This window comes from Vulpes vulpes, chromosome 9, assembly GCF_048418805.1.
Source record: "Vulpes vulpes isolate BD-2025 chromosome 9, VulVul3, whole genome shotgun sequence".
In the NCBI taxonomy this organism is placed as follows: domain Eukaryota; kingdom Metazoa; phylum Chordata; class Mammalia; order Carnivora; family Canidae; genus Vulpes; species Vulpes vulpes.
The window spans coordinates 100,098,720-100,169,500 of record NC_132788.1 but is presented as its reverse complement, the minus strand read 5'-3'; the positions used below and the strand labels follow the sequence as shown (position 1 = coordinate 100,169,500).

The 70,781-nt window shown below is 51.3% G+C and overlaps 2 protein-coding genes across 2 annotated transcripts; both read right to left on the bottom strand.

Annotated features, from left to right (window-relative positions):
• Nucleotides 1-11,712: 11,712 nt before the first annotated feature.
• LOC112913199 (olfactory receptor 10T2-like) lies at nt 11,713-13,861 on the bottom strand. The gene is made up of 2 exons (XM_025989804.2): nt 13,856-13,861; nt 11,713-12,666 (listed from the first exon to the last, which is right to left on the bottom strand). Exons 1-2 carry the CDS (start codon nt 13,859-13,861, stop codon nt 11,713-11,715), a joined length of 960 nt encoding a protein of 319 aa, XP_025845589.2.
• Nucleotides 13,862-34,117: 20,256 nt separating this feature from the next.
• NOTCH3 (notch receptor 3) lies at nt 34,118-68,233 on the bottom strand. The gene is made up of 33 exons (XM_072721361.1): nt 68,083-68,233; nt 65,434-65,512; nt 61,742-61,884; nt 61,324-61,662; nt 61,105-61,227; nt 60,786-61,019; nt 59,789-59,944; nt 59,513-59,698; nt 58,745-58,858; nt 58,223-58,336; nt 57,531-57,764; nt 57,307-57,417; nt 56,675-56,867; nt 56,448-56,599; nt 56,139-56,252; nt 55,353-55,508; nt 54,240-54,465; nt 53,748-53,949; nt 53,452-53,605; nt 52,860-53,044; nt 52,198-52,330; nt 51,854-52,111; nt 51,653-51,771; nt 50,757-51,322; nt 48,246-48,578; nt 46,156-46,310; nt 45,832-46,054; nt 44,750-44,834; nt 41,647-41,809; nt 40,313-40,617; nt 39,918-40,065; nt 36,278-36,375; nt 34,118-35,434 (listed from the first exon to the last, which is right to left on the bottom strand). The coding sequence occupies exons 1-33, from the start codon at nt 68,198-68,200 to the stop codon at nt 34,382-34,384; spliced, it is 6,972 nt and encodes a 2,323-aa protein (XP_072577462.1). The 5' UTR covers nt 68,201-68,233; the 3' UTR covers nt 34,118-34,381.
• Between the last annotated feature and the right edge of the window lie 2,548 nt (nt 68,234-70,781).

The following is a 70,781-nucleotide window of genomic DNA, read 5'->3' as shown; positions in this document are numbered from 1 at the left end:
ACAGATCACAAATATAATGATAATGAAAAAGTTTGAAATACTGCCAGAACTACCAAAAGGTGACACAGAAATATGAAGTGAGCAAACGCTGCTGGAAAACTGGTGCCAGGGCAGCCCTGGTGGCGCAGTGGTTTAGCACCGCCTGCAGCCCAGGGTGGGATCCTGGAGACCCTGGATCAAGTCCCGCATCAGGCTCCCTGCATGGAGCCTGCTTCTCCCTCTGCTTGTGTCTCTGCCTCTGTGTGTGTGTGTCTCTCATGAATAAATAAATAAAATCTTTTAAAAAAAAAGAAAAAACTGGTGCCAGTAGACTTGCTTGACACAGGATTGCCACACACCTTCAATTTGTAAAAATCACTGTATCTGCACAGCACAGGAGAGGGAAGAGAGGAAAGCTACATGCAACCAAATGAGGCATATCTGTGCTAAGTTTTTAGTACATTTTAGTAATTTATGAGTCATCCGGTTCCCAAATCTAAAAGAAAAATGGAAGCATCATACAAAAATTTTAATGTGCTTAATACGACCTTTAAAATACAAATTGAAAAAGAAAAATTGAAACTGAAATCAAGCATCCTAAGGTCAGCTTTATTTGTAATAGTCAAAAACTCAAAAAGCAAGACATAACAAAATGTCCCCCACTAGGTAAAGGGCTAGACTATGCTACAACCATACTATGGAATACTCTCACTGATGTAGTAGACTTTGTTAGACATGCATATTATATTATATTATATCTTATGTATTATAAAATGGAAGGCAATTATTATTATTGAAAATGCACCCCACCCAAATGTGTCCCTTCTTTCATCATACCCAGAGGCTGGAGGGAATAAAAGAACTTTCCATTCCCAGAAGGGAAGTTTTAAGAGTAAATAGTCATGAACACACAGTATCTAGCAATTTGTCCAAATTTTATTATTCTCTTGAATCACCCATCAAATCATCTGAGATGGAAATCTGGGAATGTCTTTGCTCTATTCTTCCTTTCTCTCCTCATCCCACATTTCTTTGGGGTTATGTGTAATCTCTTGGTTCCACAGGGTCCCGTCTCCCAGTGAACTGGTGAAGGTTGCTAAGAGCACACACCACTTGGGCTGGATCCTGGCTTGGCTGTTCGGTAGCTGTGTGATACAGGGCAAGTTTTTTAAACTCTCTGAGCTCCAGTGTTCCTCAACAATACAATGGAAATAGTGATCTTGATTCATGGGAGGATACAAGTAATGCGTTGCTATTTGTCCACCGGAAGTTATTCTCACCTTCCTCCCTTAAAAATAGAACTCCTCAGGAACACCAGACTGGCTCCGTCAGTAGAGCATGTGACTTCTTCTCAGGGTTGTGAATTCAAGCCCCATGTTGGATGTAGAGCTTACCTTAAAAAAAAAAAGTAATAAAAAAAAATAGGAAAAAAAAAAAATAGGACTCCAAAGATGTGGCCTGGAACCTGGTAATCCACCTAAAAAGCATGTGTCCAGACACCCTTGCTGCCTGCTGTGGGGTCATAGTTCCAGCCAATGGGACATGAACAGATGTGATGACTACCACATCCACACCGTGCCCTTAAGAGGAAAGGGCATGTGCTCCTTTGAGCCTCATACCCTTTCCTATACCCTGGGATGTAGAAACAATGGTTGGAGGTAAAGAAGTTACTTTAGACTCAAGGATTGAAGACATGGTTTATAAGGAAAACAGAACTACTTTACCAGCCCCCAACCAACCACCACCTCTAGACTGCTATATCCAGTTTCAGCTACTGTGTTTTGGAGCCTCTTTGTTATAGCAGCTCACACTGTACAATAACTAATGTAAGAATTAATGCTAGGGACACCTGGATGTTGCAGCCAGTTAAGCATTCAACTCTTGCTTTTGGCTCAGGTCATGATCTCAGGGTCCTGAGATCGAGCTCCACATCAGGCTCTCTGCACTCAGCAGAGATTCTACTTGAGCTTCTCTCTCTCTCCTCTTGTCCCTCTCCACCCCAAATAAATAAATATTTTTAAAAGAGAATTAATGCCAGAAATGGCGTTCTGCTATAATAAAAAACCCAAACTATGAGGCATTACCTTAACAATCAGGTAGTAGGTCATGAGGACACAGATACAAGGTGGAAAGTTGGTGATGCATGTTATGTTATAGCAAACCATCGGGTAAACTGTGATGTCTTGCATGACAGCCTGTATGCCTGTTGAGTCTATAGCCCTCTAGGGATGGTTAGAGAAGCCAGACTATTTGTGCGTGTTTCCTTTTTTTTTATTTATTTAATTTTTATTTATTTATGATAGTCACAGAGAGAGAGAGAGGCAGAGACACAGGTAGAGGGAGAAGCAGGCTCCATGCACCGGGAGCCCGATGTGGGATTCGATCCCGGGTCTCCAGGATCGCGCCCTGGGCCAAAGGCAGGCGCCAAACCGCTGCGCCACCCAGGGATCCCTGTGCGTGTTTCCTACTTCTTGCCACTGTTAAGAAAAAGACAGAGGTACTGAGGCAAGCCAAGATGGAAGGGACTATGGTACTATTAAAGTAGTGTCTCTCCATGCAGTTATAATTTAAATAGACTGAGTCTGGTAATTCGGGGCCTCAAAGGGAAGCAGGGATACAGAGTCACCTGGAGAAGTCAGTGATAGCAAGAGACTGGCCCTTTCTCAGCAGCCTCAAGAAAATGCCAAGGTCCAAGGCAAGAAAATAAATGAAGGCAGCATTCAGGTTTAAGACCATGTCAGGGGATCCCTGGGTGGCGCAGCGGTTTGGCGCCTGCCTTTGGCCCAGGGCGCGATCCTGGAGACCCGGGATCGAATCCCACATCAGGCTCCCGGTGCATGGAGCCTGCTTCTCCCTCCGCCTGTGTCTCTGCCTCTCTCTCTCTGTGACTATCATAAATAAATAAAAAATTTTTTAAAAATTAAAAAAAAAAAGACCATGTCAGGGGTAGTGGAAAGGGAGGTGGGCAGGGGGTTGGGGTGACTGGGTGATGGGCACTGAGGGGGGCACTTCGCAAGATGAGCACTGGGTGTTATACTATATGTTGGCAAATTCAACTCCAATTTTAAAAAATTTTTTTAAAAAGACCATGTCAGACGGGGGTGCCTGGGTGGCTCAGTCAGTTGAGAGTCCAATTCATGGTTTCCACTGGATCCATGGTCTCAGAGTCCTGGGATCAAGCCCTTTGTCAGGCTCCACCCTCAACAAGGAGTCTGCTTTAAGATTCTCTCTCCCTCTCCCCCCTCTTCCGCTGTCCCTTCTCCCCAATTGCCTGTGTGTGCTAGTGCTCGCTCTCTCTTAAATAATTTTTAAAAACTATCTCAGGGGCACCTGGGTGGCTCAGCGGTTGAGCATCTGCCTTTGGCTCAGGGCGTGATCCCGAACGGGATCAAGTCCCACATTGGGCTCCCTGCATGGAGCCTGCTTCTCCCTCTGCCTATGTCTCTGCCTCTCTGTGTGTGTCTCTCATGAATAAATAAATAAAATCTTTAAAAAAAAAAAACTATCTCCGATGGATGAAACATTTTTTAAAAGATTTTATTTATTCATGAGAGACAGAGAAGCCCGACGTGGGACTCATTCCTGGGACTCCAGGATCACACCCTGAGCCAAAGGCAGGCACTAAACCTGAGCCACCCAGGCTGAGCCACCTAGGCGACCGATCTCAGATGGATGAAACTTGAGGACATAATGCTAAGTGAAATAAGGCAGCCACAAAAAGACAAATGTGGCATGATTCCATTCACATGTGATCCTTAGAGTAGTCAAAGTCATAAAGACAGGAGATAGAACTGTGGCTGTTAGGGCTGGTAGGGAGGGGGAATGTTTAATTGGGACAGAGTTTCAGTTTTATAAGATGAAGAGTTCTGGAGATGGGTGGTGGGGATAGCTGTGTAACATTCTGAATGTATTTAATGCCACTGAACTGTACACTTAAAAATGGTTAAGACAGTCAATTTTATGTTATGTGTGTTTTACAACAATAAATAAATGGAAACAGGGATCCCTGGGTGGCGCAGCAGTTTGGCGCCTGCCTTTGGCCCAGGGCACGATCCTGGAGATCCGGGATCGAGTCCCGTGTCAGGCTCCCGGTGCATGGAGCCTGCTTTTCCCTCTGCCTGTGTCTCTGCCTCTCTCTCTATCTCTCTCTCTCTCTCTCTCTCTGTGACTATCATAAAAAAATAAATAAATTTATAAAAAATAAATGGAAACAAAAAAGGAACCATGTGAGAGGAAATCTTTGTCTGTGCTTGCTTGTACTTGGAACTGTCTGGAGACACAAAGATGGACCATATAGCTAATTTTTTAGAGAAACTAAGAGCCTGTAAAAGATTATTGACTAGTTGGCTCATAAAACAATGCCCCAGGGTTGTACCACGAGGTCCCCAAAACCATAGCAGCAGAGAATGCACCGAGAAAGCTTCAGAAGTAGGGATCCCTGGGTGGCGCAGCCGTTTGGCGCCTGCCTTTGGCCCAGGGCGCGATCCTGGAGACCCGGGATCGAATCCCACGTCGGGCTCCCGGTGCATGGAGCCTGCTTCTCCCTCTGCCTGTGTCTCTGCCTCTCTCTCTCTCTCTGTATGACTATCAAAAATAAATAATTAAAAAAATAAAATAAAATGTTAAAGTCTACATTTAAAAAAAAAAAAAAAAAGAAAGCTTCAGAAGTAGTGATGAGGGACAGGGGACAGTGAGGAGCCTCACAGAGGGCAGAGCCCAGAACCACAGAAGACAAGGGACAAAGAACTGGCTAAAAGCAAGGGGAGGAGTCTTCACCAGTGCTGCCTAACACAGATTTTAAGTTGCTAAGTTCAGTGACCTGTGTGTTTCCCATGCTTCTGCTTCTCCTGAGGTTTATTGTTTGTTTTGTTGTTGTTATTGTTCACTGTGGTTTTAACATTTATTTCTCATTGAGATTGGATTTTTTCTTAGGTTTATAGGTCACCAGAATGCAAGAAGCCACTGCAGGGTGTGAAGGACAGACTTCAAACACTACTTCAAATACTATGCAGCAAACAGATGACTTGTTAGACTACATCCCCAGGCAGGGGTGCTGGATGTATGAGAAGGAGGGGTGTGTGCATATTATATGATACTGAGTACAGTGGTACCAGTCCTTCTGGTTCTGCTTGTCTAGGGAGGTGACTTCAGATCTTTCAGTACCAAGACATCTGCAAGACAAACAAATCCTTCTCTTGCTAATATTGACTGCCTCTCATAACATAACTGTTTCTTTTCCTGTCTCCCCAAGGATCTTTTATTGGATGTTAATTCTGAATTACAGTATGAAAGAATTCAAGGGTGCCAGACAAAGATTATGGTCAGGAATGCCAAATGTACTTCCACCCTGGGCCCTCCTCAGTGGTACTTGTGTAGCTGCTCATGTTTGAGTTCCTTGTGACAACAGTAGTTGAAAAGCGCATAAGCTGCCAGCACCATACAAATCCCAGCAATATCCCCTGTTTATTAACGGGGGAACGGGGGGGCATGAAATGCTCCAGCAGTGCTCTTAGGGGTGAAATCCCACATCAGTGTCCAGATTGGCATCTCTCTTAGTTTCACATCCTTGAGATTCTTGTCCTTCACCAGTAAAAAAAAAAAAAAAAAAAAGGAATCTGAGCAAGGGTTAGCAGGGACCTCTGTAACACAGCCTTTCACAGGCTGTGATAAGAATGTTGGCCAGGACTGAGATCTCATCTGAAAACTCAGGTGTGGAAGGATACTTTTCCTCACTCACTTATTTGGTCTCACACTGGATTGGGCTCTTCAAGAACTGTTGAACTCAGGGCCTCAGGACCTCGCTGTTGTCTGGAGGCTACTCTCAGTGGGCTTCTCTAACTCTTGCATGCAATTTGCTCCATTAAAACCAGTAAGGGAAAGAGTCTGATAGTAAGATAAAAGTCAAAGCCTTTGTAACCTGACCATGGAAGTGACATCCCCTCAATATTTTCATATTTTGCTGGTTAGAACAAGTTACTCAAGGGGAGGCAATTATGTGAGGTTATAAGTACCAGAGATAGGATCATTGGGGAAAATCTTCAAAGCTACCTGCCATACTGTACCTTCTTCTGGATTTCCAGACTCCGGTGCTTGGCCATTTGTTTCCCCCAACTTCTACCTGCACCCTCTCTCCTTCTCCTCTCCTGGTCCTGGAAAGGCATTCTCCCTCCAATACCTTTCTGAAGTAGCATCACCCTCTTTTTTAAGATTTATTTATTTATTTATTTATTTATTTATTAGACACACACACAGAGAGGCAGAGATGCAGGCAGAGGGAGAAGCAGGCTCCATGCAGGGAGCCCAACACGAGACTTGATCCTGGGACCCTAGGATCACACCCTGAGATGAAGGCAGATGCTCAACCACTGAGCCACTCAGGTGTCCCAGCATCACCACCTTTTTTCTGTGGAACCACAATGGCAAAATCCCTCCAGGGGAATGCCGAGGATTTCAGTAAACATATCTGTTTGGCATTTTTAGAATCTTATCTCTCAAAGAGTCATATAATCATGTACAAAGTTAAATACACAGAACGAATAGCAGAGTAAGAAAACAGAGGAGCAAGGAGAGGCATCTCAGAGGCAAGGTACAGAGGTCTAAGTGAGAAGTCAGTGTTGTTGAAGATGGTGGCTTGGTTTCCCCAGGACAATCAGAGGTATGTAGATATGGGAAGTTTCCTAAGGTGTTTTCTTCTTTTTTAAGGGATTCCACCTGTAAGTGTATCAGTAGGATATACTAAGAAATGGGTGATGCACTCTTGCTGAGTACTACAGGGGTAATTTTTAAAAGGGGCTGTTTGTAAAGGTGTGAGCAGAGTTAGGGGCTGGAGCAGCACCCCAGAGCTAGCAGCACTGGAGAGCTGTTAGCACCTGCATATCTGAGGGCACAAAGGAGACCGTGGTTATTGCCACCCAGAAAGAGTGGTTGTGTGGAATGCACTGTAGCCTCTGAATAAAAAAGCAGCCACCCATGGGCGCATGTAGAGAGAGGTTAGGGAGAGAAATACCTTGGCCTTTCTTTCCTCCTGCCCTCCATCTCCTGACAGTACCTCCCATTGGCCAAACCCAACCAGAAGCCGGAGAGCAGAGAACCCATCAATGTGATCCATACCAGTTGATCTCCTGAGACAGAGATGAGTGCAAAGGGTAGACTTGCTCTGGTAAATGGAAGATATAGCATATTATGCACAGCCCATATTTTTCTGGAGACTCTCATGGTGGAAACCCCATCCTCAGTATTTACCTTGTTTTTTTGTTTCTAGTTCCTTGAGGTGTATAGTCAGGCTGTTGATTATGCGTTTTTCTTCCTTTTTTAAAAAATATATATTTTGTTTATTTATTCATGAGAGACAGAGAGAGAGAGAGAGAGGCATAGACACAGGCAGAGGAAAAATCAGGCTCCATGCAGGGAGCCCGGCACAGGACTCAATCCTGGTCTCCATGATCAGGCCCTGGGCTGAAGGCAAACATTCAACCACCAAGCCACCCGGGCTGCCCTTTTTCTTCCTTTTTAATGGAAGCACCTATAGCTATGAATTTTCCTCTGAGCACTGCTTTTGCTATATCTCATAAGTTTGGGTATGTTTTCATGTTCATCTCAAACTATTTTCCAATCTAACTTGTAATTTCTTCTTTGACCCCATTGCTTAAGAGTGTATTGCTTAATTTCTAAATATTTGGGAAGTGCCTAGTTTTCCTTTCATCACTGCTTTCTTATTTCATTCCTCAGTGGTCAGACAGGATGCTTGGGATGATCTCAATCCATCATCAGTGTTTAATCTGACAAAAGTGAACTACTACTATTTCACTTCTAAGGATGGCTATAATGTTTAAAAATGGAAAATTAAAAAAAATAAAAAAAATAAAAATGGAAAATAAGTTTCAGCAGGAATGAAAAGAAACTGGAACCCTTGTTCTCTGCAGGTGGGGATGTCAAATGGATGCAGCCTCAATGGAAAACAATTTGGTAATTCCTCCAGAAGTCTCACATAGAATTACCTTATGATATAGCAATTCCAGTCCTAGATGCATACCCAAAGAGATTGAAAACAAGGACTCAAACAGATACTTATACAAGAATGTTCATAGCAGCACCGTTCACAATAGCTGAAAGATAGAAACAAACCAAATATCCATTAACAAATGAATAGATGAACAAAGGGTGATCCATCCATACAGTACAACATTATTCAGCCATGGAAAAGAATGAACACACTGTATGTTCTGGCATATACTACAATATGGAAGGATCTCCAAAACATTATGCTAGGGGTGCCTGGGTAACTCCAATGGTTAAGCCTGTGCCTTCAGCTCAGGTCATGATCCCAAGGTCCTGGGATCCAGCCCCACATTGGGCTCCCTACTCAGTGGGGAGTCTGCGTCTCCCTCTCTCTCTGCGCCTCCCCCCAACTCTGTTCTCTCTTTCTCTCTCTCAAATAAATGAATAAAGTATTTAAAAACACATTATGCTCAATGAGGGGCACTTGAGTGTCTCAATCAGTTAAGCACCCAACTCTTGATTTTGGCTGGGATTATGATCTCAGGGTTGTGGGATAGAGCCCCACCTTAGGCTCCTCGCTCAGAGGGAGTTTACTTGGGATTCTCTCTCTTCCTCTTCCTCTGCCACTCCCTCCTCTAAAATAAATTTTAAAAATCTTTAAAACATTGTGCTAAATGAATAAGCCAGACACAAAAGTACAAATATTATATGATCATACTTAAATGAAATATCTAGAATAGGCAAATTCATAGAGACAAAGTAGATTTGAGGTTACCAGAGACTGGGAGTTTGGGGACTGGAGAGTCATTGGCTAAAGGGTACAGAGTTTCAGGTTAGAATGATGGAAAAAATTTTTTGAAAATAGTAGTGACAGTTGCACAAAATTGTGAACATAATCAATGCCAGGGAATTTCACTCTTTTAAAATGGTTCAATAGTGGAAATTCGTTTTTCACACAATTGTGACTATTAGGGAGACAGAACCTGAGAGACTCCTACCTCTGGGAAATGAGCTGGGGGGGCAGGGGGGGAAGGGGAGGTGGGCGGGGGGTGGGGGTGACGGGCACTGAGGGGGGCACTTGATGGGATGAGCACTGGGTGTTATTCTATATGTTGGCAAATTGAACACCAATAAAAAATAAATTTATAAAAAAAAACAGAAAAAAGCAATTGTGACTATTATTAGTTTTGAAGATTAAAATAGCGATAATGTGAAAGTCAGTCAAAAATGGAAAAGGGGGGCAGCCACGGTGACTAGCAGTTTAGTGCTGCCTTTGGCCCAGGGCGTGATCCTGGAGACCTGGGATATTGAGTCCCACGTCAGGCTCCCTGCGTGGAGCATGCTTCTCCCCCTGCCTGTGTCTCTGCCTCTCTCTGCCTCTCTCTCTCTCTCTGTCTCTCTCATGAATAAATAAATAAATCTTTTTTTAAAAATGGAAAGGCGATGCATGGGTGGTTCAGTCGGTTAAACATCTACCCTCCACTCAGGTCATGATCTCAGAGTCCTGGGATTGAGCCCCACATGCAGCTCCCTGCTCAGCGAAGAGTCTCCTCCCTCTCCCTCTGCTCTTCCCCATCACTTGTGCTCTCTCACACCCTCACACACTCTCTTTCTCAAATAAATAAAAACTTTTTTTAAAAATGGAAGAGTTTAAATCACCTTAATGCCATTTTCACTAAGAATAAAACAAACTAAAAGTGTTATGAGTTATTCATTCATTCATTCACTTAACAAATATTTTTCAGGTGCATCCAAAATACCAGGCACCATACTATGCACTGCAAGTACAGCAGAGAAGAAAGCAAAGGTTTTCTGCAGACCTTACATTGTAGTGGGAGGAGAAAAACAATAAACAATAAGATCATCTTAGTGAGTGATAAATATTTGGGAAAAATAGTGTCAAGAGAATTGGAAGACAAGCCACAAACTAAAAGAAAATATTTACAAAGGACATATCTGTTACTATGGAAGCAGCCCAAGTGTCCATCAATTGATGAATGGATAAAGAAGAGGTGGTATATATATACCGTTTATATATATATGTATACACAAATATACAGTGCAATATTACTCAGCCATAAAAAGGAATTAAATCTTTTTTATGATTTTATTTATTCATGAGAGATACAGAGAGAGAGGCAGAGACAACAGGCAGACGGAGAAGCAGGCTCCATGCAGGAAGCCCAACATGGGACTCGATCCCAGGACTTCAGGGTCATGACCTGAGCCAAAGGCAGATGCTCAACTGCTGAGCCACCCAGGCATCCTTTTTTTCTTTTTTTAAGATTTTATTTAAAAAAAAAAAAAGAATGAAATCTTACCATTTGCAATGACGTGGATGGAACCAGAGAGTATAAAGCTAAGTGAAATGAGTGAGTCATTAATAGGGAAATAGCATATAATTTCATTTATGCAGAATTTAAGAAGGAAAACAAACAGGCAAAAAAGAAAAATAAGAAACAGACTCTTAATTATACAAAACAAATCAGGTGGTTGCCAGAGGGGAGGTGGGTGGTAGGATGGGTTAAGGAGGTGACAGGGATTAAGGGGTGCACCTGTCTGATGAGCACCAGGTGATGTACAGAAGTATTAACTCACTATATTGTACACCTGAAGCTACTATAACACTGTATGTTCACTAACTGGAAATTAAATGAAAACTTTAAAAAACAAATCTGATAAAGGACTGTCAACCAAAACATACAAAGAACGCATAAAACTTATTAATAAGAAAAATCTTAATCGTTAAAATGACAAAATTTTGTGTTATATAAGTTTTATCGCAATGATTTATTAAATCCCCCCTTCTTTTCTTCCCCCCATCATACATCAAAGAAATAAAAGGATCCAAAGGGAAGAGAGCTAGAGAATCACCATGAAAACAACTGCATTTAAGATGCGACTCTGAGTGGGAAATATCAGAAAGGGAGACAGAACATGAGAGACTCCTAATTCTGGGAAACGAACTAGGGGTGGGGGAAGGGGAGGTGGGTGGGGGGTTAGGGTGACTGGGTGACGGGCACTGTGGGGGGCACTTGATGGGATGAGCACTGGGTGTTATTCTGTATGTTGGCGAATTGAACACCCATAAAATCTTTTTTAAAGAAAAATAAATAAATTTACAAATAAATAAATAAATAAATAAATAAATAAATAAATAAATAATTTTTAAAAAGATGAGACCGTGAAGAAAAAAAGGACAGCCTAGGGCTGGTTCAAGGCCACGGAGAAGAAAACCAGGGCTCCCCGGCCGAGGGGAACTGTGGGTCTCCTGCTCCCCGAGGACCGCAGGGGATGCCAGATGGCTACATAGCCGTCCCAGCCCAGCAGGGTAGGGAGGAAGCAGCCCCCCCAAAAAAAAGTGGAAAAAAAGTTTCTGGGTGAGACTAAGCCAAGCGATGCTGGACCCGGTGCCAATCCCTGCTCACTGCCCTGCGCCGCTCGCCAAGGCTTGGCGGGGTTCGTGGCGCCATCTGCTGGGACCATCCCGCACTGCAGACGGCATCCCCCCCCCAAAGTCCAGGACAAAAAGACAAAATCAAGAAAACAGCCTTCATGGACTTGATGGTGGGTCTTAGCTGCCGTCAACTGCCTCGGTGAAGAGGCTATTTCACTCAAGGTTATGGGAGCGGCCTCTGTTTTCCAAATGGAGAAACTGGGTGTCAGCTAGCAAAAGCTAGAAGGGGGATGTGGATCAAGCGTTTATTTTTATTTTTATTTTTTTTGATCAAGCGTTTATTTAAAATCGCTGCGGCTCCGCGCCAGCGCCCTCCTCAGAGCCACCCTGACCTCCTTGTTGCGCAGGGTGTACACCACGGGGTTGAGCAGCGGCGTCACCACCGTGTAGAACACAGCCACCAGGCGGTCCCGGCCAGGCTCGCCCCCGGACTCGGGCCGCAGGTAGATGATGGAGGCGCAGCCAAAATGCACAATGACCACGGTGAGGTGCGCGGCGCAGGTGGAGAAGGCCTTGCGCCGGCCGGCTGCTGAGGGCATCCTCACGATGGTGGCCACGATGAAGGCGTAGGAGAGGAGGATGAGGAGGAAGGAGACCAGCACCACGAGGATGCTGAGGAAGAAGATGGCCAGCGCTTTGCCCGCGCTCTCGGAGCAGCTGAGCTTCAGGACCGGGGCGATGTCACAGAAAAAGTGCTCCACGCGGTCGCTGCCGCAGAAAGGGGAGGAGAAGATCATGCTGGTCTCGATCCAGGCCACCGAGAAGCCAGAGCAGAAAACCAGGGCTCCCAGGCACAGGCATACTGTGGGTCTCATGATCACCAAGTACCGCAGGGGGTGGCAGATGGCTACGTAGCGGTCATAACCCATCAGGGTGAGGAGGAAGCAGTGGCTGCATCCCAGACCCAGGAAGAAGAACATCTGAGCCCGACAGCCAGGGATGGAGATGGCCTGGCTCTCCGTGAGCAGACGGGCCAGCATGTTCGGGATGGTGACCAGTGTGTAGGAGGTCTCGGAGAGGGACAGCACCGCCAGGAAGCGGTACATGGGAGTGTGGAGGGTCCGATCCGCATGGATGATGGTGATGATGGTGATGTTGCCACTGAGGGTGACCAGGTATGTGAGGAAGAACAACACGAAGAGGGTAGTTCGCAGGTCTGGGAGGTTGGAGAAACCCACCAGCACAAACTCGGTCACCAGCCAGGTGCCATTGTCCTGCTGCTTCTCAGAAGCCTGAGAGGAAAGGACAGAGTAAATGGAATGGGACAATTTCACAACGACTGCCAATGCACCTCGTATCGGTTGGGTGGGAAATCTCCCCTGTTTTACGAAAAAGGAAAGAGACTCAGAAATGATGTCACTTGTTTTCCTGAATATCACTCAGCCAGCAAGCATCTCAATAGACAAGAAAATCACCGATATGGAAACAATGGATGAATGGATAAAAGATGTGACGTAGGGGTCCCTGGCTGGCTCACTGGGTAGGTCAACTGGTCAAGATCAACTCTTGATCTTGGGGCGGTGAGCTCAACCCCATATTTGGTGTAGAAATTACTTAAAGAGAGCAAGAAGGATGAGGAAGAGGAGAAGAGGAGGGAGAAGAAGAAGGGCTATATACACACAATGGAATATTAATCAGCCAAGGGAAGGAAGCAAATCCTGCCACGGACAACATGACTGGAACTTGAGGACATTATGCTAAATGAGGTGGTCAGATAAGGAAAGACACACACAGTATGATATCACTCATAGGTGGAATCTAAAAGAGCCAAACTCAAAACACAGAGAGTAAAATGGTCATTGCTTAAGAGTTTCTACTAGAAGGAGTGTGCCTGGCTGGCTCAGTCGGTAGAGCATGCAACTCTTAATCTCAGGGTCATGAGTTCAAGCCCCATGTTGGGCATGGAGCCTACTTAAAATAAATAAAAACATATAAAAAGAGAGAGAGAGAGAGAAGAGAGTTTCTACCAGAAGGCATGAAATTTCCCGGTAATTCTCACCTGACATGTATGGGGAATTCAAAGTCCCTATTGGATAAGAAAAAACATACAAGAGTCAAGGGGATGTAGAAGAGGAATTTACAGGGTCTGCTACAGCCTGTGTGAAAAGAACACCCCAGAAAGACAAAGCCTGTAACACTGACACTTGCAATGGACAGAACAATACCTTCAGGAATCTAGGCGCACCTGGGTGGCCCAGCGGGTGAGCATCTGCCTTCAACTCAGGGCGTGATCCCAGGGTCCTGGGATCAAGTCCTGCATCAGGCTCCCTGTGAGAAGCCTACTTCTCCCTCTGGCTATGTCTCTGCCTCTCTCTGCGTCTCTCGTTAGTAAATAAATAATCTTTTTTTTTTTAAGTTAGGGATAAAGTTAACACACAGTTAGATGAAATATGTTCTAACTCCTTACACTGAAAAACAGACCTTCATAATGGCCTGGGAAACCAGACTTGAATTTGAAATTCCTGGGCTCTTTAAGGCCCCACACTGGAATGGGGTGGTAGGTAGAGTGCCCTGGCCCTGGCCCTGGCCTGTGGACTATCCCCTTCTTCCACCCCAGGCTCCACCCAGCACTTCCAGGGACCTCACACATAGAAGTATGGATCCCCCAGCCATGCAAGTTCATGCTGTACCTACACCCCTCAGCAGCTTCCACTCCCTGACCAGCCCCCAGAAGTAAGGTCTGTGTCAGAGGATGGACCCAGAAAAGGGACACTCTCAGGCTCTGCTGGTGACTTGGAGACACCCAGACAGGGCTATCTGGGATCTCATAGAGCGTTGTCTACAGTGGGATTGCTCAGCATGGAGCCTGCTTAGGATTCTGTCTTTCCCTCTCTCCCTCAATATACACTCAGTGTAGGAGTCTCCTCTGCTGCAATTATACAGCATCCACCCCCATGCCTCCAGTGATGGGGAGGTCACTATCTGACTCCCCCCCAAAAAAATCCTCATTATGTAAGGCAGAAATCATATGCTCAAGGCAGCCCTTTAGCGACCTGCAGGAACAACAGGGATGAGCCCCAGAATCAGAGAAGCCTGAATTTGAATGTTGGTGCCTTCACCCACTAGAGTGAAGGTGACCAAGGGTGGCTGGATTTGTGCCTCTGAGCCTCATCCATGAAAGCTGAGATTGAGCCTGTGAGCTCACGGATAATAGCCAGTTAAGATTCCCAGAACAGTGCTATGAATTTGCTGGTCTTAGACTCCTTGCACCCCTAAGGAAGTAGGGGTTGGGGCAGCCCCGATGGCTCAGCAGTTTGGCGCCGCCTTCAGCCCAGGGCGTGATCCTGAAGTCCCAGGATCGAGTCCCACATCAGGCTCCCTGCGTGGAGCCTGCTTCTCCCTCTTCCTGTGCCTCTGCCTCTCTCTGTGTGTCTCTAATGAATAAATAAACAAATCTTAAAAAAAAAAAGGAAGTAGGGGTTGGGGGGATAATCTGCTCACATTCTTGGGGTCCTGGGACCAGGATGTGAAATGAAGCCAGAGGTCTGTCTCTGGACGTTGTGCCTTTGGGGTTATTTTACAAGCTCCCCTTTCATCCTGCTCATATTCACTGAGTATCTGCTCTGTGCCAGGTGCTGCCGTGGGCACTGGGGACACACAGCAGGGAGCTCAACAGGAGGCAGAGATCCCAGGCTTGGAGGAGCAGGATGTTCTAGAGGGAGGGTGTCAGGCGATAAGCCACGTAGGTGCTAACTAAACAAATGAGCCTGTGTGTTAAGAGAAGTGCCACAGGAAAGAAAAAGTAGAGTACTTGGGGCTCATTGAGGGGAAGGGCTATACAGTTCCATGTAGGATAGTCAGGAAAGTGCTCGTTGAGGTATAATGCTCAGTCTCTCAGGAATGTTCCCTTTTCTTCATTTTCAGATCTCATCTCTAGGGCTTGGAATGGGCCAGGGTGGCTTCACCAGGGTGACAAAGACCCCACATTCACACTTGAAAGAAATTTTAGGGCAGCCCAGGTGGCTCTGCAGTTTAGCGCCACCTTCAGCCCAGGGCGTGATCCTGGAGTCCCGGGATGAAATCCCACGTCGGGCTCCCTGCATGGAGCCTGTTTCTCCCTCTGCCTGTCTCTGCCTCTCTCTCTCCGTGTGTTCTCATGAATAAATAAATAAAATCTTAAGAAGAAGAAAGAAAGAAAAGAAAGAAGAAAGAAAGAAAGAAAGAAAGAAAGAAAGAAAGAAAGAAAGAAAGAAAGAAAGAAAAGAAAGAAAGAAAAGAAAGGAAGGAAGGAAGGAAGGAAGGAAGGAAGAAAGAAAGAAAAAGAAAGAAAGAAATTTCTTTAAAATCCAGCCCAGAGGACACGTGAAGGAGGACCAGATTGAGGTATCAGCCGGGGTAAAGGCTCTGGGGCTGGCTGGGCCTGGAACAGGAAATCCAGGAGGAACAGAGGGGCAAAGGGAGCAAGAGGGCGAAAGGAGGTGAAGCCACAGGAGTGACGGGGCACGCTGTTAGGGTCTTGTGGGTCACAGGGAGGACTTTAGCTCTTAGGCCAAGTGGTGTGGGGCTGATGGAGGATTCTGAGCAGAGGAGAGATGCGACCTGGCCATTGAGGGAGAACAGAGTGTGAGGACATGGGAGACACAGGTGAAAGTTGGGAGACCAAAGCAGAGGTGGCTGAGCTGGTCCAGGTGAGGGATGATGGGAGCTGGACCAGGGTCAGGGCCATGGAGGCGGTGAGAGGTGGCCAATTCTGGACAGGCTGTGCAGATGAGCCCCCGGGCTTCCTGACCGGTTGGATGCAGGTGTGAGAGAAAGAGCAGGGTATGGGAGCTGGCGGAGCTGCCTCAGGGGCCAGGGTAAGACCGGTCCAGCCAGGGGTCACAGGGGACTGTCATCCAGGGAATGCTGGGGGCAGACACACGCTGGGTGGGAGACTCATACAGACGGGAGGCCCCTCCATCAGCCGCAGCCCCCAGCACCCAACCAGGAGAGGGGGAAGAAGAAAGCCAGAAACCTTGAATGTGGCTGAAATTTAAGCCCACAACAGCAGAGAAGATGTGACTTTTTGCCTCAACATGTCCAAATTCCGCTTTCCAACTGTGAGAGGTGAGGGTGCTTAATCAGATAAAATCAGGTTGCTGGCAGGACTGGAAAGTGCCTTATTTCCGTACCCAGATCCCAGGAAAATTGCAGCCACGGGGAGATCCCCAGCCCAGCTGCTTCTTGGTTGGGGGAGCCAGTGGGTGGTGAGTTCTGGGGCTCTGTCCAGTGCCACCTTCGGTGAAGGTGAGAGAGAGAAGCACATGAGATTAGGATCTAGAGTCTTTCCCCTTCCTCTTTCTTCTCTTCGGGATTCCCCCCTAAAAACAGGAGGCCCCTCCCCCACCACCTTTGAGACCTCACCGCTTCATAAACCTGTGTGCATTTGTGCCCATGAAACTCCAGGGTACAGGTGTGTGCATGTGTGTGTGTTGCTTGCAGCACACACGTGTGCATTTCACACCTCGTGCTCAGACCACACATGACCACCTCTGTGTCCCACAGTCTGCTAGCACACCTGCACATGCCAGTGTCCCGTGTGCCGGTGAGCACCTGTGGCTTTGGAAGGGTCTCCTTGAGGTTCCCCCAGAGGTCCCTGCTTCCCTTCCTGGGCAGGTGTCATATTCTCCTCCACTCTACAATCTGTCATCCACAGAAAACAGAGCTGAACACCTTCCAGGCAAATGCCATCCAAGCCCATCACCTTCGGCTGTTTCCAGGTTAACACTCTCACTCTGGCATTCCTCTCCCCCGACCCATTTTCACCCCTAGGGTCAGGGATGGGCCGGAGTCGCTTCTCCAGCCTTGCAAAGGCTCTAAATCCACACTCACCATGGCCAAGGGAGGTTCCCACCACACCTGCCAGCATCACTCTCTGCTTACTGCCTGAGAAGGGAGGGGCTGAGGACCCAGGTCCTGTTATGCAGTGGGTCCCCGGAGCTCCCATCCCAGGGGCTCCCCAGCCACTAACAAGCACCCCAGGGCTCAGGCTGGTGACTCCCTGCAGATTTCCTCCCTACTGGAAACTAGAGACCTCAGAGTCTGCTTCCCCAGCCCCCAGGCTCTGATTGCAAAAGGTGGGGGAAGAACTAATTATGATTTATTTCTGTGGTGGACAAAATGTACTCCTCACTCAATCAATGCTCCCCAGTGCCCATCAGTGCCCACGGCTTGCTGGGTAAGGCTGCTGCCCGAGGAAGATGTGCGTGCGAGCACACACACACTCTGCTCCCAGAATGGGGAGGGAGAAGTGGATCACTTGCTGTTATACAAATGTTGCCCAGGCTTAGCTTCTCTTGATGACCCCAGCCCCTTGATCCCTTTCCCTACTCTCCCCAGAATTAATTAGTTGTCAAATGCTCCCTCTATTCTTCCTCCTTTCCTATACTTCCCTCCCCACCCCATCCCCTCAGCTCCACCCTAACTCAAGTGCATCATTCTCACCTGGCAAAAGCCCGCCCCACCACCTCCCTCTGGTCCATCCTCAATATGACCACCAGAACAGAAGGCTCTGGCTGTGTCCCGTCTCTACTCAGAGACCTCCATGGCCCCCGTTGCCCCCAGAGTAAAGTTTTAAATTCCCCATGTCCACATTCAAGAGCCTTGTGATCTGGCCCCTGCTACCTTGTCTAGTTCCAAATCCAGCCGTTGTTCCATGCAAACTGACACACATCCATTCACTCCATTGATAGTAAAGTGAGCTATGGACCCAGCCATTCCAACTTGCTGACACTTCCTCTGAAATTTCCACGCTGTTTCACATCATTTTGCCCCTCCCTGTGCTATTCTCTCAGGAATTTCTTTTCCCCTCCTCCTAGCCTCCTGGCAAATGCTTCTTCTGAAAGACACATCTCTACATCACCACCTCTAGGAAGCTTTCCCTGATCACCTGTGGCATCTGTACTCCCAGATACCCTGGGTTTCCTCTTCATATTATCTGTGTCCTTGTGTGTCTCTCCCTAGCCTGAAATTTAAGCCCACAACAGCAGAGAACATGTGACTTTTTGCCTCAACATGTCCAAATTCCGCTTTCCAACTGTGAGAGGTGAGGGTGCTTAATCAGATGAAATCAGGTTTCTGGCAGGACTGAAAGTGCCTTATTTCTATACCCAGATCCCAGGGAAATTGCAGCCACGGGGAGATCCCCAGGGCAGCTGCTTCTTGGTTGAGCCAGTAGGTGGTGAGTTCTGGGGAACTCTGGAATTATCCCCACACTTCTCCACCTTCCAGGAGCTTTAAACCCAAATGATGAGTTCCCTCCTTGCCACAGCCATCTCTCTTGCTTTCCATGGCATCTGCTTTTTCTCCACCTCCATACACCAAATTTTCTCAGCTCCTAAAATTAGAACTCCCTAGAATTCAGTCCTAGACCCTCTTCTCTCTCCCTGAGAAATTTGTTTATTTTACCCAGCTTTAGTGCTCGCTTCGACAGCACATATACCTCACCTAGCTTTATTGAGATAAAACTGACATATAACACTGTTAAGTATAAGGTGTACTACGTGTTGATTTAATGCATTTATATATTGCAAAATGATTGCCACCAAAGTGTTAGCCAACACCTCCATGATTACCTTTGTTTTTTTTGTTTTTTTTGTTTTTTTTTTTTTTTGTGATGGGACAATTTAAGGTCTATTCTCTTTAGCAAGTTTCAAGTATATAATACATATTATGAACTATAATCACCATGCTGTAGGTTAGATCCCCAGAAATTGTTAATCTTACAACTGGAAGTTTGTACCCTTTGACCAATATCTCCTCATGTCCCCCCAACCTCCAACACTTGGTAACCACTACTCTATTCTGTTTTTCTGAGATTGGCTTCTTTCGAGTCCACATACAAGTGATATTATACAGTATTTGTCTTTGTCTGAGTTATCTCACTTAGCATGGTGGTTCATCCAAGTTATGACAAAGGGCACGACTTCCTTCTTTCTTTTTTTTTTATTTTTTTTAATTTTTATTTATTATTTATGTATTATAGTCACAGAGAGAGAGAGAGAGGCAGAGACACAGGCAGAGGGAGAAGCAGGCTCCATGCACCGGGAGCGTGATGTGGGACTCGATCCCGGGTCTCCAGGATCGCGCCCTGGGCCAAAGGCAGGCGCCAAACCGCTGCGCCACCCAGGGATCCCGACTTCCTTCTTTCTTGTGGCAAATAACATCCCATTTTGCGTGAGTGTGCATGCAATATATACAATGTATATATACATACACACACATCTTTATCCATTCATTTATTTTTTTAAGATTTATTTATTTATTTATTTATTTATTTGTGATAGAGAGAGAGAGAGAGAGAGAGAGGCAGAGACACAGGCAGAGGGAGAAGCAGGCTCCATGCACCGGGAGCCCGACGCAGGACTCGATCCCGGGACTCCAGGATCGCGCCCTGGGTCAAAGGCAGGCGCCAAACCGCTGAGCCACCCAGGGATCCCCTATCCATTCATTTATTGATTGACATTAGGTTGCTTCCATATTTTGGCTATTGTGAATAGAGTGCAGTGACTATGGGAGTCCTAGTGAGACATTTAATCTCATGAGTTAAATTTCATAGGTGTACATGAGCACAGTCTCATGATTTTGCATGCCTGCTCTAGACCAACAACCTCTGTCCTAGTTCAGGCTCCCCTAGAAGCAGACCCCATGACAAGGATTGCAGTGGAGGTAAGTTCATTTGGGAGGTGACCCCAGAAAACACAAGTAGGGGAGTGGAGAAAGGAGAAAAGAAGCTAATAAAGCCTGTGTTATCAAGCAAGCCATCCCTGTGGCAGTTGGGGTTCACTCCCTCTGTAAGTACAGCCTATAACAATTCAGTTCAGAGGAGTGAGGGAGCAAAGTTCCAGTGCTTTTGTATGGGAGTTGGTATTCAAACCCTACGCGCTTGACTCCAGATCAGAAATGTTTCCCTACACCATGTTTAGTAATGAAGCCCACACTATTGATTGTTTCCTAACACCTTCTTTGCTAATAAAACTTAAACCATGTTCAGATGGCACTTTACTTTCTCTTTCTTGGAGCTCTGTGCATTTCCGGTAAATCAAGAACTTTCTATACCTATGTCTGTATCTGCATCAATCTACAGAGAATTGTCATCCTTATAATATTGAGTCATCCTATCAAACGCACATCCTCTTAAATTCTTTAACAGAGTTTAAAAATTTTTTAAATTTCCCCATGGAGGTATCCAATGTTTTATAAAGTCAATTCCTAGATGCTTTGTGATTTTTGCTGATATTGTAGATGTGATTTTATTTTTTAATTGATTATTGCTGGTATACCTAAATGTTTTTTTGTTGTTGTTGACAGAAATCTGGCAACTTTGTTGAACTATTTTATACTAAGAGATTAATTTTAATAGCTCTGTTGAAGTGTCGTTGATATACAATAAACTGTACATATTTAAAATGTAAAACAAAAAAAAAGGGGGGGGTGAGGGAGCCGAGGAATGTATGCACCAACCAGAGCTAGTCACTGTTGAGAGCTGATCCTGGGGGCATTAATTCCCCAGTATTCCTGGCCAACTGCACATGTGAGTAGAATCAGCTTTCCCAGCAGAGAAAGCCCTTAGGCAAACAAATGTGAGCAATAGCTGTTGGACATCAGGCTGCTGTGCACTGAAGAGGTCAGAGCAAGGAGATATGGATGGGGGATACTGGTGGCGTCTGCTACACCTGGTTTTTCCCCTTCATCTCTGACCGCCCCTTCTTGGTCTCCTTCTCTTCCCCAACCCTAATCCTGAAGCTGTCCAAGGCTTCAGGCTTCACTCTCTCTGTCTTCCTAGCTGACCAGTACAATTATATGGAGGTAAATACCATCCCCATCCAAGTACTCCCCAAATCTACTCCCTAGAATAGTCATTCCCCCTGGACTCCAGACTCATAATACCAACAATCAAAAATCAATCAACATGGGACACCTGGAAGGTCCTGTTGGTTAAGCATCTGCCCTAGGCTTAGGTCATGATCCGAGGGTCCTGGGATTGAGCCCTGCATTGGGCTTCTGCTCAGGGGGAGTCTGCTTCTCGCTCTCCCTCCTGCTTGTGCTCTCTGTCTCTCTCAAATAAACAAATAAAATTGTTTTTTTAAACAACCCTTGAAGATGGCTTTTTTTTTAAGATTTTAATTATTTATTCATGAGAGACCAGAGAGAGAGAGAGGCAAAGATACAGGCAGAGGGAGAAGCAGGCACCATGCAGGAAGCCGGAGGCAGGACTCCATCCCAGGTCTCCAGGGTCACGCCCTGGACTTAAGGCGGGGCCAAACCGCTGAGCCACCTGGGCTGCCCCAAATAAATTTTTTTAATCAATCAACATGAGGAGTGATGTCAGCAAAAATTTCAGGGTGATGATCTCCAAAAATTCTTTCCTCATAAAGCAATGAGAAAACTGGAATTTGACAGTGGTGGTGAGTGCACAAACCATGTGAATATATTATAATCCACCGAACTGTACATGTTTAGATAGTGAATGTATGAATTTATTTTAAATGGTGAATTTTATAGTATGTCTCAATTTAAAAAACAGTCAATGTGGGGTGCCTGGCTGGCTCAGTTGGTAGAGCATGGAACTCTTGATCTCAGGGTCATGAGTTTGAGCCCCACACTGGGTGTAGAGATTACTTAAAATCTTAAAGGAGCACCAGGGTGGCTCAATTGGTTGAGTGTCTGACTCTTGGTTTCAACACAGGTCATGATCACAGGGTTGTGGGATGAAACCCCAAGTCAGACTCTATGCACAACATGGAGTCTGCCTGAGATTCTCTCTCTCTCTCCCTCTCCCTCTGCCACTCCCACCCATTCACACACTCTATATAAATAGATACGTAAATAAATAAAATCTTTTAAAATTTTTAATAAAATAAAATATTATAAATAAATAAATACCAATCAGTGTAATCCACCATATTAACAAGCAGGTAAAAAGAAAGAAAATTATAGAACTGTATCAACTGACTCAGAAAAAGCACCTGACAAAATCTGACACCCATGTATGATAAAAATTATTAGCAACCTGGGGCACCTGGGTGGCTCAGCAGTTGAGCGTCTGCCTTCAGTCTGGGGTGTGATCCTGGAGACCTGGGATTGAATCCCACATCAGGCTCCCTGCATGGAGTCTGCTTCTCTCTCTGCCTGTCTCTGTCTCTGTCTCTGTCTCTCTCTCTCTCTCTCTCTCTGTGCCTCTCATGAATAAATAAACAAAATCCTTAAAAAAATATATTAGCAACCTAGAAATAGGACAGACTGCCACAACTTGATGTGCTGCTTCCACAAAAACCTACAGCTACTGGACCAGATGGATTTCACAGATATCTACAGAACTTTACATCCAAACTCAACTGAATACACATTGTTCTCAAGTGCACATGGAACTTTCTCCAGAATAGACCACATACTGGGTCACAAATCGGGTCTGAACCGATACCAAAAGATTGGGATTGTCCCCTGCATATTCTCAGACCATAATGCCTTGAAAGTAGAACTAAATCACAACAAGAAGTTTGGAAGGACCTCAAACACGTGGAGGTTAAGGACCATACTGCTAAAAGATGAAAGGGTCAACCAGGAAATTAAGGAAAAATTAAAAAGATTCATGGAAACTAATGAGAATGAAGATACAACCATTCAAAATCTTTGGGACGCAGCAAAAGCAGTCCTGAGGGGGAAATACATCGCAATACAAGCATCCATTCAAAAACTGGAAAGATCTCAAATTCAAAAGCTCACCTTACACATAAAGGAGCTAGAGAAAAAACAGCAAATAGATCCTACACCCAGCAGAAGAAGAGAGTTAATAAAGATTCGAGCAGAACTCAACGAAATCGAGAGCAGAAGAACTGTGGAACAGATCAACAAAACCAGGAGTTGGTTCTTTGAAAGAATTAATAAGATAGATAAACCATTAGCCAGCCTTATTAAAAAGAAGGGAGAGAAGACTCAAAGTAATAAAATCATGAATGAGAAAGGAGAGATCACTACCAACACCAAGGAAATACAAACAATTTTAAAAACATATTATGAACAGCTCTACGCCAATAAATTAGGCACTCTAGAAGAAATGGACTCATTCTTGGAAAGCCACAAACTACCAAAACTGGAACAGGAAGAAATAGAAAACCTGAACAGGCCAATAACCAGGGAGGAAATTGAAGCAGTCATCAAAAACCTCCCAAGACACAAGAGTCCAGGGCCAGATGGCTTCCCAGGGGAATTTTATCAAACGTTTAAAGAAGAAATCAACCTATTCTACTAAAGCTGTTTGGAAAGATAGAAAGAGATGGAGTACTTCCAAATTCGTTCTATGAGGCCAGCATCACCTTAATTCCAAAACCAGACAAAGACCCCACCAAAAAGGAGAATTACAGACCAATATCCCTGATGAACATGGATGCAAAAATTCTCAACAAGATACTAGCCAATAGGATCCAACAGTACATTATGAAAATTATTCACCATGACCAAGTAGGATTTATCCCCGGGACACAAGGCTGGTTCAACACTCGTAAAACAATCAATGTGATTCATCATATCAGCAAGAGAAAAACCAAGAACCATATGATCCTCTCATTAGATGCAGAGAAAGCATTTGACAAAATACAGCATCCATTCCTGATCAAAACTCTTCAGAGTGTAGGGATAGAGGGAACTTTCCTCGACATCTTAAAAGCCATCTACGAAAAGCCCACAGCAAATATCATTCTCAATGGGGAAGCACTGGGAGCCTTTCCCCTAAGATTAGGAACAAGACAGGGATGTCCACTCTCACCACTGCTATTCAACATAGTAATGGAAGTCCTAGCCTCAGCAGACAACAAAAAGACATTAAAGGCATTAAAATTGGCAAAGAAGAAGTCAAATTCTCCCTCTTCGCCCATGACATGATACTCTACATAGAAAACCCAAAAGCCTCCACCCCAAGATTGCTAGAACTCATACAGCAATTTGGTAGCGTGGCAGGATACAAATCAATGCCCAGAAATCAATGGCATTTCTATACACTAACAATGAGACTGAAAAAAGAGAAATTAAGGAGTCAATCCCATTTACAGTTGCACCCAAAAGCATAAGATACCTAGGAATAAACCTAACCAAAGAGGTAAAGGATCTATACCCTAAAAACTATAGAACACGTCTGAAAGAAACTGAGCAAGACACAAAGAGATGGAAAAATATTCCATGCTCATGGATTGGCAGAATTAATATTGTGAAAATGTCAATGTTACCCAGGGCAATTGACACGTTTAATGCAATCCCTATCAAAATACCATGGACTTTCTTCAGAGAGTTAGAACAAATTATTTTAAGATTTGTGTGGAATCAGAAAAGACCCCGAATAGCCAAGGGAATTTTAAAAAAGAAAACCATAGCTGGGGGCATCACCATGCCAGATTTCAGGTTGTACTACAAAGCTGTGGTCATCAAGCCAGTGTGGTTCTGGCACAAAAACAGACACATAGATCAATGGAACAGAATAGAGAACCCAGAAGTGGACCCTGAACTTTATGGTCAACTAATATTCGATAAAGGAGGAAAGACTATCCATTGGAAGAAAGACAGTCTCTTCAATAAATGGTGCTGGGAAAATTGGACATCCACATGCAGAAGAATGACACTAGACCACTCTCTTGCACCATACACAAAGAGAAACTCAAAATGGATGAAAGATCTAAATGTGAGACAAGATTCCATCAAAATCCTAGAGGAGAACACAGGCAACACCCTTTTTGAACTTGGCTACAGTAACTTCTTGCAAGATACATCCATGAAGGCAAAAGAAACAAAAGCAAAAATGAACTGTTGGGACTTCATCAAGATAAGAAGCTTTTGCACAGCAAAGGATACAGTCAACAAAACTAAAAAACAACCTACAGAATGGGAGAAGATATTTGCAAATGACCTATCAGATAAAGGGCTAGTTTCCAAGATCTATAAAGAACTTCTTAAACTCAACACCAAAGAATCAAACAATCCAATCATGAAATGGGCAAAAAGACATGAAGAGAAATCTCACAGAGGAAGACATAGACATGGCCAACATGCACATGAGAAAATGCTCCGCATCACTTGCCATCAGGGAAATACAAATCAAAACCACAATGAGATACCACCTCACACCAGTGAGAATGGGGAAAATTAACAAGGCAGGAAACCACAAATGTTGGAGAGGATGCGGAGAAAGGGGAACCCTCCTGCACTGTTGGTGGGAATGTAAACTGGTGCAGCCACTCTGGAAAACTGTGTGGAGGTTCCTCAAAGAGTTAAAAATAGACCTGCCCTACGACCCAGCAATTGCACTGTTGGGGATTTGCCCCAAAGATTCAGATGCAATGAAACGCCGGGACACCTGCACCCCGATGTTTTTTTTTTTATTTTTTATTTTTATTTTTATGTATTATAGTCACAGAGAGAGAGAGAGAGGCAGAGACACAGGCAGAGGGAGAAGCAGGCTCCATGCACCGGGAGCCCGATGTGGGATTCGATCCTGGGTCTCCGGGATCGCGCCCTGGGCCAAAGGTAGGCGCTAAACCGCTGCGCCACCCAGGGATCCCCACCCCGATGTTTATAGCAGCAATGTCCACAATAGCCAAACTGTGGAAGGAGCCTCGGTGTCCATCGCAAGATGAATGGATAAAGAAGATGTGGTCTATGTATACAATGGAATATTACTCAGCCATTAGAAATGACAAATACCCACCATTTGCTTCAACGTGGATGGAACTGGAGGGTATTATGCTGAGTGAAGTAAGTCAATCGGAGAAGGACAAACATTATATGTTCTCATTCATTTGGGGAATATAAATAATAGTGAAAGGGAATATAGGGGAAGGGAGAAGAAATGTGTGGGAAATATCAGGAAGGGAGACAGAACATAAAGACTCCTAACTCTGGGAACCGAACTAGGGGTGGTGGAACTAGGGGAGGAGGGCGGGGGGTGGGGGTGAATGGGTGACGGGCACTGAGGGGGGCACTTGACGGGATGAGCACTGGGTGTTATTCTGTATGTTGGCAAATTGGACACCAATAAAAAATAAATTTATTATTAAAAAAATAAATAAAGTAGAGAAGCAGAAAAAAGGGGGAAATATACTCAAGAATATAAATTAATAAAAATCTTTCAATCAAAAAAAAAAACCTACAGCTAACGTTCTACTTAATGGCGAAAGACTAAATGTTTCCCTTAAGATGTAAAACAAGGCAAAGGTGTCTCCTTTCACCACTACTATTCTATATCATCCTGACGTCTTGCCCCATGCAAAAAGGCAAGAAGTTCCTAGTCATGACACCAAAAGCTAGGAGATGAAAACCTGTGTTCACTCAAGAGCCTGTACAAAAAATGTTTATAACAGCTCTACTCATAATCTCCAAAACTTGGAAACAATGCAAAAGTCCGTCAATGAGTAAATGGTTGAGTAAACTGCAACACATCCTTATGATGGAATATTATTCAGCAAGAGAAAGAGGAGATTATTGGAATACACAACACCACAGATGAATCTCAAAGACCATTATGCTGAGTGAAAAAAAGCAAATTTCAAAAGATTACAGAATATATGATTCCACTTTTTGTGTTTTTTGGGTTTTGTTTTGAAAAGGCAAAACCAGTAATGAAGAGCACATCAGTGGTTGCCAAGGGTTAGGACTGATGGGAAGGCATAACCACAAAAATGCAGAGTGAGGAAGTTTCTTGGAGTAGTAGGGCTATTCTTTTCTGTATCCTGGAAGTGGTGGTAGTTATGTAAATCTACATATCTGTTAAAACACAGATCTGTACACACACACAAAGTAAACTTTATAGTATGTTATTTTGAAAAATAAATCTGGGAACGCCTAGCTGGCTCAGTGGTTGAGCAGCTGCTTTCAGCTCAGGGTGTGATCCTGGAGTCCCAGGATCGAGTCCCACATTGGGCTCCCTGCATGGAGCCTGCTTCTGTCTCTCTGCCTATGTCTCTGCCTCTCTCTGTGTGTGTCGCTCATGAATAAATAAATAAAATATTTTTAAATGAAAAATAAAAAATATTTAAATGGGAAAACGATCTGAACACATACTTCACCAAAGATGATATGAATCTTAAATGAGCTCATGAAGAGACGCACTCATTTTCAAATTAGACACAAATGAAAAACACAGTGAAATACCACTGTATCACCAGAATAGCTAACATTAAAAAGACTGACAATACCAAGTGTTGACAAAGATGTGAAGCCCCTGGAACTCTCACACATTGCCGGTGGGAATGCAAAATGGCACAGCCACTTGAGAAAACAGTTTGACAGTTTCTTAGAAAGTTGACAAACACCATAAAACCTAGCTATCTCACCCCTAAGAAAATACCTAAGAGAAATGCAAACATGTCCACACAATGAATGTTTATAGCAAATTTATTCATAACACTAAAAACTGAATGTTTATAGCAAATTCATTCATAACACCCAAAAGTGAAAATTACCAAAATGTCCCTAAACTGACAAATGGACAAACCAATTGTGGCATATCTGTAGCACACATCATGCATACTGTTGTCAGCAATAAAAAGGAATACACATGATACACATAATGGTTGACAAATCTAATAACACGGGTGAATCTCAAAAGCATTATGTTGAGTTTTAAAAGCCAGATCCAAAAGGCAACACACTGCATGATTCCATTTGTATGAAACTCTAGAAAAGGCAAAACTAAGTGACAGACAGAAGCTCTAAGACTGCTAGAGCCAGAGGTGTGGGAGGGGATTACCTACACAGGGTGTGAGGAAACGTGATTCTGATAGTGGTTTTATGACTATGCATTTGTCCAAACTCATCATTCTGTACACTTAAAATTGATTAACTTTATTATATGTTAGTAATACCTCATAAAGCTGATCAAAAATGAATAGATAAATGATATAGATAGATGATAGATAATAGATAGATGATAGATAGATAGATGATAGTGTGGGCAGGATGTAGGCAAGGCATGCTGCTGTACCTTGGAATTTGCAATGGTAGAGAGACTTTACCACCCCTAAGCCAGAAGGGCCAAGGAGAGGGAGAGGGAATAATTACTCAGACTCACAGAGGGCACCTGGATGGAGAGCACCACAGCTACCCTGCAGGAGAGGAACCAGGGAAATAAATACATTCTGTTCTCTAATCTTCCACTTCCTTGGCCAAACTCAAGTGGAAGCCAGAGGATAAAGGAGCCCAATGATGCCATCTACTTGAGTTATCCTCCCAAGCACAGAACAGAGTGGAGAAGGATAAGAATAGATCTGGAGGGACAAACAGCAGGCACACAGCTGTTCCGTCACTGTCATTTCAGTCAACAAGTCAACTAGGACAGGGGCCCCTGGGTGGCTTAGTTGGCTAAGCATCCAACTTAATTTCAGCTCAGGTCATGATCTCAAGGTCATAGGATCAAGGTCCACATCAGGCTCCATGCCCAGCAGGAGAGATTTTCTCTCTCTCTCTCTCTCTCTCTCTCTTTCTCTCTCTCTCCCTCTCTCTTTCTCTCTCTCAAATAAATAAATAAATACATCCTTAGAAAGAAAGAAAGAAAGAAAGAAAGAAAGAAAGAAAGAAAGAAAGAAGAAAGAAAGAAGAAAGAAAGAAGAAAGAAAGAGAAAAGAAAGAAAGAAAGAAAGAAGAAAGAAAGAAAGGAAAGAAAGAAAGAAAGAAAGAAAGAAAGAAAGAAAGAAAGAAAGAAAGAAAAATAATGAATCCAAATATCTCTGAATCTTGTGAGTACCAGTGAAGTCACATGGAAATGAATCTTTGAATCCCACTAGCTCATTGAGTCAGTGAGCAGACTTCCTGTTCTGCCACGTGTCACCTCTCCCCCAACTATTCCAGGGAGCCCCCAGAGCAGAGAATTCTCACATATACTTACAAAAAGTTGGCTCCACAAGACATGCAAGTATGTTCCCCCTTGTGGGACAAGCATCTCCAGTGCCCTGTTTATATAAAGTCAAGACTGCATGATAAAGTAGGTAAAGTGGGTGGAGAAAAGGACTTTCTTCTCCTTTGAGCAGCACTCAAGAAGGATACCCAAACTTGCTTGCACCCCAACAGGTATTTTGGTCCCTCTCCCTGAGTCAACTCATACACTCAGCTAAGATGGACCTCTCTTTATTATGCTGAGTGAAATAAGTCAATCGGAGAAGGACAAACAGTGTATGTTCTCATTCATTTGGGGAATATAAATAATAGTGAAAAGGAATATAAAGGAAGGGAAAAGAAATGTTGGGAAATATCAGGAAGGGAGACAGAACATAAAGACTCCTAACTCTGGGAAACGAACTAGGGGTGGTGGAAGGGGAGGAGGGAGGGGGTTGGGGGTGAATGGGTGACGGGCACTGAGGAGGGCACTTGACGGGATGAGCACTGGGTGTTATTCTGTATGTTGGCAAATCGAACACCAATAAAAAATAAATTTATTATAAAAAAAAAAGATGGACCTCTCTTGAGCCAAGGATTCCAGTGTAAAGAATGTATTTGAAAGATTATTCCAGAAAGATCCAGCATGAATATTCCAAAAAGAAACATCCCAGAAAGTCCCAGTGAGGAAGAGTAAGTTGCTGCCATGGGCATTGGGGCTCAATCCTAATGGACATCCTCTGAATCTGTGGAACACACCTCTGAATTTCCCCACAGAGGAGCAAGGAAACTGGGGTATTTATCCATCAACTCCCATCCACCCCTTATTCTTGAGGTCCATGCCTGCCTACATAAGAGAAAGCCTCCAGGTAAAGAGCTTTAGGGGTTCTCAGACCCTGTCAACATCTGGAATGGTACGATCCAAAGGGACATAGTGGCATACCCACTATACATCCCCTAACTCACCTGAAATTCCATAAGAGCAGAGAGTGAGCCATGTAATTTACCATTCTACTCCCAAAAACTAGTCCAGAATTTGGCATGCAATAGATGCCCAACAAGCACGTGGAGGAGAGATGAACATACGTAAAATAAATTTAAAACAACAATGAAATAGGGGAACCTGGGTGGCTTAGACAGTTAAGTGTCTGCCTTGAGCTCATGTCACGATTCCAGGGTCTTGGGATTGAGCCCCACATCAGGCTCCCTGCTCAGTGGGGAGTCTGCTTCTTTCTCTTTCCCTCTGCCCCTCTCCCTGCTTGTGCCCTCTCTCTCTGTCAAATAAATTAAAAAAAAAAAAAAAAGACAACAATGAAAGAGATTGTTCCATCTCCAAAGACTTAGTCAAAGGAGAGGAGGTGGAGTGAATATTTATTAGTTGCTTCCACAAGAAGGCCTACTTCTACAAACCTGATTGTCCCTAAATTTACCCCCCCACCCACCTCCCACTTTCAGAGCAGAGACTGATCGTTTTAAGAAATCAGCACATCCCATATCCCATTGCCATAGTGACCGGTTAGTGCAGTGGTGCTCAAAAGCAATTCCCTCCACTCCCAGGGGACAACTGGCCATGCCTGGAGACATTTTCCATTGTCCCAGTGGAAGAAGGGGTGCTACTGGCATCTAGTGGTGGAGAATGGGGTGCTGTTAAACATTTTGTAATGCACAGGACAACCCCCATTGCAAAGAGTGATCTGGCCCCAAATGTCAATACTGCCAATGTTGAGAAACTCTAAGTCAGAGGACAGATATATGATCCAATTGGGGCCAATACAAAATCAACCTCAAAACTAGAGATTTTCTCAGGGTGCCTGGGTGGCTCAGTCAGTTAAGCACTTGCCTTTGGCTCAGATCATGATCTCTGGGTCCTGGGGCAGAACCCCAAGTCAGGTCCCCTTCTCAGCAGCTAGTCGGCTTTCCTCTCTCCCTCTAACCCTCCAGCCCCCAACTGTGCTCTTTTTCTCTCATAAATAAATAAATAAATAAATAAATAAATAAATAAATAAAATCTTTTTAAAAACTAGAAGCTTCTCAATTCTCTGGAAAGTGCAATGTGGTCTCTGATCTTTGCACTTGCTTTGCTAACACAGGAGGGGAGAAGCTGTGTGGGGTGGAAGAGAGGTTAGGTTGGGTCCTATGTTGGAGCCTGAGGGTGAAACTGATGCCCGAGAAGAAGCTGGAGAGATAAGAGAAATTCCGCCCTTGTTTACTTCATTTGAGCTACTAGATCAAATCTCCCCTGAAGCTGGTCCTCTTTAGTTATATGAGCTGATAAAATTCCTTTTCTCTTTAAGCCAATTGAGTAGGTTTTTGTGTCACTTGCAACCAAGAGCACTCCAAATTGATAGAGTAAGCAGTTAGCTAGATGTGAGCAGGGAACAAATGCTTTCCAAGTGATCAAAAGGGCGAAACCAGGGATCCCTGGGTGGCACAGCGGTTTAGCGCCTGCCTTTGGCCCAGGGCGCGCGATCCTGGAGACTCGGGATCGAATCCCACGTCGGGCTCCCGGTGCATGGAGCCTGCTTCTCCCTCTGCCTATGTCTCTGCCCCCCTCTCTCTCTCTCTGTGTGTGACTATCATAAATAAATAAAAATTAAAAAAAAAAAAAAGGGCGAAACCAAGTCTCAAACAGCAGAGAAAGCCTGGTTGGGGGGGCAGGCGGGGTGCCGTGGAGGGGATATGCATGCATGCGCGTGCAGTCTTCCCTACAACTGCTGCCCTCCAGTAACCTCTAGCTTCGTGATAATACATTTACATTGCAGTTTGGACGCCTGCGGGAAGGGAAGGGCTGCCTGGACAGTTCCGCAAGGACCACAAGGGGCCTGCAAACTCCCCCTCCTGATCAGTAGGAGGAGGCCCTCAGATGATGGGAGGCAACCCCAGTCAGAGACCGCCCTAGCTGTGTGCCATGTTTTAATCTTATAAAATTGATGAGAGCAAAGGGGAAAGAAACTTATTATAAAGCAGGTAAGCGGAGAAGCTTCTCGTATCCCGGTGTGTCTTCCTCCAAGGACCAAGCCTCGAAGTAGTATTGACAGAGCCTCCACTTGAGTGATGTCTCCAGATGGCTCCAAATGATTTCTGTACTGTATAATAGAGCCAAACTCTGGAAACCAGAGAGAGAAAGAGAGGAAGATGGCCCTAGCGACAACCCATAACCCATGCAGGTATAAAAAGCAAGACAACCCTGACACACACACACACACACACACACACACACACACACACACAGAGTTGCCACCTCTGGACCTGCCAGCGCCCCCATCTTGAGAGCATACTTTCTAAACTATCAAACTCTTGCTTGAGAGCTTAGCTCTGAATTCTTTCTCGGCCAAATTCAAGAACCAACAAACAAGATCAGTGTGGAGACAGAGAAGGGACCTGGCCAATGACAAAATGACAGGAGAAATTGTTGAACATTATCCCATCCTCCTTTCCTGGAGGGTCCCGGTGAAACACAACCTTGTTTGGGGACACAGTTGGTTGCAAGACCCAGAAACCCATCCAAGCTGGTATGCGTAAGGAAGTATTTATTTATCCCACAGTGCAGCCTTGTCTCCAGAACCCTCAGGAAGCATGAGGTAGAGGTGAGATTCATGCAGAACCAGCATTGGGCACTTAGGAGGCAATAAATAAATACCTGGTGACGTCAATGGAATCCGTGCTCAATTAACCGGAATTGACACTCCATCTGGAACTGAGATTCCGCCTCCAAATCGCTGGAGCCATCTCAGCACTCATCTCTGGTTTTCCCTGCATATCAGCTCCTTTCTTCTGCTGTTTACCCATCAGTACCCACCACCCCATACTGGCCACCCATACTTCTCCATCTGCCCTTGGCCTTAGAAGTTCCAACAACCCACAGCTTTCTTAGCATCTCTGAAAGAACTTCTGGAGCAAGGGACTCTGATTGGCTCACCTTGAGTCAGGTGGCCACCTTTGAGCCAATCAGTGGAGTCATCTGCCAAAAGAGGAGGCAGGAGTGGGCTGGCAAGCTAAATGGGTTCACCCCAGGATGGGAGCTCACACGTTGGCCCTGGAGATAGAGGAAAAGCCCACCAGTAGCAACCCCACCTTACCTAGACACAGGCCAATGACACTGAGTGTTAACTATTCCTTTATTAGGTGGTGAGGGGAGTGGGGGCTGTACAATGCAAGGCTGGGGAATTTAGCTACACAGGGATTGTGACCAGAAGCCACATTACAAAAATAGCCTAAAAATAACTTCTATTCTGCCCCGGGGCTGGGCCAGGGGAATACCAGGAGGAGGGGTGCCACCCAGGCAGCTCCCTCTCTCCCTGCAGTCCCATATTTACAGGGAGACAAAGTGAACCGCACATATCTCCCCTGGTCCTCGTGTTCTCACCAGCCATCCCCACCCAGTTCCCCCAAAGGGAAGTAGCCCAGGCTCTAGGGTGGGGGAACAACCTGGGGTGGGCTCTCTGGGCCAAAAGGGCCCTTTCCCCAGCAAAGCTATAGAACAAGTTCCATCTGGAATGCAGTGAAGTGAGGGAGGTGGGATAGGAAAGAGGCTCCCAAGTCTCACCCAACCCCTGCCCCGGAGGGTGCGCCCAAGGGTGCCTACTTGGTACACACCAGGGTTGTGTACTCGGTACACAGGATCCTGGTCATGCCTGTGTACTCGGTACACAGAATCCAGCTTGGCCGAATGGGCCCACAGACTCAGCCCCACGGGGGCACTGGGGGGTTTGCAGGGGCAGGGAGTGTCTCCATATATATATTTTGTAAAAAATAATAATAATAATAAGTTTGCTTAAATGAATTTGTTTCTATACAAAATGTAAAAAAAAAAATAATAATAACCCACTCGTGTCAGAGTGTAAGGAGAGAGACCAGAGGAGGCAGGAAGGAAGGAAGAATAGGGAAGGGGGGTGGGGGTGCAGGAGGAGGTCCCAGGCTCATCACAAGGCCCAGAGGGTGGGGTCAGCCCACACCCCTATAAATAAAGGAGAACTGAATGCCTAGGCTGGTGACCTATCTCAGTCAGCTTGGGGGCGGGGAGGGAGAAGAGAATGGAAAGGTCTAATAAGAAAAGGGGGAGAGTCAGGATGTGATGTCTGTTCAGCCCCCCAAAATCCAGGAACTGAAGAGCTTTCAGGCCAACACCTGCCTCTTGGGGGTGACTTCGGGCTGGGGCCCCAGCTGGGTCTGGGCCTGAGCTAGGGGGCCCGGGACGGCCAGGGGGAGCGGCTGGGCCGCCAGCGCCCCTGTGGCTGCGGCCGCGGGCCCGGTGGTGGTGGCGGGGCTGGGCGTGGAGTCCGACCAGTCCGACAGGGACGGGGGCGAGGGGCTGGCCCAGTGCTCGGGGGACTCGGGGGACGGGGTCAGGTAAGGGTGCTCGCTCGGGACCCTCAGGAAGCGGGCCTTGGGGGGGCTGCCGTGGGCGCCGGCCGCCGGGTACTCCTCGCCGTGCCCCGGGGCCGCCAGGTATGGCGGGGGCCGCTCCGGGGGGGACACGGGGGTCCCGGGGTTCAGCAGCTGGGGGCCCGGCGCCAGCGGCAGCAGGAACGAGGGGCCCGGAGGGGCAGGCGGAGGCAGCCGGGCCCAATCGAGGGGAACGGCCACCGGGTTCAGCAGACCCAAGCTAAGCACGCAGCCCCCCGGCGGCTGGCGCCCCAGACCCCCCCGGGCCGCGCCGCCCAGCTGCGCCAGGGACACGGCCGTGGCAGTGGCCGCCGCGTAGGGCCCCTCGAGGGAGAAGCCGCCGGGAGACGCAGGGGGGCCCCCAAAGGGCCGCGGGGAGTCCAGCGAGTCCACGGGGGACAGCGTGACCGAGCTCTCGGCCAGGGGACCCGGGCAGGCCAGGGTCAGCTTCTTGCCCCGGCCCCGGGCGCCCTGCGGCCCCAGCCCCGCCTTCCCCGGTGGCCTCCGGCTCTTCTTGCCTCCGGACTGTGCCACCTTGAGGCCAGGGAGGAAGGCCCCAGGTGGGCAGAGGAGGGGCCCCAGGCCATGCGGGCCGTGAGGGCTACGGGGCCCACTGGGCTGGTCCAGCAGGCGCACGATGTCCTGGTGCAGCCGCTCCTGGGCCACATCCCGTGGCAGCCTGTCCAGGTGGTCTGTGATCTCACGGTTGGCAAAGTGGTCCAGAAGCAGCTTGGCAGCCTCGTAGCTGCCCTCTCGGGCGGCCAGAAACAGTGGAGTTTCCTCCTGACGAGGAGGGGGGCACAGAACCCACCGGGTGTCAGCATGGCAAGAGCCAGGACCAAGTCCTGGCCAGGGTCTCAGAGGCCCCTAGCCTCTGCTGGACCCTAAAAGCTAAGAATTCACACCCTCCAGCCCAACAGACTTGGTTGGAATCCCAGCTCCGCTGAGGGAAACCGAGCAAGTTCTTTCTTTTAAAGCACTTTCATCCAGTACCTACTAAGCACCATGCCCCAGAGACAGGACTAGAGTAAGGAAAGCGAGGCATTCGCCTTAGGCACAAAATGGAAGGGGCATCAAAAGCCAATCACCAAAATAAATGATATTTTAGTGCATTACTTTTTAAATTGTGATTATTGCCAAAAAATCCATAATGAATAAAATACCAGAATATGAGATAAGGATGAGAATCCACTCCTGTGCCCCTCTGAGCCTCACTCTTCCCATTTATAAAATGAAGAGAGTAATTTCATCTTGCAAGGGTTTTAAAACAAAGATCCTAACAGTTACCTTCTGCTACAGATTTGCTAAGCATTTTTCAAATGCATGATCTCACTGAATCCTCAGGTGACAAAAGTGAGGTGGGTACTGGTGCTTTCCCATTTCACAAATGAGGACACTGAGGTTCAGAGACGTTAAGCAATTTGCCCGAAGTCACATAGCAACTACCACATACCGCACGCTTTCTCCTCTGATCCACAGTTGGAGACTGTTCAGTCCAAATCCTACCCCTGAGACCTGCCTGCAGGCAGGATGAATGCCCCCACTAACCTACCCCACCCTGCTCTTTGCCCCATTTAGGGGGTGTGCCAGGGCTGACTGTCTGGTGGGTCAAGGGCTGGGGCTTACCTTGCTATCCTGCATGTCTTTGTTGGCTCCATTTTTGAGCAGGGCCAAGGTGGCCTCCACATTGTTGACAGCTGCTGCCCAGTGTAAGGCTGATTTCCCTGGGTGGGAAAGCGGGGAGGCCAGGGTTAGGACCACGTTCATTTGCTAGGGTCCCATGGCAGGGGGACAGGAAGTATCTAGAATATGGCCTGGGACGGGGGTAGGGGGTTGGGAGGGTGAACTGCCACAAGCCTCTGAACATGTGTTTGGGTCCATGTATGGTGCAGACCTGTGGAACGCCTCTCTCTGTCAAAGGGACCTACAGTGTGTGACTGTCCATACACGGCGTACCATGTAGGGTACTGATTGTAGCTAGACCTGTGCTTGTCCAGTGCAGTAGCCACCAGTCCCATATTGCTCTTTAGATTTAAATTAATTTAAACTAGGTGCCAAGACCAGTTAATGGGGAAAGCATAGCCTTCTCAACAAATGGTGCTGGGACAACTGGATCTCCACATGCAAAAGAATGAAGTTAGATCCCTACTTCACACCGAAGACAAAAATTAACTCAAGATGACTCAGAGACCTAAATGTAAAAGCTCAAACTATAAAACTTTCAGAGGAAAATGTAGGAGCAAAACTTCATGACCTTGAATTAGGCAAAGGATTCTCAGATATGATACCAAAAAACAAGCAGCAATAACAACAGAAATAGATAAATTGGACATCATCAAAATTAAAATGTTTGTACTTCTGGGTGAAAAGAAATCCTACAAAATGGGAGAACTAATTATAAACTACATATCGGGATCCCTGGGTGGCTCAGCGGTTTAGCGCTTGCCTCCAGCCCAAGGCGTGACCCTGGAGTCCCGGGATCGAGTCCCACATTAGGCTCCCCACATGGAGCCTGCTTCTCCCTCTGCCTATGTCTCTGCCTCTCTCTCTTTGTCTCTCATGAATAAGTAAATAAAATCTTCAAAAAAATAAAAATAAAATAAACCATGTATCTACTAAAAGACTTATACCTAGTTTATATAAGGAACCCTCATAACTCAATATAAAAAGACAAAAACCCACCACATCAACTATACTGGAAATAAAGTTTAAAAAATAATAAAGTTAGGGACGTCTGGATGGCTCAGCAGTTGAGCATCTGCCTTTGGCTCAGGGCATGATCCCAGGGTCCTGAGATCGAGTCCCACATGGGGCTCCCGTCATGGAGCCTGCTTCTCCCTCTGCCTGTGTCTCTGTCTCTCTCTGTGTCTCTCATGAATAAATAAAATCTTTAAAAAAATAATAATAAATAATAAAATTAAATTAAAAAGACAAAAAACAACAACAAAAACTCAAAAATGGGAAAAGGATCAGAATAGACATTTCTCCAAAGAAGATCTACAGACGGCCAATATGCACAGGGAAACATGTTCAATATCACTAGCCATCAGGGAAATAAAAATCAAAACCACGAGATACCAATTCACACCCACTAGGAAGGCTCTAACAAACAACAGACAGTAACGACTGGGAGGACATGGCGAAACTGCAACAACCGGAACCCTCATGCATTGCTGACAAGAATGTAAAACAGAGGCAGGCACTGCAGAAAACAGTCTGACTGCTCCTCATAAGGTTAAACGTAGAGTGGTCACATTACCATGTGACCCAGACCCAGCACTTACTTCTGCTCCCCTAGATGTAAACCCAAGAGAAATTAAAACATATGTCTACGCCAAAACTTGTAGAGGAATGTTCACAGCAGCAGTAGCCAAAAAAGTAGAAACAGCCCTAATGTCCATCAGTGAAGAAACTGATAAACAAAATGTACATCCATACAATGGACTATTAATTGATCATTAAAAAGTTAGAAATAGGGGCGCCTGGGTGGCTCGGTTGGTTAAGGTCTGCCTTCAGCTCAGGTCATGATCTCAGGGTCCTGGGATCGAGCCCCACGTTGGGCTCCCTGCTCAGCAGGGAGCCTACTTCTCTCTCTCCCTGCCACTCTGCTTACTTGTGTGTGTGCTGTCAAATAAATAAATAATCTTTTTAAAAACTTTTTAATTTTTAAAAAGTTAAAAACAAATTAAAAGTACCGATACCTGCTACCACATTCCATAAACCTTAAAAAAAATTAAAAAAAAATTATGTTGTGCAAAAGAAGCCAGTCAAAAAAAGGCCACATATTAATTGATTCCACTTATGGGAAATATTCAGAGTAGGCAAATCCATAGAGAGAGAAAGTATGTTCGTTAGTGGTTGCCCAGGGCTGAAAACATGAGATCGAAGGGGGTCAGCTAAAGGTGAGGACTTGTTTTTCAGGTGAGGAAAATGTTCTAAAATGTATTACTATGATAGTGGCACAATTATGTGATTATACTAAAAGCCATAGATTTGGATTTTGGGACACCTGGGTTGAGTGTCTGCCTGTGGCTCAGGGCGTGATCCCAGGGTCCTGGGGTTCTCCCCAGCTCCTCAGGGAGCTGGCTTCTCCCTCTGCCTATGTCTCTGCCCCTCTCTCTCTCTGTGTGTCTTTCATGAATAAATAAATAAAATCTTTTTTTAAAATAAATTTAAAAAATAAAAACCATTGGATTTTATATTTTTTATGGCTAAATTGCATAGTATGTGAATTATACCTAAATAAAACTTTTTTTAAAAGATTTATTTATTTATTTATTTATTTATTTATTTATTCAAGATAGATCTAGAAAGAGAGAGAGAGAGAGAGAGGCAGAGACACAGGCAGAGGGAGAAGCAGGCTCCATGCACCGGGAGCCCAACGTGGGACTCAATCCCGGGTCTCCAGGACCACGCCCTGGGCCAAAGGCAGGCGCCAAACCGCTGACCCACCCAGGGATCCCCCTAAATAAAGCTTTTTAACAAAAAAGCAGGCAAAACAAAAATCAAGCAAGACATTTAGCTCTTCATTCCCCCTAGCCACATTTCAAGTGCTCAAAAGCCACCACGTGTGGCCAGCAGCCACAACATTGGGCAACAACACAGACCAAGAATATTTCCATCATCAAGGAACGTTCTATTGGACAGCGGTCACCAGAGCCACATTTCTCAACTGGGGTGATCCCCTTACCCAGGGGCATTTGCCAGTGTCTAAAGACATTTTGGGTTGTCACAACTAGGGAATGGGGCACTGATGGCGTCTAGTGAGTCAGAGTCAGGGATGCTACTAAATATCCTACATTGCAAGGACAGCCCTCCACACAAAGAACCATCCATCCCCAAGTGTACATGGTACAGAGACTGAGAACACCTGCCTCATGAGATAGAGCATCTGAGTGTGCCTGCAGCTACGTGAGGTCCTCCGGAGGAGGTAGATCACATGTGGATTTGGCCAATTTGCAAACTTATTATGCCAGCTGTCCAGCAGAGGGCAGCGGAGTAGGTTCTTCTAACAAACTAGATGGAAATGAAGCGACTTGGGGAGGGCCACCCTTTTCTAAGTCACTGAGGTGTCATATGGGCTAGTGGATGCCATAAAATAAAACTTTAAAGAAGTATGTGAGTATAAGTCCATGTCGAAGTCCGTGCCTGTTACATGTGCATGAGTTTCAGTGATTGGGTCTCAAGATAATTCACGTAATTCTCATACAAGATAGATGGGGCCTGCTCTCTCAGCCTCCACCCACTGCTACTCCCCACAGCTTACCAAGCTCATCCACAGCATTAACATCAGCATGGCTGGCAATGAGCTCTTCCACCATGCCCTCCACTGCCAGGCGGGCTGCCAGGATTAACGCCGTTGAGCCATCCGCCATGCGGGCATCCAGGTCTGTGGAGCGGTTCCGGATGAGAATCTAGAAGAGAAGGCATGCAGAAGAGAGGGTCATGGCAAAAACAGAGGGACCAGGAGCATCTCTAAATCCCCTGAGTTCCCCAACCCCCCACATCCCCTAGACTTAATGAAGTTCAGGAAGCAGCTACCTGCCAGCCCATTTAACAAATGAGAAAAATAAAGCTCTATTTTGCAGGACCAGGGCTCAAACCTAGGTCTGTGTGATGCCTGTGCCAGCTCCAAAGTCCAAAGAGGCAGATCCATCTCACCTGGAACACACCCTGAGCATCCGCGGTGACAGCAGTGTGCAAAGGAGTGCGCCCTGAGTGGTCCTGGGCATTGGTGTCTGCTCCAGCATCCAGCAGCCGCTTGGCTGCATCGGCCCGGGCGTAGCGGGCAGCCAGGTGCAGGGCCGTCTCGCCTGTGCGGTCCGTCCGTGCCCCGAGCTGGGCTCCCTGGCAGATCAGGTCTGAGATGATGCTGGCTGACGTGTCCTCTGCCTCGTCCTCCTCAGTGGGCATTGGTTCCAGGGCCCCCCCACAGAAGGAGGCCAGCATCAGTGGGGTGAAGCCATCTGCAGGGAACCAGGAGCATGTCACAAGGGGGCATGGGCAGGGGCCTGTCCAGGGAATACACACACACACACACACACACACACACACACACACACATCTGGTTAGGTAGCCCAGAAGCCAACCCAGGATGAGGGTTCATGGGCAGATGATTTGTCACAGAAGAGCTCCTAAGGCAACAGGAGATACAGGACAAGGGAGGAAGGAGCAAGGGTTCAAGCTCAGGCAAATCCCAGGCTGATCCTGAAGGGGGACTCTGGAGGCTGAGCTGTGCCTTTCACACTGGTTAAGAGCCACCTCTGGGAGATAAGATCCCAGACCCAGGGACCCTGAGGAATGTCAAACGAGAATCACAGGTGCAGGCCATTTGGAACAAAAACAAAGTGAGCTGGGGGAGGAATATCCTAAAATGTGACAAAGACGGATCCAGGAGGATCCAAATAATGTGATCCACTACCCTCGGGTGAGCATTTGCCCTTGTTTCCTTAGGAAGCCACATGCACCCCGTTTCCCATCCTCAAGCCTCAAGCCGGGGGAGAGTGAAACCCAGTCCCTGGCTGGAGGAGAGGCCAGAGGCCGTAGACCGAGCCCAGGCCTACAGTCAATCTGCATATCCCAGCCCCCAGGTCACACTGATTAGTTGAGGGATGGGCATGTGATTCTAGTCCATTCAATCAGACCTCATCCTGAGACCTCTGCTGGCGCAGCCGGTAATGAAGGTTTTATAAGGCTGGGCAGGCCTGTGCTATCGGACCCCAGGAGAAAGCCTCCCTCAGCTGGAGCCACGAGGCGGGGAGTCCCAGACCCAACTATCCACGATCGTTCCAGTTACAAGAGCCACTAAATCCCTTGTTTTACTTCAAGGAGTTTGAGTTGGGCTATTATCACTTACAACCAAGAGTCCTGATTGACACACAGCCCCACAGGACAGATGGACACACCCAACCCTCCCTAGAACACAGACCCAGATGCAACCTTTCACAAGTAGGACAGGGAAGGGACATCCTTGGCGGGGAGGTACCATCACTGACCTGGGCCGCGCACATTGACATCCATGCCATCAGCATCTATGTCGCCCTGTGGGGGTGTCAATGCCATGGCTGGTGCCACACGGATGTCGGCAGCAACCAGGTGGTGCTGAGTCCACTGGCGGCAATCCACAGCATCCTCGGCCCCCACGCTGGGCTCCTCTACCTGGAGACACAAGAACCAGGGTTCTCACAAAGGGCCGGGAGAAAGACAGAGGGACAGTCTGGCCACCCTCACAGGTTCCTCTCATGGAGATACATTCACAGCCTCCAAGAAACCATGAATATCCTGCTTCTCTTATACATGTGGAAACAGGAAATTGATATACTGGAGTTCAGAGAATTCATAAAAGGAAGAACTGGGATTTTAATCTGGGCTGGAAGTGGGGAGGGCTAGGAACCCACAGTGGGTGATCAAGGAAGAGACACAGAGCAGAGCACCTGTCAGCACACACCTGTCTACACACTAGACATAACACACCAAAAATGAAATTTAAAAAAACAATCCCATGACAACAGTATCAAGAAGAATAAAACATTTAGAATTAAATTTAACAGGGGCAGCCCCGGTGGCTCAGCGGTTCAGCGCCACCTTCAGCCCAGGGCCTGATCCTGGAGACCCGGGATCGAGTCTCACGTCTGGTTCTCTGCATGGAGCCTGCTTTTCTCTGCCTGTGTCTCTGCCTCTCTCTCTCTCTCTGTGTCTCCCATGAATAAATAAATAAAATCTTAAAAAAAAAAAAAAAGAATTAAATTTAACAGAAGGATTGCAAAACTTGTATTTTGGAAACTATAGATCAGTGGTAAAAGAAATGTGGGGGTGGGGGAGCAGGAGGGTCCCTCGTGGATCAATTTTAATCTGAGACAAGGGTTTGAATGTGTGAGAGGGAGAGAAAGAAGCAGGGAGATGTTCTGGGTACCTTGTGGGACTCCTATCCAGGACTGTGAACGTGAACACAAGGCATCAGGACAGAAGAGTCAAACACAAATGGATCAGTTTACCCTCACATAGCACCTGGACCCCTGGCAGGAGCTTGATACATTTCAGGCTCACAGTCCAAAAGGCACAGTGATGTTGTGGAAATAGGACAGGGTATTCTTAACTAGCCTGCCAGGACATTTAAGAGCCGTCAGGCACCAAACACAGCCTGATCAAGCCAGACCTGAGTTTAAGGACCCAGGTAGAGAATAGAATTTCGGGCAGCCCCGTAGCGCAGAGGTTTAGCGCCGCCTGCAGCCCAGGGTGTGATCCTGGAGACCCAGGATTGAGTCCCACATCAGGCTTCTGGCATGGAGCCTGCTTCTCCCTCTGCCTGTGTCTCTGCCTCTCTCTTTGCTCTCTCTGAATGAATAAATAAATAAATCTTTTAAAAAAAAAGAGAATAGAATTTCATGAAAGGGGAGAGCCAGGTGATGGACAGCTGTCCCAGCCCCCCTGACCCTCCTGGTTAGCTGTCCATCAGCTGGCAAATCACACTAGAGCTCTGAGCCCCTCATTAGCAAAACCAGGACAATGCTATCATCCCGCAATGCTAAAATGCCATCAAAAACATATTTCACTATCTACTTAATACCCACTTCGGGATGAGAAAGAAAAAGAAAAGCCTGAAGTGAACAGATTTCTTCAGGTGTCCATTGTAATAGATGTCTCCATTTCAAAAACATTAAAATCTAGGTGATGGGGGGAGGGGGCGGCGCAGGCAGGAGGCACCTGGGTGGCTCAGTGGGTTAAGTGTCAGATTCTTGGTTTCGGCTCAGGTCATGACCTCAAGGTGGTGAGACTGAGCCCCAGGCAGGCTCCAAGTTCAGCGTGGGTATATGGACATATATCCTCTGCTCCTCCCTCACTTACACTCTCTCCCTCTAATAAATAAAGGGGAGAGGCAGGCTGAGAACTGCCTCTAGGCAGGGAGAGGCAGCTGAGAACTGAGGTGGTTATTAATAGCTGCTTTATAGGGTCATCATAAAGATGAAATAAGATGCTCGTGTGTGTTCAAGACATGTAGCAAGTATAAAGGAATGCTAGCAGGAACCTGTTACGGACAGAACTGTGCTCCCCCAAGTCATACCTTGAAGCCCTAACCCTCCAACATGACTATATTTGGACACAGGATTTTTAAGGAGGTAATTAAGGTGAAACTAGGGCTTAAGGGTGAGGTCCTAATGCAACTGGACTGATATCCTTGTAAAGCAAAGGAAGAAACACCAGAGCTCTCCGCCTGCAGGCACACGGAGGAATGCCCCATGTGAGGACACATGGACAAGGTGGCTGTCAGCAAGCCAGGGAGAGTGCCCTCACCAAGAACCTACCCTGACACCATGTCAATCTTGGCCTTCCAGCCCACAGAACTGTGAGAAAATAAGTAGCTGTTGTTAAAATCCCCCCAGCCTGTGGTATTTCATAATGGCAGTCCAAGCTGATGAACAGAGCCCAGGGGTGGGGCCCCAGCAGAGGACATGGGGTTTAAAAACAGCTAGTTGGGGCACCTGGATGGCTCAGTGGTTGAGCATCTGCCCTTGGCCCAGGTCGTGATCCCCAGTCCTGGGATCGAGTCCCACATCGGGCTCCCCACGGGGAGCCTGTTTCTCCCTCTGCCTGTGTCTCTGCCTTTCTCTGTGTCTCTCAGGAATAAATAAATAAATCTTGAGACGCCTGGGTGGCTCAGCAGGTGAGCGTCTGCCTTCAGCTCAGGGTGTGATCCTGGGATCCGGGATCAAGCACCACATCAGGCTCCCTGTGGGGAGTCTGCTTCTCCTTCTGCCTATGTCTCTGCCTCTCTCTGTGTGTCTCTCATAAATAAATCTTTTAAAAAAATCTTTTTAAATAAAATATAAAAGCAGCTAGGAGCATTTTCAGCCCAGGGACACAGAACCGAGGGGGACCCAGCAGAGAGAAAGCAGAGTCACTGTCTGGGCCACAGGCTCCCCTCCAGGAAGACTTCCCCCTGGCCTAGGAGCAGGGGCCCGGTTAGAGAGGGGCAGGATGGAGTGGGTGCCATGACTACTCCCCAGAGCCAGGGAGAACAGATTTCCCCTGACTCTCCCTCTGACCATCGGGGCTCCCACCCAGGACCCTGAGGGCACAGGTCAGAGAAAGGGGCACAACCTTTAGCCGTTTAGCCTCTGGGCACTCCGTGTCCATCCAGTCTGTGGCCACATCCCCCATCAGACTCTCGCTCTTGGCCATGTTCCTGTGAAGACAGTGGGAAAGGGGGCAGGGGAGGGGAGACAATTTAGCTGTGCAGCCTGGAAGGAGGATGTGGGGTGGGGTCAGAGAAGAGCTCCCAGAGGCCAGGTCCGGGTGTGGGGTTGGGTTCTGGGGTCCTAGGTCAGTAGGCACAGGGGACAGGGTTAAGCCACAGGATCCAATAAGGGGGTGGGGGATGAAGTCAAGGTCAGAGGGAGCATAGTCAAAGGTTATGATGGGTGGCAGCCAGGGTCTGAAGGTAGAATTGCAGAAAGGACAGTGATGGGGTCAGTGGTCAGCATAGTGGGCTATGGGATAGATGAGGGTCATAGGCATATAGCAGGGATTCTAGGAGGTGACATCAGGAGTCAGGAGGATGGTGAGAGATGCAGCCAGGATCAAGGAGGTTGTGTTGAGGAGTTGGGAAGTCATGGGGTCACAGGAGAGGGGTAAATTCAGGGGTTAGGTCAGGGTGGGGTTGGGAGTCTTGCAGGACACATCAGGGAGTTGGAGGTGAGGCCCAGGGCCAGGGCCAGAATTGAGGATCATGGAGAATGAACACTGAGTAGGGGTAGAAAGAAGGTCAGAGTTGGGTCAAAGGTCAGGGTGAGTTAGAGCCAGAGGTGGTGCCAGGGGGTCAGAGAGGATAGGGTCAGGGGTGGTCAGTGAGGGGTTGAGGTGCAGACCATGAGGCCAACAGTCACGTGGGAACAAATGTATCATGGTGAAGTCGGAGAGGCCAGGATCGGGGCAGGGCGGGGTCAGAGTAGGATTTGAGTCAGGGGAGCGGAGAAACAGGAAATGGGGTCAGGGGGGTCACGAGTCCGGGGTGCTCCCCGGGGATCATGGAGTCAGTCAGTGGTCAAAGGGATGAGCACTGGGGGCCGGGCTGGAGCGTGAAGTTAGGGTCTGCTCGGGATGAGAGGTCGGAGTCTGGTCAAAGGGGGCTCACGGGCTCCCAAGGCCCCCCCAGTCAGGCACGGGGAGCGCAGGGTCCTTACTTCATGCCCAGCGCATCCTGGCCCACGGGCTCCCGCCGGCCCTTGTGACCAGCAGCCACGTCCTTGTGGAGCGCGAAGCCCTCGGGGAACCAGAGGGTGCTGTGCTCCCGCTTGCGCCGGGCCACCATGACCCCCAGGACGAGGATGACCAGCAGGAAGACGGCGCTCGCGGCCAGCAGGGGAAGCAGCGGCACGCTGGGCTCCGGCGGCTCCAGGGGCTCCCCTGCGGGCGGGAAGCCAGGGGGGCTCCAACCACAGGCCAGGGCGCCCCCTCCGACGCGGAGCCCCCGCTCCACCCTCGTCACCCACCGGGCCAGGCCTCACCGCGCACAGCCCGCAGCGGGTACGGGAAGTCGAGGCGCTCCACCGCCGACAGCGCTCCCAGGTAGTCGGCCGCGCTCTGGGCATCGGGGAAGCAGTGGTCATTCTCCGGCGACTGCAGGCACAGCCGGTTGTCAATCTCCAGCATCACCACGGAGCTTCAGGGACACGAGGGAAGGGCAAGCAGGTTCAATGGGGCGCACCTGCTGAGAGCCAGGCACGGAGCCCCATCCCGGGGGCTCAGAAAAGCCATCTCCACTCACCAAGTTGTCAGGGTCCAGGCACCCCCAGTCTGGCATCCAAACCCATCATGCCCCAAAACCAGTCTTGCTGTGGCCACCAGGGGCCCCCCAGCCATGAATCCAAGGGCCACTGTCTTCATGCCAACATCTCTAGTGGATGCCCCTGGCGCCCACCCAGGTCTCCAGCTTCTAACAGCTGACACCGCCTCTTCTCCAGAAAACTGATCTCAGCTCTTCAGTTGGGAGGTGACAGCCCTTAGGCTGATACAGGGTGTACAAAGGTGGCCTTCCTGTCTCAAGGCGGGGACTGACTCTGGGGTGCTATCCGCACTCTAGAGCCCCCTGAGGGATCACAGTGAGGCCAGACTGAGTCTACATCCTGCCTCAGCTGCTCCCCGCCCCATCCTGCTTCCCTCATTCCCTCTCTCCCCAGAGGGCCCCTTCCACATGGCACATATAGCTGAATCCCCATCTCTGGCTCTCCAAACTCTTTTTTTTTTTTTTTAAGATTTTATTTATTTATTCATGAGAAACACATCGAGGGAGGCAGAGACACAGGCAGAGGGAGAAGCAGGGTCCCTTTGGGGATCCCGATGCCAGACTCGATCCCAGGACCCTAGGATCACAACCAGAGCCGAAGGCAGGCACTCCACTCCTGAGCCACCCAGGCACCCCTGCAAACTCCCTCTTGCCTTGAGAGGAAATTTTCAAATTCTAGCATCACACGTCCCGGTTCTCCTCCTATCTCTCTGGCTGCTCCATCTCCTCTTTTCTGAGCTGATCTCCCTCAACCAATCCTGAGATCTCAGTGTCCCCAGATCCTTCTGTCCCCATTTCTTTGAGTCCCTCCCATGGTTTCAACATCCTTTTGTCTTTCCTGTCCGAGTCTTCAGCCTCTGGCTGTCTCCTGGAGTGGGTGGGGGCTCCACGATACCCCCAGACTCCTCAGATTCTGCAAGCCTGAAAGTGACCCCTGTTTATCACCTTGTGTCCTTATCTCGATTGAGACACCATCCACCCCTCCACCCCAGCGACTCCATCACCACACCCAGAGACTGGCACAGCAGCCACCGGACTCCACGTCCCCTGTCCCAGCTGCATCCAGTCAGAGCCCCCCCTCCATCCCTGGAATCCAGTCCTCCTCTGTCAGGGGCCCCCTCTTTGCTCAGAGGCCACGCCTCCCTTCTCGCCTCTCTCCCAGGCCACCATCAGGAAAGGTCTGTTTTCCATTTTTAAAACAAAAAACAAGGGCACCTGGCTGGCTCAGTTGGTTAAACATCTGCCTTTGGCTCAGGTCATGAGCCTGGGATCAAGCCCCGCCATCAGATCCCTACTCATCAGGGAGTCTGCTTCTCCCTCTCTCTCTGCCGCTCCCCCTGCTTGTGCTCTCTCACTCTCTCTCTCTCTCAAATAAATAAGTAAAATCTTAAAAAACAGAAAACAAAAACTACACATGCCCTTAACCACTCTGCTAACAAAAGACCTTTGCCAGTATCTGGAGGCATTTTTGGTTGTCACATCTTGAGGTGGGGGGTGAGTGGGGAGGCTACCTGCGTACCCACTGGTACCGTACTGTACATACAGTGGGTATGCAGGTAGCCAGGCCAAGCATGCTGCTGCTGAGCATCCTACAGTGCACAAGCCAACCCCCCACCGCAAAGAATGACCCAGCCCCAAACTGTCAAAGGCACTGGAGCTGGGGATGTGCTGGTCTGTGCCAGTCGCATCGCCAAGCAGGCTCTCCAAGAGGTTAAGGGAAGTGAGACACACAAAACCTGAGCGACAGTGCCCCTCGCCTCCCAGATCAGCGCCTCAAGGACCATCGGGGCTCCTCCAGGGTGGAGCACTCACCCGATCACCTCCGGGGCCAGCTCCCGCCGGTTCCGGGACTCAGAGCCAGGACCCGGCCGGTGGTAAGGGAAGACCATGGCCTGGCCGTGCTCATCCAGGCGGAAGCGCAGCGACGTGCGCAGGATGCTGCTGAGCCGCTGCAGGAAGTCGGCGCTGGACCGCAGCAGCTCCTCAGGCGGCAGCAGCACGGTGACCACCAGCACACCGCGGGCCAGCAGGGCCGGCACCTCGCCCGCACAGTCCAGTCCATCCCAGCCGCACTCCTCGGTATTGCAGCCCTGGTCGCAGCGGCCGTCCGCAAAGTGGTCTGCACAGTACTTCTCGTACACGGGGCTGGGGGAGGAGAGGAGTAGGCTCAGGGTTCATCCAACACCCCTGCACACACACACACACACACACACACACACACACACACACACACGAGAGCACCCAGACTTCAGGGACACAACGGGGACAGGCGGTGAGAGCACAGAGGGCTAGAATGTGTCCGACAGGTGTCAGGCTTTCTGCAAATCCAGCCATTCCTTCAGTAACTATCAATAAATAAATAAATACAGACAGATGCGTGCTATATGTTGGATGCTGCCGTAGGCATCCAGGAGATGGCTCAGACACAAATCCTTGCCCAGGCCTTCCGGGGGGCAGAGACAGACCTTAAAAGAGATGAATGAGCAGAATACACAGCGTTCCAGTTACACGTCAGTAGAAGCTAAATATAAACACACACGGAGCTATGCAGAATTAAATGCTAAGGAGAAAAATAAAGCAGGTGCAGTACTGGGGGTGGCCAGGGAGGAGCTCACTGAGGAGCCGCTGTTTGAGCAAAGGCTTGAAGGGGGGAGGGAGGAGCCATGTGGCTTCCTGAGGGAAGAGGATTCCAGGCAGAGGGAACAGCCGGTGCAGTGCAAAGACCCTGAGGTGCGGCCAAGCATAGGGTATCTGAAAAGTGGCAGAAGCCAGGGTGTTTGGAGCAGAGTGAGTGAGGAGGAGAGTGCAGGTAATAAAGACAGGGAGTTGACAGTGAGGGAAGACTTCTAGGCAGACAGAGGGACAGAAGAGGCGGAGCACAGAGATGGGCAGATGGAATTCATGGGACAGAAAGACAGCACTCATGAATACATGGAGAGGGGCAGGAGATGGGCAGGAATAGGCGGGCAGGGACATGGACAGATGAACGGGCACACAGAGAGGCAGAAGGGGTGAGGAGACAGAAGGATGGAAGAGGCACGTGGATGAACACGGATGAAGAGGTACAGAGGAATGGACAGATGAGGCTCATAGACAGACCAGCATACAGATAGACAGGTGGATGGACAGACGAGGTCCAAGGATGGACCAGAAGAGATGCAGACAGTGATGCCTGGGTGGCTCAGTAGGTTGAGCATCTGTCTTTGGCTCAGGTCATGATCTCAGCGTCCTGGGATTGAGCCCCAAGTCAGGCTCCCCACTCAGCAGGGAGCCTGCTTCTCCCTCTCCCTCTGCCCCTCCCCTAGCCTGTGCTCTCTCGCTCTCTCTCCCTTTTCAAATGAATGGACAAAATCTTTAAAAAGGAGGGGGCGGTGCCTGACTGGCTCAGTTGGTTATGCATCTGTCTTCAGCTCAGGTCATGATCCCAGGGTCTTGAGATCCAGCCTCGAGCTGGGCTCCCTGCTCAACAGGGAAGCTGCTTCTCCCTCTCCCTCTCCCTCTGCACCTTCCCCTGCTTGTGTCCTCTCTCTCAAATAAATAAATAATTTTTATTTTTTTTATTTAAAAAAATTTTTTTTAAGATTTTATTTATTTATTCATGAGACACAGAGAGAGAGAGAGAGGCAGAGACACAGGCAGAGGGAGAAGCAGGCTCCACACAGGGAGCCCGACGTGGGACTGGATCCCGGGTCTCCAGGATCACACCCTGGGATGAAGGTGGCGCTAAACCGCTGAGCCACCCAGGCTGCCCTATTTTAAAAATTTTTAAAGATTTTATTTATCTATTTGAAAGGGGCAGAGGGAGAGGGAGAAGCAGACTCTGTGCTGAGCGGGAGGCTGGATTCAGAGTTTGAATCTGCGGAGTGGAGGATCATGACCTGAGCCGAAGGCAGCCGCTTAACCAACTGAATGAAACCCCACCCCCACCCCAGGCGTTCCTAAAAAAATTTTTTTTAAAGAAGTGTAGGCAGACGTTTGGGTGTATGGAGGGTCGAACGCCATCCATGCATGGACAGAACAAAGTCCAGGGTTGGACAAACAGGACATAGGGATAGACAAATGGAGTGCACAGGCAGAAAGACAGGCAGGACCCATGGATGGACAGACTGATGGACACGCGGGCGGACACACAGGCGGGGTGCGGCCCGGCAGGCAGCCGGCAGGGGCACGTGGACGGGCAGACAGGGCACACGGGAGCACAGGGGGCGAACGAGCGGGCGCCACCCCCAGACTAAGGGCGACAGCGGACGGCAGGTGGAGAGGCAGGTGTGGCGCACGGATGGAGCGGACACAGGCCGGCCAGGCCACGGACGAGGGGCTCACTTGCAGGCGCGCTCGCGGCCACCGGCGCGGCAGTCGAAGTTGTCGTAGAGGCAGGCGGGCGAGCTGCAGGCGGGGTCGCAGCGGCTGTTGTTGAAGAGGCGCCAGCACTGCAGCGCCGCGCACTGCCGCCAGGGGTCGCCCACGCTCAGCGAGCAGTCGCCGCCGTCCCAGCCGCAGCCCGGGCTGTTGCACTCGCGGTCGCAGCGCCGGTCCCCGCTCCTGGCCTCGCAGGCGGCGCTCGGGCACTGCGGCTCCTCGGGGGCCTCGGGCGCCGCCGCGGGCGCCTCGCAGCGCGGTCCGGCCCAGCCCGGCGCGCACGCGCAGCGGAAGAAGGGAGCGAGAGGCGCGGGGCGGCAGGAGCCCCCGTGGAGGCACGGCGAGGCCACGCAGCTGGCGTTGGCGGCCCCGGGCGGCGACCCCCGCGCGCCCCGGCAGGCGGGCCCCGACAGGCCGGGGGCACAGGCGCAGCGCGGCCCGCGCACCGTCTGCTGGCAGGGGACGCCCGCCGGGCACTGCAGCTCGCGGCAGGAGCGCGCCACCCGCTCGCAGCGCGCGCCCCAGAACGGCTGGGGGTTGGGCAAAGAGAGGGGCGGTTAGGGGGTCAAGGCTTGGGAAGGTTGAGCCTCCCTCTCCCGGGCCGGCCCGGTCCCGGGTCCCCCCAACCCCTCCCCCGCCCACTGCAGGTCCCCCCCTTGCAAATAAGCCCTGCCTGCCCCAGGAGGCCCAGCCTCCCAGCTCCACTGCGCCCCCCACCCCCAACCCACTCTCTCTCCAGGTATTTTCAGTATTTCTCAGGAACCCCTTTCCCTCCCACCTCGACTCCCCCAAAGCCACATCCTCCAACAAGGCCTCGCTCCCAACTCCTCTCCCAGAGACACTGGTGTCGTATGACCTACCGGAATGCAGTGACAGGTAAATGTCAGCACACCCCCAGGGCCTGGGCTGGGACGGCACTGGCCTCCGTGCTGGCAGGGCTGGGACTCGCAGGGAGACAGGTCGGTCTGACAGCGGGGACCTAGACAAGCAGGAGCGGGAGGGTCAGCCACAAGGCGGGAACACAGGCAGGATCCCCGCGCAGCCGCCTCTCCGGTGCTTACCTGTGAAGCCTGTACGACAAATGCAGCGGAAGCCCCCACCTGGGTCCTGCAGACAGTCCCGAGTGTGTGAGTCATGGCAGGCACCCGGGCGACACTCATTGATGTCGGCCTCACAGCGCAGACCGGTGTATCCCGGGGGACAGGTGCAGCGGAAGCCACCCACTAGGTCTACGCAGGTACCGTTGTGCAGGCACCGGGGGCCACCGTCCAGGGGTGGGCCTGGGCCACAGTCGTCCTCATTAATCTCACAGAGCACTCCTTTGGGGAGGGGACGATGGGGGAGCAGTCAGGAGGGGATGGGGACCCAGCCTCCCATCCTGTCCCCCACCCTGGCCCTGGCATACCCAGTGTTCCTGGGGGGCAGGAGCAGAGATAGCGGGCCACAAGGTCAATGCAGAAGCCCCCGTGCTGGCAAGGCTGGGAGGCACATTCATCCACATCATCCTCACAGTTGTCCCCGGTGTAGCCAGCTGGACACTGTAGTGATGTGAGACAAAGACTTCTAAGCCCAGAGGGACACAGATACTCCCCAGGAAGACACAGAGATCGCAGTACAAAAGGACATAGAGTCATCCAACACACAGAGGCCTGCACATCCAGTCACAGAGGGTCGCAGACACGCCGGGTACAGAGAGACACAGATACACAAATGCACAGGACAGGCACACAGGAGAAACATCAGGTACCCAGATACACCCAAGAAACACACAACCAGAGATGCACTCAGACACCAGCACGTGCATTCCTCCCCAAAAAGTCAGGGCGCACAAAGGGACAGAGACACATCCAGGAAACAACCGAAGACAGAGGCACACCCAGACAGGCAGAAAATCCCTCAGATCAACCAAGAAATATACCCACAAGATTATACCCAGAGACACAAAAGCAAAAACCCAGACATGCCTAGAGAGCGACACACCCATACCAGGTCACAGACACACAGAAGTGTGTGTACAGACACACCCAGCATGACTAGCTCCCGTCTCCGACTCTGGGCGCCCCTTACCTCACACACATAACCCCCCATGTAGCCTTGACAGGTGCCCCCATGCTGGCAGGGCTGGGCCAAGCAGGGGTCCACCTCCTGCTCACAGTGGCTGCCCGTGCGGCCTTCGGGGCACACGCAGTAGTGAGAATTGTCCTTGTCCACGCACTGCCCACCTGTCTGACACAGCTCTTCCAGCCGCACCCCTGCACAGAGGAGGGCGGTGTCAGGCACATATTCCCATCACTCTCAGCATCACCAAACAGCCCTGCTGGCATCAGTCACCAGGGTCTCACGCACACTCCATCGGCTTGTCACACGGCCCTCCAAACTGGCACAGTCTCAGTCACTGGCACACACGTACACACGCCTCTACTGCCCACACTAGCTCAGTCACACACAGTGTCACAGACGTCATCCCAGATACCTCATGGTGACAGAGGCAAGCGCCCTCCTGGCCCTGACCAGCTGTCCCACGGTTACACTTCCACAGACGCTCACCCATACACCCCATTCTGCCCGATAGTCTCGCCTTATTCGGCTCACAGTAGCACAAAGCTCAGGCGCACACACCCTCCTGAGCCCCACACCCCGACTCTGCGCTCCGCCTCACCGATCTGGGCTGCGGCCTCCCTGCAGGGCACGCTCCGGAGGTCACAGAGGCGGCCGCTCCACCCCGGAGGGCAAAGGCAGTAGAAGGAGGCCCCGGTCCGGGCACAGCGACCCCCGTTCTGGCAGGGCGCACGGCTGCACCAGTCTACCAGCGTCTGCAGGGGAAGGGGTCAGCATCAGTGCTGGAGGACCCCCGAGGAGTCGCACCCCGGCTTCTCCAGGGCCCCAAGGCAGTCCCCTACCCCGGAGCAGCCCTCCAAACTCCTCTCCCCGCCCCCACCCCGTGACCCTGCCCACCTGGCACTGTGCGCCAGTGAAGCCCTCTGGGCAGGTGCAGCGGTAGCCAGGGTGGGCAGCGGTGCAGACTCCCCCGTGCAGGCAGGGCCGAGAGAGGCAGGGGTCGGCCTCGTGTTGGCAGTGCGCGCCCGTGTAGCCAGGGCGGCACTGGCAGCTGAACGAGTTCACGCCGTCCACGCAGGTCCCGCCGTGGAAGCAGGAGCTGGAGGGGAAGGGAGGAAGTGAGGGGTGGGTCAGGCTCCACACCCATGCAGGCCCCGCCTTCTGGCCCAGCCTCCCATCAAGAGGGCCCTCTCTCAGACCCCTACCCCTACCTTTAGGGACCAGTGTCCCCAAGGTGACCTCCAAACAAATGCCCTGACCCTTCCTGGACACTCCTCCATCACGGATCAGAGTTGTGAGGTGGAGTAAGAGTGAGAGTCCCCACTCTCTCACATTCCACACCCCATCCATTACCAGGGTCCCTGAGCTCCCAGGAGCAGCCCCACACACCTGGGGCTGCAGTCGGGCAGGTCCTGCTCACAGTGGAAGCCTCCATAACCAGGTGGGCAGGTGCAGGTAAAGGAGGCCACGTGGTCCGTGCAGGTGCCCGGGCCACAGGGGCTGCTCAGGCACTCATCCACATCTCGGGCACAGCGGGGACCAGCAAAGCCAGGGAGGCAGGAGCACGAAAAGGAGCCCACGCCATCCTGACAGGAGCCACCATTCAGGCAGGGGTCTAAGGTCCGAAGGGAGAAGGCCTGGTCATACACCCGGCCCCCCATCAGCCCAACCTGACCCAGCCATGCCTTTCATAGAAGGGAATCGGGAGGAAACCAGCCTTAATGGGCAGGGGCATATTTGGTCAGCGGAATCCAATTCTGTCCCCTCTGTGGCCTTATCCCCTCCCTTAGCTGGAAACCTCACCTATGTGCAAGGAGGGTGGAGACAGAGGAGCCAAAAGGCCCCCTGAGCTGCCAAGCCCATGCGGTTAAGTTATGTCTATTTATTCCTGGGCACAGCACAGAAGGCCTCCTCCAGACCCAGGCTGGCCAGAATAGTGGCCACGGGCCACATGGGGCTCTTAAGCCCTTGACATGTGGCTGGTCCAAAATGGGATGTGCTGAAGTATAAAATAAACACTAGATTTCTGATTTTGAAGACTTAGTATGGAAAGAAAATGAATGTAAAATATCTCAATTTTATATTGATTACAGTCAAAATAAGTTTTATATATTAGTTTAAATAAAACACATTATTAAATATATATCTTTTTTTTTTTTTTACTTTTTGTGGCTACTAGAAAGTTTTCAAGTGTATAAGTGGCTTCCATTATGGATCTATCAGTGCTCCTTGAGGACTCACTGGGGCCCTATTATGTCATATTTGACACATAATGTTAACTTATGGCTTGTTGCCAGAGGCAGTTATGGTTTCAGGCACCCCATCCCTCTTGCTTTGTGACCTTGGGCAAGTCACTTAACCTCTTTGGGGCCGTGGTTTTCAAGAATAAAATGGGGGAGATAAGAGAACAGTGAAGATGAAAGCACAGTGATGTGCACACAGTATGGGCTTGATGAACATATGGTCTCAAGCAGCAACCCCGGAGGGCTCCCCTCAACTCACTGGGGTCACAGTCGTCAATGTCCTGATCGCAGGAAGGACCACTATACCCCCTGTGGCAGGTACAGCTGAAACTTCCCTCCAGGTTGGTGCAGGTACCGTGGGAACCACAGGGTGAGGGACCAGCACATTCATCCACATCCTGCTGGCATCGTGGACCTGGGAATGGGGACCAAGGTAACATCTAGGGTTAGAGGGTACAGGGTAAGGCCTGAGCGGACCTGGCTCTCAGGGGGAACCGGAGGGCTGAGGTGGGTAAATACAAGGACAAGCTATGCTGTCATTTGCCTCTGGGTGTTTTGCACATGGCTCACGCTGTTCCCTTGTAGCATTCTGATTGAGGTCCGCCCCTCAAGGAAGCTGTCCCAGAACCCTCTGCCTGGGTCCTAGCTTCCCCACCCCCATATCCCTTCTTCTCCAGAACCGACCACACAGGCTGCAAGTGTCTGTCCAGCTCAGGTCCCTTCCTAAAAAGAAGCCCCCTCAAAAGGCAGAGCCAGGGCGGCCCAGGCGGCTCAGCGGTTTAGCGCTGCCTTCAGCCCAGGGTGTGATCCTGGAGACCCGGGATCGAGTCCCGTGTCAGGCTCCCTGCATAGAGCTTGCTTCTCCCTCTGCCTGTGTCTCTGCTTCTCTCTCCGTGTCTCTCATGAATAAATAAATAAAATCTTAAAAAAAAAAAAAGGCAGAGCCAAGGGTAGGTTTCCCTCTGGGGACCCAGCACCAGCCAGTATGCAGCGGGGTGCAGAGGAGGTGAAGGAGAGGAAGAAGAGGAAGAGGCAGATGGTGTACCTTGCCAGCCGGGGGAGCAGGAACAGACAGGCAGCTGGCCGGGGGAAGCCTCGCAGTGGCCCCCATGCTCACAGGGGTTCGGGGCACAGGGAGACGGCAGCTCACACTGGCGGCCTGTAGCAGGCAGGCAGAATGAGACAGTCTTGACAGATTCCTGGTATTTCCCCCAGGGTCCCCACCTTGATACCCACCTCCAAAGCTCCTAGGCGGGGAGGAGGCAAATGCAGAGGAAGGAGAGTGGAGCAGAAAGGAAACAAGCAAGAAGAAGTGGGGCGGGAGAGCCTGGGGTGGGAACGTGGGGGCACACACCCTGGACACCAGGGGGACAGGTGCAGTGGAAGCCCATCCCGTCACTGGTGCAGGTGCCGCCAGACCGGCAGGGCTGGGATTCACAGGCATCGGGAGCGAGGCTCTGGCTGCATCGGGGGCCACTCCAGCCAGGCTCACACACGCAGCGGAACCTGGAGGGGACGGCAGTCAGGGCACGCCCGTGGGCGGGAGGCAGCAGGGGTCAGGGGGCTGGGGAGAGGCCTCACCCTCCGGGCGCATCGTGGCAGACACCGTGACTGCAAGGTTCTTGGGCACAGGGATGGCTCGGGGGGAGGCAGAGCGGGGGCAGGGAGCCGGGAGGGCAGAGGCAGCGGAATCCATTTTCCCCATCCACGCAGGAGCCTCCATCACCGCACGGGCTGGACGCACACTCGTTGATCTCCACGTTGCAAAGGGGCCCTGAAGAGCATGAAGGCAACCTCATCCCAGGACAACGGCCATGGTGCCAACAGGGAAGGGCAACCTTGCCCCGTTTGGCCACACCCTTGGGCGAGAACCATCTCATCTTCATAACACATCAGCTCTTGTCCACATTAAGACAGCCACCTCCTCAAGCCAAAGCTGCGTCACCCCAGATCATACTCATCCCCAAACTTACATGAAGTCACCTTCATTTTCACCAAGGATTACTTTGGCCCTATGCAGAAACACCCCCCTCCTTGAGACTGCGGCCAACCTCAGGCCAACGAGAGAGAGCTCAAACTCAAGGCTACGTGTGGTCAATCTCATTGGACAAGTGAATGCAAAGAGAGGGGCAAACTCGGCCAAGAATAGGGTGATTTCATCCTCGTCCTCTCCCCCTATAATGGCCCTCTTCCCACAACAGCCACTTGCCCACCTGTGAAGCCAGGCTGGCAGACACAGTCATAGCGGTTGATGCCATCACGGCAGACTCCGAAGGTGCAGGGGTTGCTGGCACAATCATCAATGTTCACCTCGCAGTTCACTCCTGGGGAAGGGGATCACAGCAGGGGGAGCCACCACTGAGCCCCACCGGGGGCACCATTCCCAAACCCTCTGTGCCCTTCCAGATTTCTGGCCCAGCCCAGCCTCCGGCCCCACCTGTAGTGCCAGGAGGGCAGCGGCACAAATACTTGTCCACCAAGTCTAAACATTTGCCTCCGTGGCGGCAGGGCTGGCTGCGGCACTCGTCCACCTGGCTCTCACAGCGTGTGCCCGTGTATCCCGGGGCGCAGGCGCACGAGAAGCTGGCGATACCATCCACACAGCGCCCATGGTGGCACGGATCCGGGGAGCAGTCATCCACGTTGCGCTCACACAGGGTGCCCTCGAAGCCTGGAGGACGGAGGGTCAGGCTCTGCCCACTAGCCAAGGTCTTGCCCACAGCCTTGGCCTCGGCCCACTCCTGGCCCCCCCACCCCAGGCCCTGCGCATCCAGCCAGCGGGAGGTGGGCTCGGCCCAGGCCCCGCACCCTAACTCTAGCCAGCTACAAGCTCCAGGACTAGCCCCCCCAAGACACCTCCGCAGATACATCCCGTCCCCAGCTGTAACCCCGCCTCCAGTCCTTACACTAGCAACCCTGCTCCCCATCACTCTCCACTCTGGACTTGGAAATGGGGACACGTGGGACTCTACCTCAGCGCACCCAGTCTGGGCCAGACCTGTTGGCCCCGCCCCTAGGCTCACCTCCATCATTGGTCCCGCCTTGCTGCAGCACCCCCCCACCCCCACATTTTCCTCAGGGCTGTTTTTTGCCTTCCCCCTCCCCTGCCCCGCCTCCAGGCCCTCTCACCCTCTGCGCAGCGGCATTCATAGCCATCGGGCTGGTCTACACACTTGGCTCCGTTCCGGCAGGGTGTGCTTGCACACTCGTCCACATCCAGCTGACACATGGCCCCGCTGAAGCCTTAGGGTGGGGAGTGGGATGGACAGAGGCTCAGATAGGGTCAGAGAAGCCACCCCTTGCCAGCCCTGTCTTGTTCGGGTGACATGAGTAGGATCATCATTTACTTAGTTTTGTGTGGGTTTTTTTGTTTTTGTTTTTTTGCCTGTTTTTTAAGTAGGCTCGGCGCCCAGCGTGGAGCCCAATGCAGGGCTTGAACTCACCCTGAGATCAAGACCTGGGCTGAGATCAAGATCAGATGCTTAACCGACCCAGGCACCCTAATTTAGTTTTAAATTAATTTCAATGTTTTTCATAGCATGTGGCTTCTTTCATGACAGTTATCCACTAACATGGTCTTATAGGTGCCCCTAGAGCCTTTGCCTCTGCGGGGACCTGTCTTTTTCAGGCTCCCTGGCCCAGGGTCCTCACCTGAGGGGCAGGTGCAGCTGAAGCCATTGACTCTGTCTTTGCAGATCCCACCGTTGACACATGGGCTACTCTGACACTCATCCATGTCCACCTCACAGTAGGTGCCTGTAAAGCCTAGGGAGTGAGGGAGGGTATTAGGGCGGTGGGGGTTAGCCTCTGTCCAAAGGGAGAACAAGCGGGAGAGGATTCCCTTTCTTACTCAGAAATAGTCCCCCAGAGCCTTGCTTGGCCTTGTCGCCCAGCCCAATGCCAGATTCAGCTTTTGACCTCACGGTGGACGCTCATGTGGGCCTGACTGGCCCAAGGATTCTAAGATTCCACATGGGCCTTGCCTTCAGACCACTCTACTCCCTCTGCAGTAGTCACACTATACCGGGTTCTCAGCTACCAGCCCCAGGGCCCCCCCCACAGTCTTGGGCCCGGCCTCAATCCCACCCCAGTGTTAGTGTCAGGCTGTCTACAGGCTCCTCAACCCACTCCAGCCCCTGGTCGCGCCCTCATATCATCCCCAGCCCCCCAGTGGGTCCTGAGGCACAGACTCTACTCCCAGCCCATCTGAGATTCTATGGACCCCATTTGACTATGGCCCTAGCCTCCCACAAAGATTCTGCTCTGGCCTAGCCTCCATCTCATCCCAGGCTTCAGTCCCTGGGGGTCCCGTTCCAGACACAGTTTCACCCAGGTGGGAGGGACCCTCGTTGTGGCCTGCAGGCTTCCCTGGCCTTGGCCACAGCCTCAGGCTCCGCCCTCACCACACCCACCACGCACCTGCCATGCAGATACAGGTGAACTGGCCAATACGGTCGAGGCACGTGGCCTGGTTACGGCAGGGCCCGGAGAGGCACTCGTTGACATCAGTTTCGCAGCGCGGGCCAGTGTAGCCACGGCCGCACTGGCACAGGAATGAGCCCTGTGTGTTCACGCACCGGCCCAGGTGCTCACATGGGTTGGCGCCTGCAGGAATAAGCACCCCCAGTGTGAGCATGGGTGGCTAAGGACCTGCCTCTTGCCTCCCTCCCAACTCTCAGATGGTGCTCCCCTCACCAATGGAGCACTCATCCACATCCTGGTCACATGCCCCGCCAGTAAAGCCTGGTGGACAGGTGCAGATGGCCCGGCCATTCACAGGGTTCGTGTCGCAGATAGCATCCTCGTGACAGGGGTTGCTGACGCAGGCATCATCCAGATGACACAGAAGTCCTGGAAAGGGGTAGGCAGAGTTCAAGAGTGGACCCTCCAGGGGATCCCTGGGTGGCTCAGCGGTTTAGCGCCTGCCTTCGGCCCAGGGCGTGATCCTGGAGACCTGGGATCGAATCCCACATCGGGCTCCCTGCATGGAGCCTGCTTCTCGTTCTGCCTGTGTCTGCCTCTCTCTCTCTCTCTCTCTCTCTTTCTCTCTCTCTCTGTGTGTGTCTCTCATGAATCAATAAAATCTTAAAAAAAAAAAAAAATCAGACCCTCAAGCTCTGCCCAAAGTCCCACATCCCCCACACATTGTTTTGTGTTTTGTTTTTATTAACCTGCGGTGTATTCAGTAGGTATTTTTCCCAATCATTTATTATGAAAATTTTCAAATGTAACACAAAGTTGATGCATACCCCTACCACTTATACTCAACTACTGTAAGCTTTATGTATTTTTTTCTGAATCATTTGAAAATGAGTTGGAAATATCCACATATTGTTTTAAAATCTGTTGACTCCCTTTTCTGATTATATACCTTTACGCCTTTGCTTCTACAGCATCCTCTGCCTGACATGACCTGTTGTCCATATCCAAGTCCCCCTCCCAAACACCTTCCCTGACCTTTGCCACTTGCAAAGGTCCCATCTTCTTCTCAGTCACAGGATAGCTCTCTATTTTGAGGGCTACTGCCCTGGACTCTGGGCCAGCCTCTACTTAGGCCTCTCCCAGGCTCAGCCTGCACCCCAAATCTGGCCTCCAGCATAATCATTCTCACATTCAAGTCAGACTCCATCTCTGCCCCCACTATAGAACCATCAATGGCTCCCTGCTGCCTATGAAGAAAATGGCCACTCACCAGTCTTGCCCATGGGACAGGCACAGTAGAACGAGGCCACACGGTCATGGCAGGTGGCCCCGTGGAAGCACACAGCCGTGGCACAGTCATCGATATTCTGACTGCAGCTCTCGCCTGTCCAGCCATTGACACACACACAGCTGTGGCCACCCAGAGTGTTGAAGCAGGTGCCCCCATTGTGGCAAGCGTTGGGCTGCAGCTGGCATTCATCCACGTCCTCCGTGCAGAATTGGCCTGTGGCATACAGACATGCCAGTCCATACCCGCTGCATGCCCACCCAACGTCTGCCACCTGGCTGTCTTCAGCCCTGGTGCTCACCTGTCCATTCGGGAGGACACTGGCAGTTGTAGGTGTTGACGCCATCCACACACGTCCCCCCATTTAAACATCGGTGCCCTGGACAGTCATCCACATTCACTTCACAGTTCTGACCCTCGAACCCTGGCATGAGAGGAGGAGGCAAAGGTGGTCACTGCCAGGCTGGCCAGCTGTCCCTGTGCTCCTGCTGCCCCCCCCCCCAGGGCACAGCTCCCTCACCAGGAAGGCAGGCGCAGTCATAGGTGAGATCGCCACTCTGTCTGCATGTGCCCCCGTTACGGCACGGCGAGGGGGCACAGGGCACGGCAGGATTCTCACACAGTGGCCCCGTGTAGCCAGCTGGGCACTGGCAGCGGAAGGACCCGGGCGTGTTGAGGCAGGTGCCGCCGTGGCGGCAGGGCCCTGGCACCCGGCACTCATCCACATCACTTCGGCAGCTGCGGCCCTGGTAGCCAGGCGGGCAGGAGCAGATGTAGCGGCCATCGGGCCCCACCGAGCAGCGGGCCCCATGGGTACAGGGGCTGCTGAGGCAGGGGTCCGGCAGGGAGCAGTCGGGACCTGGAGGGACCAGGAGAGGGTGAGCTTGGGCTCTTCACACCCTTGCCTGCCCCGGGCTCCCCTCCAGACCATCCCTTACCTCGGAAGCCACGGGGGCAGCGGCAGGAGAAGCGGGCGGCGCCTGCCACCACGGAACTCTGGCAGACGCCACGGCCAGCGCAGGGGCCCGAATGGCAGGGGTCCTCCAGCTGGCACCGCTCGCCCACCCATCCCGGCAGGCACCTGTGGGCAGAGACAGCTTAGTACAGAGCAGTACTAGGATGGTACTGGGCAGGAGCATCCCAGACCCTGAGATACACACACGTGAAAGGCAAGAAACACACAAGCAAACAGCCCAACAAATGGGCACACGCCTCGTTCATTCGTGCAACAATGTTCCCTGAGTGCCTACTATGTTCTTAGCAATAGGAATACAGTCGCAGACACAATAAAAGTCATCCCCACCCTCTTTATGCTCACAGCCAAGTTGGGCCAAGAGAAGATACACGAATAACGATACAACATGCCGGCATGGGATGGTAAAGGCCGTGAAGAGTTCAATGGGTTTGCGTGATGGCCCCAGAAGAGAAACGCCCATGTCCCAGAACCTGTGACTCTGACCTTATTTGGAAAAAAGAGTCTTTGCGGTTGTAACTAAGTGAAAGATATCACAGATGAGATCATCCTGGATTTTCAAAATGGGCCCTAAATCCACTGGCAGAGGGAGGCTTGGGAGAAAGAGGAGAAGACCATGTGACGACAGAAGCAGACATCGGAGTGTTGCACCCCCAAGCCAAGGAGCGCCTGAAGTTGCTAGGAGGTGAAGAGGCCAGGAAGGACCCTCCTGTGAGGCCGCTGGACACGGCGGGGCTGCCAACACCTTGATTTCAGACCTCTGGCCTCCAGAACTGTGAGAATAAATGTCTGTTGTTTTAAACCACCCAGCTGGGTGGTCTGTTATGGCAGCCAGGAAACCACGACCCAGAATAAAGGAGATGAGTGACAACGGACGGCAAACCTGGTATCTTCAGCCCGAGGAAGGTGAGCGAGGGGGCCGTGGGGCTGTGTGAGGAAGGGCCTTCGGGGCAGAGGGAACAGTGAATGCAAAGTCTCAGATGCCAGGAGACAACCACTCAAGCACGCACAGACTCAGAAACATACAGACGACACCGCGGGACAGCCGGTTCCACACACTGGCCTGGCACACATTCAGACCCAAATCCACAGGGCAGTTCACAGACGGCATCTCGGACAGAGAGGGGAAGTCTCACAAATCCTCCACCCCTTTCCTGGAGGCACCTACAACCCTTCCTGCCATTGGGAGGAGGAGGGGACACCAATGCTGGCGCCCTCTTACTGGGATGGAGTCCTTGGCCTCCGGCCCCTGCCCCAAGCCCACCAAGGCAACCTTGAGTATGAGGGGAATAGAGCCCTTGGTCTCGAGACTGGGAACCTCGAGAGGGGCGCGGTGGCGGTGGCGGTGGCGGTGCGGGAGGGAAGGGTTAGGACGGGCCAGAGGGTCCAAGGCCCCGCCCCCGACGCTGCCCACCCCCCCACCCCCGCGCGGTGCCTCCCTCTAAGCTCAGAGCTGACTCAGTCCCTAGCGTCACCCACAAGACTCCCCCCACCCCGGCCCCCCGCGAAACAGGCCAGAGCACGGCACGGCAGGGGTGCCGATGGTGCTAGGAAGGGGGGCCCAGGCTCCGAGCCCCTCCCCAAAGGGATCCCCTCGACCCGCAGGGCTAGGACGTGCGTCGCGACTGTGCGCCGGGAGGGGGCGCGCTGCGCCGGGCGCCGGGGACTGGCGGTCCCACCGCCGGGCAGGGCGCGGCCGCGCGGCCCCCTCCCGACGCCCCGGGCGGGTTCCCACGCTCTGCGCCCCGCTCCCCTGCCGACCGGTCGGGCCGGTTCCAGCCTCCGCCCGCGCCCCGCCTCACAGCCTGGGCTTTGGGGGAAACCGACAGGAGAGCGCAGACTGGGCTGGGGGTCGGCGGGAGGGGAGGGGAGGGGAGGGGAGGGGAGGGGAGGGGAGGGGAGGGGAGGGGGGAGGGGGTGCGGTGAAGATTGGGAGGCAGAGATGAGGGCTTGGGAGGCTACTTTGAGTAAGAGGCTAAGGAGGGGGTCCACGGAAGCCTGACATATTGGGGCGTTCCTAAAAAGACCCCAATATTTAGAATCTGGAAGGAGATGGGGGCCCGTGGGGAGTGGATCCCCCCGGCCCAGCTCTGGGGACAGACCGCTCCACTCCGGGTAATCCGGGCTCCGGGCGGCCGCGCGCGCTGGTGATTCACCTGTTAAGGGGCGGGGCAGCGGCGGCAGCATTCACCTGTCGGCAGTATTCCAGGTGCCGAGCTCCACTGAGCAGGCGCCCGGCCCCGCGGCTCCGCCTCCCAGGTGAGTAGCTCCAGATAGGTCACACTTCCCCCACCCCCACCATCGCGGACTCCCAACCTGAGGAACCCGCTCAGCCAGGCTAAGCCCCCACCTGGGTGAGCCCAAGTGGGACTCCAGTCAAAGTGCAGTGTGTAACTTCAAAGGGGCTCTCCAGGATCAAAAGTCACCCCGGACCCGTCCAGCTTGGCACACATGTTGTTGAATAAACGAATACATTAGTGAATCAGTCAATGGCTACGATTACTAATGACAATATTTTTTTTTTTTTTTTTTTTATGATAGTCACAGACAGAGAGGCAGAGACACAGGCAGAGGGAGAAGCAGGCTCCATGCACCGGGAGCCCGATGTGGGATTCGATCCCGGGTCTCTAGGATCGCGCCCTGGGCCAAAGGCAGGCGCCAAACCGCTGCGCCACCCAGGGATCCCTAATGACAATATTATAAAAGGAACCAAGCATTTCCCCACAACCTTGGGACGTTCCCCTTTATGGCATGTATTCCTGTGCCCCTGCCATTATTATTAATAATCATCATCTTCATCGTCCTCCCAATTTATGGAGCACTTACACTTTACGTAAGTACGCTGAGCACTTTGCGGAGTTCATCATATGAAGTGTCTCTCGACCTCTACAATCAACCCCGTAAAGGAGGAACTATAATTGCCCCCATTTTCCAGATGCAAAAACAGATTCAGAGAGCTCAAAGCACTTGCTCAAGGTATCCCAGAGCCCAGAATTCAAATGGACTCCTGTCTCCCTCTGCTCAGTGCTTTCCCTGCCTCTGCTCTGCTACTCCCAACCCTCTGTCTTTCCTTACATTATCCAACAACTGCATTCTTGAACCCCTTCATGGTCACATGCCAGGGAAAAGCACTCCTATGTCACAAATGCAATGAGATCCAGAGAGAAGTGACTAACCCAAGGTCACACAGCAAGAAAGTGACAGAGCAGGGCTGGATTACAGGCCTCTGTACCTCCAACACTAAATACTGAGATATGGGAGGATGTAATTGGTATTGCCAAGCCACTGCCATTGGTCCCTGAAGATCTGTTGATTGAATAATAACTACCTCCATCAGAGTCTTTACCTGTGACCTCAGGCAGCCAAGAACTCTGTGAAGTGGGGGTTAGTGCACCTGTTTTCCAGACCACAACACTGAAGCTTTAAGAGTTTAAGACCCAGGCAGTCAGCAACACCATGTGGGATCTGAACCCAGGCCAGGCAGACTGCAGAGCCCCTGCTCTCAACCTTCCTCAGTTCTTAACCCCATTCTAGAGGTTCCCCAAAACATACACATGTAGGAAGTGGCAGAGGCATCCACGGTGCACAGAGGCCAAGGGAGAACACAGACCACCTCCCCACACAGGACCCACTGATGGCTCAGAGCCAGGCACTCACAGGCAGGCAGCCTCCCGGGAGGGCAACTGGGTGCAGCGACCTCCATTCATACATGGGCTTCCGTCCAGGCAAGGGGGTGCTGTGTGGGAGCAAAAGGAAAATGGGGGGTCAGCCAGGCACCCAGGAACCCCAGCTCAGAGTGACAGAGCCCATCCTTCCCTCCCCTAGGCAACAGCTGCAACGGGCTGGGGGTGTCTGTGTGGGTGCATGGAGCCCCTGCATCCACAGTTCCCACGGCCCCCCGCCCTGGCCCCAGCTGTTGGGGCTGCAGCTGTCCCTGCCAGCTCAAGCCCTGGGAACCACAAGGCAGGGGCGGGCAGGAGGAGGTGCTGACTTGTGCCAGATGTGGGGACTCAGGAAGCTGCCAGAATGGGGGGTGTGTGTGTGTGCAGAGGCAGGAAGTGAGGGGTGCTGAGTGTTGAAGGGAGGTCTGGGGCTGTGTGCCCAGATCCCAGGGTAACGGAGAGGGCAGAGGCAAGGAGGCCTGGGGCCATGGGTCTCCCTTGCCCTGATGTTGGGCATCTACTCCAGGTGGGAAGACCTGCATGGTGCTCTGGTGAGAGGCCAAGGCCTGTAGCCCCTGCAGAGCCAGCACTGGGTGTTGTAGGGATGGGGTGTGGGTTGAAGGGAGGAGCAGCTGGCACCAGGCATGTGCTGCCCTGTCCGGCGTCCCCATCCCTGAGGGCTGTGTCCCTCGGGGGCGTGGCAGTCTAACTCTCCTGCCAGACTGGTCCGGGGTGTGGCTGGGTGTGAGCTGGTGGAGAATCGAGTGTGCTGGCAGGTGTAGGACCTCTGTGTGTGTGCGCGCGTGTGTCACAGATAGAGAGATGGGAGGGAGATGGAGGGAGATAGAGAAAAACGGAGACACACAAAAAAGGCAACGAAAAGCAGGACAACACAGAGAGGGGACAGATGTACAGAGATGGGGAGGAGACAGAACAAGTTGAGCTGGACGGGAGAACAGGACCACATGGCATGTATCCCCTTCCTCAGTGGACAGAGACAGGACGTTACCACCCCAGACAGGGGCCTGGAAATGCAGACTGTGGGACTCGCCAAACTGCGGGCCATGGGAGCCACGTGTGTACTCTTAAGGCACACGCGTGTCCAGATGCCTGCACCTCCTGTGTGCGGGCTGGAGCTGCTGCGGGCCCGGGCACGTGAGCGGTTTAGCGGGGCACAGAGCTGTGCGTCTGTGTGGGACCAGCGCATTCCCAGGTGTGTCCGTGTCTGGGGGGGTGTGCCTGTCTGTCCGCGTGGATAAGCCGGGTGTAGGCCCGCCTTGAGTCTGTGTCCGTGTGTGTCTGGATGTGAGCAGGCAACGCGCACGAAGCCTGGGCCGGCGGTCGGCGGTGCGGTGCGGTGCGGTGCGCAGGGACGGCGGTAGCTGTGTGCAAGGCCAGCGCGCGAGCAGAGCAGCGCATCCCCTCGGCGGGCGGCGGGCGGCGGGCGGCGGGCGGCGGGCGTGTGTGCGTGTGTGCGCGCACGTCTCCACCGCAAGTGCGACCCGGAGCCGTGTGTGCGGGCGAGTGTGTGACAGGCCGCGTGCGCGCCGGGCCCGCGGGGGCGGCGGCTCCTGCCCGATCCTGCCCGGGCGGGCGGGCGCTCCCTCCCGGCGCGGGCCCCCGCGGCTCCCCGGACCCCGGGCCCTGTTCCGCCGGCCGGGCCTCCCCCGGGGTGTGCGCCCCCGCAGCCCCCGCAGCCCCCGCAGCCCCCGCAGCCCCCGCAGCCCCCGCAGGCCCCGCAGCCCCCGCCCGGGCCCCGCCGCCCGTCCCGCTTTGTCTGGCAAAGAAAGCGCGAGGCCGGCCCGGGGGGAGGGGGTGTCTAGACGGCGCGGCCATTGTCCCGAGCGGGGGAAGGGAGAGCGGGGCGGGGGAGGGGCGGGAGGGGCGGGGGGCCCGGCCCGAGGGGGAGGGGCTGGCCGGAGCCGACCGGCGCCCGAGCCCGAGGAGCACGTGGGCTCGCGCCCCCCGCCCCCGCCTGCCCTCCCCTCGCGGGGGCGGCGTCCCGGGAGGGAGCGGGGCCGCGGGCGGCGAGAGGGGCGCGGGCGCCGCTGGGGCTCGGGCTCGGGCTCGGGCTCGGGCTCGGGCTCCGGCTCCGGCTCCGGCTCCGGCTCCGGGTCTTGCGGCGCCCCGGCCTGGGAAGTTTTTCCCCGAGTTCGGAGCTCCGAGAACTTCGCGCCCCCTTCCCGTCCCCCGCCCGGCCGGGCCAGCCCTGGGTGTGTACGGGGGCTTTTGTGCGAGGGGTCCCCAGCCTGGGGGGTCCTGGGGCTCCGGTCGGGACCTTCCCAGGACTCCAGGCGGACGTGCGTTGGGAGCGAGCCCCAGACTCTTGGTGCCCCCGACCTTGCGCCCTTGATCCCCGCACCTCAAACTCCCAGTCCCTCATTTCTGGGTCCCTCGTCCCCAACCCCAATCGCTCCTGCGCCCCTATCCTGCGGACCTCGGGGCCCTGCGCCCTCCCCCCATGGAGCCCCTGCCCCCCCCCCCGGGGCTGGCACGCAGCCCCCGGGCTCCTGCGCTCCCTGCCCCTGCTCTGCTCCTTGGCTCCTAGGCCAAACCCCCAGCCCCAGGCTCGGGGGGGCTTCAGCTGCTCTTACCCTCCCCCACCCGCCCACCCAGTCCCGCCCGCCGGGTCCCAGTCCCTCACCTGCAGCCCCGGGCCCCGCTAGCAGTAGCAAGAGGGGCAGCGCCCGCACGGGCGGCAGTGGCGGCGGCGGCGACATCGGGCGACGGCGGCGGCGGCGACCCCGGGTCCCCGGCCCCATGGCGGCCAGCCGCGACCCTCCCTCCTCCCTCCTCCCTCCTTCCCTGGGCTCCGGGCGCGTCCCGGGCCAGCCTCCGCGCCGCCAACTTCGCCGAAGTGAGGCTGCCGGGCCGCCCCGCCCCCAGCCCTGGGCTGCTCGCCCCGCCCCGGGGCCGGCCCAGAGCTCCCCCGCACCCCCCCTACCGGCCTCCCGGGGTCCCTGCCCACCCTCCACCCACGCAGCCTGGGACCCGCAGACCCGCAGAAATTCAGGCGGGCGGTGCAGTGAGGCATGGGCTGACCCCGCAGTGACAGACACGCCGGCTTCGTGAACACCCGGGCTCCCAACACACACTCAGAGCGCGGGCACACACAGAGCCGGGGCACAAACACAGACCTGCAGATGCCCCAAAGTCAGGGCAAGCACGTCCTGAGAAGCTCATGCACGCAGAGCCACCATGCACAGATGCAGGCGCGTTCACAGAGCTTCACGGGGACTTAAGGCACAGAACACAAACCCAAAGCTCAGGCCCAGCCAGGCCTTGAGCCTGTCGCAGCATTCCCAGCCTCAGACCTTAGACACACATTAGGAAGGAGCCTCAAGCATGTGGGCAAACACACACACACACACACACACACACACACACACACACACACCTTCTTACTCTCAGCTCTCCTAGAAAGCTCTTTTCCACTCTGTGTGAACTCCAGAGGTCCACCCCAGGCCCCAGCACCGCCCAAACCCTACCCAGCTTTGCTGTTCAGCCTTGCTCCATTTGATCAGCTGCCTTTTCCAAAATCAGTCATGCTACAAAGCCCTGGAGCAGCCCACTCTGTCTCTGTGGCGATAATGGGGACCCCAAGAGGCCCCAAGCCCAACCCTGGAGGGGCTCTCACTCTGGGGAAGAAAAAGCTGGACACAGACCCCCACCCGCCACCCCCAGCACGGCGGGTTCAGAGCTGGGCCAGAGGCGTGAAGTCTGGGAAGGGCATCTAGAGGGGTTGGTGAGGGCTCTGCCTGAGGGTAGTTACTTATTTGTTCATTCATTTATTCAACAAGTAAGTATAAAGCTCTGGCTCTATGTCTGCCTTGTTCCAGGGGGTGGGGGTAGGCCTTCCTCCCCCTGAGAGGGCTCCCCAGAGGAGGGTTGAGCAGTGCTCAGCCAGGAAGGATGAATTAGAGGGAAAAATCTAACAGCAGAGACACAGGCCTGCACCCACAGGAGGGAGCAGAGAAAGGAGGAGTGGACAGGCCAGGGGTCACACTAGCTAGGAGGAGGGGGAGGACAAGGAAGCCAGGCTGTCCCCCTGGTATTTGGCTTGGGGGTGAGGCTGCAGGGTTGGGGAATGGTTTGGGGATGAGGTGCTGAAGCCATGGGGCCTGGGGATGCCCTAAGAGCAGCTGAACACTGAGGCTAAGCCATGGTGGGAGAGAGTCACAAGGGTACCCCGAAATCTTCAGGCAACTCTTAACCTTTTTATTTTAGAATAATTTCAAACGTAGAATAGCGTAATTTCCAGGGTACCTGGGTGGCTCAGTGGGTTGAGTGACTGCCTTTGAGTCAGGTCATGATCCCAGAGTCCCCAGATGGAGTCCCACTTTCAGATCCCTGCTCAGGGGGGAGACTACTTCTCCCTCTGCCCCCTCACTCTGCTCATGTGCTCTCTCTCACTCTTTCTCTCAGATAATTAAAGAATACTGTAGGGGCAGCCTGGGTGGCTCAGTGGTTTAGCGCCGCCTTCAGCCCAGGGCCTGACCCTGGAGACCTGGGATCCAGTCCCACGTCGGGCTCCCTGAATGCAGCCTGCTTCTCCCTCTGCCTGCGTCTCTGCTTCTCTCTCTTTCGGTATGTGTCTCTCATGAATAAATAAAATAAAATCTTTAAAAAAAATTAAAAAAAAGTAAAGAATACTGTAATTTCCATATGCCCTTTGCCCAATTTCACCAACTCTTTCCACATTTTGCTACATTTGCTCTATAATCATATATATGTATACGGACACACACACACTTCCTCTCTCTCTCTCTAGGTGTCTTTTTTAAAAAATTTTTAAGTTTTTATTTATTTATTTAGAGAGAGAGAGCCTTTGCATGCAGGGGGAGGGGCAGAGAGTGAGGGAGAGAACCCCAAGCAGACTCCCCACTGAACACCTCACCACCCAGAGATCACGACCTGGAAAGCAGAAATGGAGAGTCACATGCTTAACCAACTGAGCCACCCCGGTGCCCCAATGTACCTTTTTGTTTTTGAGAGCAAGTTGTGGACGTGCTGTTCCTTTCCCCCCTAAAACGCCACTGCGTGTTTCCTGAGAATGAGGGCATTCTCTTACCCAAACAGACCGCAGCTGTCAGCCTTAGTCTATGTTCCAAGTTTTCTGTTGCCCCAATAGCATCCTCTATAGCATGTCTCTTCGCTGGTCCAGGATCTAATCTCTGACCATGTGCTGTATGTAATGGCCATGTCTCTTCACGTCCTGTGATCTGAATCAGTTCCTCAGCTTTTCTTTGTCTTTTGTGATATCAACATTTTTTGAAGAGTTGAGATCATCCATTGCACAGAATGTCCCCCAGCAGGCCAGCCTGCTGGTTTCTCCGGACCAGC

What these genes read in the sequence shown, in the direction of transcription:
- NOTCH3 (XM_072721361.1), bottom strand. Translation starts at nt 68,200, where the DNA reads ATGGGGCCGGGGACCCGGGGTCGCCGCCGCCGCCGTCGCCCGATGTCG. An exon ending in TGCCACGATGCGCCCGGAGG is followed by an intron (nt 56,600 to 56,674) that starts GTGAGGCCTCTC and finishes CGTCCCCTCCAG; the next exon opens with GTTCCGCTGCGTGTGTGAGC. An exon ending in CAGAGGCTAAACGGCTAAAG is followed by an intron (nt 41,810 to 44,749) that starts GTTGTGCCCCTT and finishes TTGTGTCTCCAG; the next exon opens with GTAGAGGAGCCCAGCGTGGG.